The sequence below is a fragment of the Chelonia mydas genome, chromosome 28 (genome assembly GCF_015237465.2).
Source record: "Chelonia mydas isolate rCheMyd1 chromosome 28, rCheMyd1.pri.v2, whole genome shotgun sequence".
NCBI lineage: Eukaryota > Metazoa > Chordata > Testudines > Cheloniidae > Chelonia > Chelonia mydas.
The window spans coordinates 1,950,970-2,019,455 of record NC_051268.2 but is presented as its reverse complement, the minus strand read 5'-3'; the positions used below and the strand labels follow the sequence as shown (position 1 = coordinate 2,019,455).

Genomic DNA, 68,486 nt, shown 5'->3' with positions numbered 1-68,486 from the left:
GGGAAGGGGGAGCAGGGGCAGGCTGGGGGGGCAGGCTGGGGGGGCGCTCTGCCCCCCGCGGGCCGGGCCCACTCATGTGCCGCGCCGCGGGGGGGGGGGGGCGGGGGCCAGCCACGCTCCGGCGGCGGATCAAAGCCGGGGGCGGTGCCGGCGGGGCCGGGTCTGGGGCGGGGGCCGGCTTATAAAGGGCCCGCCGGGGACCCGCCGCCCCCCCAGCCCGGCCGCCGCCACCATGAGCAGCAGCGCCCAGTGGGACAGCAAACAGGACAAGAAGGTAACTCCGGAGTCCGCTCGCTTCGGGTCTCACTCCGGATCCGGGGCTCCCTGCCCTGATCTCCCCGCTCTTTCGGGGTGTCTCTTTCAAAAGCTGCCCCCCTTCCTTCTCTTTCCCCCCCTCCAGCTCCTGAAGCCCTTGATGGAGAAGCGGCGCCGGGACCGTATGAACCGGAGCCTGGAGCGACTCCGGCTCCTCCTCCTAGAAGCCACCCAGGACGAGGTAAGCCAAATCGGATTTCCTCCTCCCGTTTCCCCGCCGCTGCCCCAAACCGAATGATACAACGCATATTTCTCTTTCTTTCTTCCCCTCCTTCCCCCCGCTTTTTCCTTCCTTCCCTCTCTCTTTTTTTTTTTGGTTGCTATTGTTCTTGCAGAGACTTAAAAACCCCAAAGTTGAAAAGGCCGAAATTTTACAAAAAACAGTCCACTTTGTGAGGACCCAGCCTCCTGCAGGTATCCCCTTCGGCGCGGCCGGCTACTCCTCTTCCTTGGCTCTAGCCCGGGGGGGCCCGTTGGCCAACCCAAGTTGGGCCCGGACCAGATACGACTACGGTGACCGGCTAGCAAGTGTGAAAAATTGGGTCCCTTTTTGGGCGGGAGGGGGGCATAGCTGTGTATATAAGACAAAGGCCCTGATATCGGGGTGTTTGGTCGCCCTCCACTTCCCCTCTCCCTGGGGGGTTTCCTGAGCCGGGACCCGTCCAATGATGGGGTGGGTCTCCCCCGTCCTCGCACCTCTTTGGATGTAGCTCTGGGGCGGCCCGGACCTGACAGATGCTCAGCTGGGGCAAATTGGCGTCGCTCCGTTGGGGCCCTCGCTGGCCTTGGTGTAAATCTGGAGGACGACTGGTTGGGCGTCTGTGTTTTTACACCAGGGTGAGCGAGGGGGGGAGCCAGACCCATGGGCGCCCATGGCGTTACTCCGGATTCACACTGGAGCCAGAGGAGACATGGCCTTTAGTCTGGATTTGGAGGTTCTCCTCTCGCTCCGGTGTAAATTGGGAGCGCCCCCGTGTTTAGACGCTCCGTGGGAGCTCTGGGACTGGCTCATTTGGGGAAGGGAAAAGGAGGGTTTGGCCCAAGAGTTTCGGGTGGGTGTGACTTTGATTGCACCACCAATAAGCCTCCCTGAGAAGTGGGGGTGGGTGGGTGTCCCCGCTGCCCCCTACTGGACAGGATGAGTCCGTGTGTGGGTGTGGGTGTGGTGTGGGTGTGTATACACAACTCCATCCCTTAGCCCCCATCACTCACCCCATTCAGGCTTTTAAGCTCTCACACTCCTGTCTTGGGTCGGCCCGGCCGCAGGGCCAGATCCTGATCTCAGGCCTGGTCATGCACTAGGAAATCAGGTGGGTAGAACTACCTCGCTCAGCGGTGTGAACCGGCCACCCCCCTGAGTGACCCTGGCCTGACCCCGGGTGTAGACAGAGCTACGGATTTCTCCCCTCGACCTAGCTGCCACCATTAAGTGTAGACGTGGCCTCAGTTTCTCTGCTGTGGACCTGGGCAGGAAATTAAGTACCCCTCTCTGGACTCAGCTCCCACTCTGCCAGGCCCAGCCCTGGCCTCTGGCTCACCTTCTCCAGCAGGAGCTCACCTGGGCTTTCTCTTCCCCCAGCCCCAACCAGCCAGATCCATGTTAGGTGACTTTTGTCTTTTAAATCCCGCCTCCGGGGTTTTGTGTGGGGGTCAGGGAGAGGTTCAGTGACTCCCGGGATGGGGCACGCAGAAATACATTGCTTGGCCGCGAGAACTGCTTCAGCTTTGGCATCCGGGGTCATTTTGCTGTTGATTTCAACCGGGTCACACCTAACTGGTGGGGCCTGGTTCTGATTTTAGTCACACCCTGGTGTAAATCCAGAGTCAGTCCATTGAGTCACAGGGGCTGATTCCCCTCTCGCTTACCCCAGTGTAAATCCGGAGTCAGTCCTCTTGAGTCACGGGGACTGATCCCCGTCTCACTCACCCCGGTGTAAATCTGGAGTCAGTCCCCTTGAGTCATGGGGGCTGATTCCCCTCTCGCTTACCCCAGTGTAAATCCGGAGTCAGTCCACTTGAGTCATGGGGGCTGATCCCTGTCTCACTCACCCTGGTGTAAATCTGCAGTCAGTCCGCTTGAGTCACAGAGGCTGATTCCCCTCTCACTCCCCCCCGGTGTAAATCTGGAGTCACTCCACCGGAGTTGGCTGGTTTACACGAATAGCAAACCATTGTAAGCAAGATCTCAGTGGGGTCTGAAGCCAGCACGCAGAACCCATTTACACCAGCTGAGGGTCTGGCCCCGTGTACGTTCCCCGTTTAAAACTGGCTTCCATGCAGGGCGTCAAATGCTGCTTATTTCGCCCCCCACACACACACACACCATGCAAAGCCCCTGCCTTAGCAGCCCCGGGGGTGGGGTTTCTCAGTCTGGAGGGTGTCGGGTGTCCTGTCCCCGGCGGTTTGGGGATCAGAGGCCGCGCCGGGGCACCTGCCCCGCTGCCCCCTTTGCGCGCCCACTGCTTGATGCCTCGCTAATTCGCCCCCTTTGTCGTTGGCGGTCTTGGCAACGCACCACAGAGCCGGCGAGGCAAGAGGAGACCTTTCTGCGGAGGTACCAGAGCGGCTATCGGGAATGCCTGAGCCAGGCCACACGTTTCCTCCACTCCAGCCCTGGCATCTGCGCAGGCAAGAAGGCCTATCTGATGGAGCGCATCTGCCACTCCATGGGAAAAATCACCCCCCGGGACCTGCCGACGGGCAGCCCCTCCTCCAACCCGGCCCAAGGCCGGCACGCCCGCGACGCCTTGCCCAGCTGCAGCCCGCCGCTCGGGGACGCCGCCTGCGTCCTGCACCCTGCCCCGGCCTTGCCCGCCGGCCACAGACTGCAGACCCTCGCGGCCGGCCGGCCCCAGCTGGAGAACTGCCCCAAAGGCCCGCGGGACAAGCTGACCGGCTCACAGAACTCTGCTGGCCAGCCCCAGGGGCTCAATGTCTGGAGACCATGGCCATAGGGGCCGGGGACCCCCTTGTAAATCCATAGAGTGTATATTAGATTCTCTATATATTGTATATGAGGAGGTTTATGGGGGTGGGATCTTTGGGGAGGGGTGTTTTGGGGGGGAAGGAGGGGTGCGTGGTTACTGCAACTTCATAATATTTTCCTTGAAGCCCCAGCGAGGATGGGTTTTCCTTTCAAAAAGAAAAATCACCTGCCCAAAGCAGCCGGCGAATCAAGGTGCTGATTCCCCCCCCTGCCCCCCCGGCCGCCACTTGATTTTTTAAAGATGCTGTTATGGGTCGGTGAGAAACGGGGCGGGGGTCACGTCCCTTTTTTGTCTACCTCAGACCAAACCCTGAGAGTCCAGAGGCTTAGCCAGCTAACCCTAGACGTTAAAATAATATCCAAGAGCAAGATAATAGATCGAAAGCCAGAGCTGGGGGGGGAAGGGGAGAGGAGTGGGGGTATTTCCCCCCCCCTTGTATATATACATTTCCCGCCCCCCGTTCCCCATCTGTGTATTTCTGAAAAATAAAAATTCGAATGCGGACTCTGACAGATCTCGGCTTTCCGTGGCATCAAAACGGGTGGGGCCGGGGACATAGGGGCAAAAAGGGGGGTTGTGTTGCCCACTGAGTGGGCGTTGTGACTCTTTGCATGGGGCCTGCGTGGGATCTACTCTGCCCCCCAATTTCCCTGCTTGGAATCTACTCCCCCCACCCAGTGTCGGGTTTGCAATGGTGCCGTGGACCCGGGCCCATGCTCAGAAATGGCCCCCGGCCTGCTCCGTTTGCGCTGTGCCCGGAGACCCTGCTCCCCCTGCCCACCAATTACTCCTCTTGGCCTGCCCAGGGCTTCTCTCCGCCCCCTGGCCCCACTCCCCTCCTCCTCTCAGCCCCCTGGCTGGACCCCAGGGAACCTCCGGCTCCGGGCAGTCTCCGCTTCCCACCACCTGTGGGGCCCCCCCCGCCTCCCGGGGTGCAGAAGCCTGGCCAGTCTCGGCCAGTGGGGGGCGGGTGGGACAGTGTGGGGGCCTTAGCTGGGTCCCTCCAGGCAAGTGGGTCTTGAGGGAGCCTCCCAGCGGGGCTGGTGAGTGCAGCCAGGAGGCAGGGCATGGGGAAGGGGGTCTGTGGGGGGCGCTGGGCTGTGAGGGGGCAGGGAAGATGTGTGTGTTGGGGCATTAGGGAAGGGGGATTCTGTGTGGGGTGCTGGGCAGCTGTGGTGGGGCTGTGGTCAGGGGGGCACTGGGACGAACTCTGTAGCTTGTTGAGGGGACGGGGGGGATCTCTCTAGCAGACGCTGAAGGGAGACAATTGCCCTAATAATACCGAGCCCCAATAATATTGATCCCTAGCTGTATTCCACCCAGTGATCTCAAAGTGCTTCATGAAAGAGCCAGGGGACCGTTGCCTCCCATATCACACAGGGGGAAACTGAGGCACAGGAGGTGTGAAATGACTTCCCCGCTGACGAGTCAGGATTTCAACCTAGATCATGTGAGTTACAGGCCCGTGCGCTGCCTGCCAAGTCACGTTCACAGGGTCATTTTTCTTGGCCATGGAGACCCTCCCGCCAGTGAGGCAAAGGGGTGAATTTACTGCCCCCTCACCTGTTCCATTTTACACACACATCCGTGTATCCCGGCCTTTCTACCGCCTCCCCCCCCAGCGCACACACACACCCTGTGTGGATTTAAAAATTCCTTGCAATGGAGAATCCTCCCCAGTCCTTGCTAAATTGCTGCATCGTTAATGATGCTCCCTGTTAAAAACACACATCTCGTTTCCAACCTTAATTTGTCTAGCTTCAGCTTCCAGGCCATGTTTTTTGCTAGACTGAAGGGCCCGTTATTAAATAGCTGCTCCCTGGGTACTTAAATTGCTGTTCCCTATGTGATGGCCATGTAAGAAAAGCAAGCTAGATTTTTTTCAGGGGACATTGGAGAAGAAACATCAAGAAATCAGAAAGAGATGAGAGAGAGCTCTGGATGGCAGCCCCGAAGCCTGCCACTGACCCAGCAATGCTGCAGCTGGCTGTCCCAGGCCACGTTAACTACGGCCCTTCGTTTTCAGGTTACACCGATCTTGACCGGAAAAAATCCCGGGTTTTACCAAAAGTATTATTCAGTATTTTCCCCGTTTTCGCCCCACTTTTGTACCGTCCAACTACATCAAAAAAGGAACTCGCTTTGCTAGGAAAATGCGACACGCCGGCTACGACAGCTGTGTTACGGTTACATACCTCTGTGTGGAGGCGGTCTAGGAGATACACACCGTAAGCAAACCGGGGCAGGCTCCGAGGTAGCTTTGTGGTTTGAGTTCTGTTTTCTTTCCGCAGGAAACCGCTTGGTGGAAGCATTAATCTACTCGCGGCTTTTCAGCCGCCAAAATAAACCCCGCTATTGACCCAGACGTTATTTTTGGCACCGGTGTTTTTTGCTAGGAGTCTTTCTAAAGACTGATAAATGCCCAGGAAAAAGTCAATAAAATACAACCCGAAAACGAAGGGCCCTAAGCATAACATTGCAGCCCAGTTGTGTGCAGGGAAAACCCCTTCTTCTTTATGTCACAAAGTCACCAGTTGGCCCACAGCAATTCCAGCTACAGCTTGGCAAGCCCAGGGATCCCGGCAGGGGCATCTTGGCACCCGAGAAAGAATCCGGGATTCCCAGTGGGTGGGGAGAGTGGTGTTACTCAGGAGTGGTGCATGAACCCCTCCGTTTGGGGAAGCTAGCCCCCTCCCCTTCCACCCCCCCTCAGCCGCTGGATCCCCGAGCGCACACACCCACCCCCGCCACGGGAGCTGGAGGAGCCCTGGCCGGACCACCCCAAGCCCCGGCTCGCAGGCCCCAAGCTCCGGCCTGCTGGCTTCGGGGGAGAGGGGGAGCGTGGCTGGGGCCACGGGCTGGGTTTGGGGTGGCCTAGCTGCCCCAGGCCTATTATACCCGCCGCCCACAAGTGTTACCTGGATTGACTGGACCGGTGTCAGGGCCACCCGGGGAAAGACCAAAGGCCAATCCGCTCACACACCCGCCTGCTTCTACTAACCGTGGAGATTTTAGCCCTGTTCGATCTTCCGGTGCATCTCTCACACTATAGGCGATCACAGGATCTGTGCAAGGAGCTGTGCAAGGGTCCCCCCAACAGGGAGAAAGAGACAAGGTCCTGGGGACAGTGGAACAAAGGGGGGGTCGATTTCAGACCCCTTTCTTCTGAGTCTAACAGTGAGGCAGGGTGAGAGACATGCCCCTCGCCAGGCTCTGGATCTCCTTCTGTTTCCAGGTTAATTTCAGGGAACAGCTGGGTAATACTGAGAAGAAAAGAAACCCCAAGATTTCCTTCCCCGATTGTTTCTCCAACTGGGAGCAAGCGGCCGGGGTTTTCACCAGAGGGGGGAAAAACCTGTGCTTAAGGGCACAGAGACATAGGAGCCAGCCCTGTGTGTGTCTGTGTGCATTGTGTTAGGGGAGAGCAGCGCACAGAGCTTCCTGGCACCCCCGCCTAGGAGCCGGACCTGCTGGCTGGTTCCGGGGGGCAGTGTGGAGCCAGGACAGGCAGGGAACCTGCCTTAGCCCTGCTGCGCCACTGACGGGAGCCACCCGCAGTAAGCCCGTGACCCGAGCCGCAACCCCCTGCCCCAGCCCTGAGCCCCCCCCAAACCCAGAGCCCCCTCCTGCACCCCAATTGTCTCATCCCAGAGCCTGCACCCCTAGCCGGATCCCTCACCCCCTCCCACATCCCAACTCTCTGCCCCAGCCTGGAGCCCCCTCCCACACCCTGAACCCCTCTGACCCACCCCCCAGCCTGGAAATCCCTCCTGCACCCCAAACCCCTCATCTCTGACCCCATCCCAGAGCCCACACCCCCAAACAGAGCCCTCACTCCATCCAGCATCCCAACCCCCTGCCTCAACCCGCAGCCCCCTCCTGCACTCCGAATCCCGAATCCCCACGTCCTACCCTGGGGCCCCCTCCTGCACCCAAACCCCCTAATCCCCACCCCAGAGCCTGCACCCCCCCAGCCGGATCCTTCACCCTCACCCCCTCCCACACCCCAACCCCCTGCTCCAGTCTGGAGCCGCCTCCTGCACCCTGGACCACTCATTTCTGGCCCACCCCAGAGCCCGCACCCCCCGTTAGAGCCCTCACCCCCTCTTGCACCCCAACACCTTGCCCCAGCCCGAGCCCAGTGAAAGTGAGTGAGGGTGGGGGAGAGCGAGTCACTGAGGGAGGGGGAATGTAGTGGGGGGGGGGGCCTCAGGGAAGAGGACAGGGCCTCCGGGAAGGGGCGGGGCCAGAGTATTTGGTTTTGTGCGATTAGAAAGTTGGCAACCCTAGTGTGTGTGTGTATGAAAAAGAGTGTGTCTCCTTCAAGTTATTGCGGGTCTGGTATGTGAGAGTAAGGCTGTGTGCGTTTATCAGTGTTTGAAGGTAGTGTGTGTCTGAGGGGAAGTGTGTGTGTTTTGTGTCTGAGAGGATGTGTGTGTATTTTGTGTTAGTGTGTGTCTGAGAGGATGTGTGTGTGTGTTTTGTGTTAGTGTTTGAGACTGTGTGTGTGTTTTGTGTTAGTGTGTGTCTGAGAGGACGTGTGTGTGTTTTGTGTTAGTGTTTGAGAACGTGTGTGTGTGTTGTGTTAGTGTGTGTCTGAGAGGATGTGTGTGTGTTTTGTGTTAGTGTTTGAGAATGTGTGTGTGTTTTGTGTTAATGTGTGTCGAGAAGATGTGTCTGTGTTTTGTGTTAGTGTGTGTCTGAGAGGATGTGTGTGTGTTTTGTGTTAGTGTGTGTCTGAGGGGAAGTGTGTGTGTTTTGTGTTAGTGTTTGAGAATGTGTGTGTGTTTTGTGTTAGTGTGTGTCTGAGAGGATGTGTGTATGTTTTGTGTTAGTGTTTGAGAATGTGTGTGTGTTTTGTGTTAGTGTGTGTCTGAGAGGACATGTGTGTGTTTTGTGTTAGTGTGTGTCTGAGAGGAGGTATGTGTGTTTTGTGTTAGTGTTTGAGAACGTGTGTGTGTTTTGTGTTAGTGTGGTCTGAGAGGACGTGTGTGTGTTTTGTGTTAGTGTTTGAGAACGTGTGTGTGTTTTGTGTTAGTGTATGTCTGAGAGGATGTGTGTGTGTTTTGTGTTAGTGTTTGAGAATGTGTGTGTGTTTTGTGTTAGTGTGTGTCGAGAGGACGTGTGTGTGTTTTGTGTTAGTGTTTGAGAACGTGTGTGTGTTTTGTGTAGTGTGTGTCGAGAGGACGTGTGTGTGTTTTGTGTTAGTGTTTGAGAACGTGTGTGTGTTTTGTGTTAGTGTATGTCTGAGAGGATGTGTGTGTGTTTTGTGTTAGTGTTTGAGAATGTGTGTGTGTTTTGTGTTAGTGTTTGTCGAGAGGACGTGTGTGTGTTTTGTGTTAGTGTGTGTCTGAGAGGATGTGTGTGTGTTTTGTGTTAGTGTGTGTCTGAGAGGAGGTGTGTGTGTTTTGTGTTAGTGTGTGTCTGAGGGGAAGTAGTGTGAGCGTGTGTGCTGGGGGTTGGTGCGTTCACTTTGTGTCTGGTACAGGTCTGACTCCAGATTTTCCCTTCACTCCCTGGAGCAGCTGCCTGTGCCCCAGACTCCCCCGCACTGGGGCTGGGAGTGTGCGGGGGTCTCCCCTGGGGAGCTGCCCCCCCTTCCTGGCCAGGGGCTTCGCTTCCCGGCCCCAGGGGCTCCAGCTGCCAAGCCTCTGGGCTCCCTTTGTCGTAGAGCCTGGATCAAAGGGGGGGAAATAGACCCACAAGGCCGGGCGGCCTTTCCGAGACTCCCACCGCTGGGCCTGGGGGGATCGGGAGCCTTATGCCTCTGTGTGTGTGTGTGTGTGTGTGTGCGCGGAGGGACACGCATTGCATGGATACATCCAAAGGTGGTGTAAGGGTGTCTATTTGCAGGGCCCCTCCCCCCTTGGGACCAGAGCCCTGCCCTGCAAGGGTGTCCCCCACCACAGAGATACCCCTCCACTGGGCTGGGCTGCGCTCGGGGCACTGGTTCCCCTTGGATCCTCTGCACCGGTGGACGCTGGTGGGGGAAGGGACCTCGAGAGGGCATCTTGTCCGGCCCCCTGCCCTCATTGCAGGACTAAATTTTTAAAAACCAGGACTAAGGTTTTTAAGGCCCTGGCTGGATGATTTAATTGGGGATTGGTCCTGCTTTGAGCAGGGGGTTGGACTAGACGCCTCCTGAGGTCCCTTCCGACCCTGATCTTCTGTGGTTCTACGATTCTGTTATTTAACCCGTCCCTGACAGGTGTTTGTCCAGCCTGCTCTTAAAAATCCCCAACGATGGAGATCCCACCACCTCCCTGGGCAATTTAGTCCAGCGCTTAACCACCCTGACAGGACATTTTCCCCAAACCGCCCTGGCTGCAATTTAAGCCCCTTGCTTCTTGTCCTGTCCTCAGAGGTTAATTTGTCACCCTCCTCCTTGTACCAACCTTTTATGGGGTTGAATGGGGTGGCCAAGTTTCCGGGGGTGGAGGGGCGAAAAGCCAAGCAAAAGGGAGAGAAAACTAAGAAATGCTAAGCAAGGAAGAGAAATAAGACCAAACAAAACCCTGGGAAAGAAGGAAAGACAGACAAAAAACAAGGACAAGAAAGAAAGAAAGAAAGAAAGAAAGAGAGATGCAAGAGGAAAACAGGAAAAAAAGAAGAAGGAAAATAGAGAAAGAAGGCAAAAATTAAAAGAGGGAAACTAAAAGTTTGCACTTGCATTGGCCGGGAATCGAACCCGGGCCTCCCGCGTGGCAGGCGAGAATTCTACCACTGAACCACCAATGCTGTTGCTGAGTGATCCTTCACCCCTGCAGTTTTCACAGCTATTGTAACACTCATCCAGCGCAATCTCTGCTTCCTTTGCACACGTGCCAGGGCACGCTGGGGTCGTGCAAGCAGGCTCCCTCCTCCTCCCTTGCCCCGCTGACTTTACAAAGCTCCTGCCAGCTTCCACCATCTGGGCCCCATCTGCTTGGGTCTAGTCCAGAAATGCCACTTCCCCACCCGGGGTCATTGTCTTCTCCCCAGGGAGGCAAGGGCATCTTTGCACTGGACTGGGGATGCTGGTGTCCCTGGTATCAGCTTTATTGGAATCAAGTTTTCCTAGAGAGGGGAGATTTTAGGCCTCTTCCTGTGCATTTTGTCACTAGTTGGGGTCTTTTTCTTTCTTCCCCCAAACCCATGTCCCCCTGGCCTTCTCATGCCTCCAGATAATGACACCAGGAGACAGCACCAGCTTTCACCAGTAGAGAGAATCCAGGGGGGACCAATGCCCCACATCAAGTTTCTACAGCCAGACCCTGTGGGCCCAAGTTGGAGGGGGTATCTCTGGAGGGGATATTCGGGTAGGGCAGGGCCCTATTCCCATGGGGTGAGCCTGGGCACCCTACACATAGACACTCTCAGCTAATCTTTGCAACCCCCCATCCCGGGAACTCCAGCAGCAGTTTCCCGATTTCCCCCCACCCCAGCCCCCAGCCCCCAGCCCCCAGCCCAGCGGTGGGAGCCTGGGAACGCCTGCCAGGGGGGTGTGTGTGTCAATTCCCCTCCTTTCATCCAGCCGATGAAAGTGACAACATTGCTTCAAAGCACCCCAATCTCCACACCTGAAGCCATCAAGTGAGGCAGGGAGGGGTATCATTTGCTATGGGTCAAAGGGGGGCTGTTGGCCCCCACAGCCCTTCGTTCATCTCCCCCCCAAAAAACCAACAACAAGTTTTCATCGGTCTATCTGGTCCTCCCCCCAGGTCTTTACAGGACGTGATATAATGACTGGTAATATTGATATCCTGACACAACTTGCCCCCCTTCACCACCCAGGAATTTTTCTGAATTAATGCCAAGGCCGGTTTGGAGCAATCCTGTCACTGTGAGTGAGTGAGGAACAAAGGAAGGAAGGAAGGAGGGAAGGAAGGAAGAACGAAAAACGAGAAAATCTAAAAGAAAGCAAGAAAGCAAGAAAGCAAGAAAGAAAGAAAGAAAAGCCAATAAAGGAAGGAAGAAAGACCAATAAAGGAAGGAAGAAAGAAAGAAAATCTCAAAGAAAGAAACAAAATCACCATTAAAAAAAGAAAGAAAAAATCTAAGAAAGAAAGAAAACCCAAGAAAGAAAGGAAAAAAGAAAGAAAGTGCAGGCCTAGAGTGAGAGGCAGAGGGGAGGGGTGTGAGGAAGAGGAAGGAGAAGAGGAAGGAAAAGGGGAAGACAAGAGCCAGTCCCCAGATTCACTGACCCAGCCCCTGAGATTCAAACACTTCCTTGTGGCCGTGCCCAAGGGGTGCGTTCCCCTGCTCCGCAAAAGGGGCATGGGGTAGAAATGGGGCCAAAAGGGGCCTCCAGGGCCTTCCCCTGACAGATGTTCTCACATCTGCCGGCCTCCAGCTCTTGCACATTTCTGCCTTCAGGGCATGCAAGGCTCTGCCTTCTCTGATGCTGCTCCCCTCCTCTGGGCTGTCCTCCCAGGAACAGCGTCTCTCTGTGTGTCTCTGTGTGTGTGTCTGTGTGTGAGAGAGAGAGACAGGCAGAGAGCAGCAGGAAATGGGAACAGAGCAAGGACTACATACAGCAATGACAGTGGCCTGGTCTACACTACCAATTCAGCCACGTTAGGTTGATTTTAAAATGACTGTGTTCACACAACCGACCCCGGTCCATCGACCTTAAAATCCACTGCTGTACTCCTCCCCGACAAGGGGAGTAGTGCTAAAATCGACCTTGCTGGGTCGAATTTGGGGTAGTGCGGATACAAATCGATGGTATTGGCCTCCAGGACCTATCCCAGTGTGACTGCTCTGGACAGCACTTTCAACTACCCCACCACTGTCCTGGACACCTGCAAGGGGGGAGTCTCATGCAACAGGGAGGAGGATTTACTGGATGAGGGGGAGGAAGAGAATGAGCAGCAGGCACGCGGTGAACCCATTCTCCCCAGCCGCCAGGATCTTTTCATCACCCTGGAGCCAATACCCTCCCAAGGCAGGATCCCCGACCCTGAAGCCGGAGAAGGCACCTCTGGTGAGTGTACCTTTGTAACTACAGTACAGGGTTTAAAAGCAATAGTGTTTAATGTTTGATTTGCCCTGAACAATTGGTACAGCTAAGGGAAAAGTCTGTTCACATGTCTGGGGATGGAGCTGGAACCCTCCAGGGATGTCTCCATGAAGCTCTCCTGGCTGTACCCTGAAAGCCTTTGCAGAAGGTTTCCGGGGAGGGCTGCCTTATTTTGTCCTCCACGGAAGGACACTTTACCACGCCAAGCCAGTAGAAAGTAGTCTGGAATCATTGCAGCACAAAACATGGCAGCTAATGGTCCTGAGTTTTGGTCGCATTCAAGCCACATTCGGTCTTTGTCTTTCTGTGTAAGCCTCAGGAGAGTGATATCATTCATGGTCACCTGATTGAAATAGGGGAATTTTTGTAAGGGAACAGTAAAAGGACACTGTTCCTGCTGGGCTGTTTGCGCTTGGCTAAAAGGGATCATCCCAGAGAATAGACACACGGTGGGGTGGGGGGAGGTGTGTGCTGCACATCCACCCGAAAACCGCAGCCCCTCCTTTTAAATGTGAAACCCAACCCCTTGCTTGCTATGGGAAAGGAGGGCGCTGCAGTTTGAAACCATTCCCACATGTTATGCGTAAGAAGCCAACCCCGCGTACCCTGAGCCTTACCATGGATGCCTGGAAACTGAATTCTGCTGCCCAGCTGTGTGTGATGTGTCACCATACCAGCAGGCACGCAATATAAAAGGCAAAATGTGACCGTGTACCTAAAGCACATGTGCCGTCTACTGTGAATTGCTTGATTCACTGCGAAAGAGTCTCCCTTTCGTTCTCAGAAATGTATCACCTTAAATTTTACTCTCCCTTTTTATCTCCTCCCAGGTGCAAATGTTTTTACGCTCCCGCTATCATCTCCATCCCTGAGGTTATCGCAGATTAGAAGGTGAAAAAAACGCACTCGAGATGCCATGTTTGCTGAGCTCATGCAGTCCTCCCGCACTGATAGGGCACAGCTGAATGCATGGAGGCATTCAGTGTTAGAGGCCAGGAAAGCATTAAGTGAGCGTGAAGCGCAGAGGCAGGAGCGCAAAAAGCGGAGGCAGGAGGCGATGCTGAGGCTAATGGGAGAGCAAACGGACATGATGAAGGGTCTGGTGCAGCTGCAGGAAAGCCAACAGGAGCACAGACCCCACTGCATCCATTGTATAACAGCCTGCCCTCCTCCCCAAGTTCCATAGTCTCCTCACCCAGACGCCCAAGAACGCGGGTGGGGAGGCTCCGGGCACCCAGTTAGTCCACTCCAGAGGATGGCCCAAAGAACAGAAGGCTGTCATTCAAACAGTTTGATTTGTAGTGTGGCAACAAAAAGCAATGTGGCCTTGTCCTTCCCTCTTCCCCCACCACACCCCACCCTACCTCACCTGGGCTATCTTGTCAGTTATCTCACTTTTTTTAATTAATAAAGAGAGAATGCATGGCTTCAAAACTATAGTTACTTTATTTTGAAGGCGGGAGGGAGGGTGGTTTTGTTACAGGGAATTAAAATCAGCCAAGGGGGGTGGGTTTGCATGAAGGAGAAACACACCGTAACCTAGCCAGTCATGAAACTGGTTTTCAAAGTCTCTCTGATGCGCAGCTTGCCTAGCTATGCTCTTCTAATCGCTCTGGTGTCTGGCTGCTCAAAATCGGTCACCAGGCGATTTGCCTAAACCTCCCACCCCACCATAAACGTCTCCCCCTTACTCTCACAGGTATTATGGAGCACACAGCAAGCAGCAATAACAATGGGAATGTTGGTTGCGCTGAGGTCTAATCCAGTCAGCAATCAGCACCAGCGCACTTTTAAACATCCAAAGGCACATTCTACTACCATTCTGAACTTGCTCAGCCTTTAGTTGAACTGCTCCTTACTACTGTCCAGGCTGCCTATGTACAGCTTCATGAGCCATGGGAGCAAGGGGTAGGCTAGGTCCCCAAGGATAATTATTGGCATTTCAGCATCCCCGATGGTAATTTTGTGGTCTGGGAAGTAAGTCCCTTCTTGCAGCTGCTCGAACAGCTTATTCTTTCTTTCTTTCTTTCTTTCTTTCTTTCTTTCTTTCTTGCTTTCTTGCTTTCTTGCTTTCTTTCTTTCTAAACCTTTTCCACTTTCTTTTTTCCTCTTTCTTTCCCATTTTAAAATTTTTCCCTTTCCCAATGTCCCCCTTTTTTGTCTTTTTCTTTCTTCCCAGAACCCCATATCCCCATGGCCTTCTCATTCCTCCAGATAATGACACCAGGAGACAGCACTAGCTTTCACCAGTAGAGAGAATCCAGGGGGGAACTAATGCCCCACATCAAGTTTCTACAGTCAGACCCTGTGGGCCCAAGTTGGAGGGGGTATCTCTGGAGGGGATATTCGGGTAGGGCAGGGCCCTATTCCCATGGGGTGAGCCTGGGCACCCTACACATAGACACTCTCAGCTAATCTTTGCAACCCCCCATCCAGGGAACTCCAGCAGCAGTTTCCCGATTTCCCCCCACCCCAGCCCCCAGCCCCCAGCCCAGCGGTGGGAGCCTGGGAATGCCTGCCAGGGGTGAGTGTGTCAATTCCCCTCCTTTCATCCAGCTGATGAAAGTGACAAGATTGCGTCAAAGCACCCCAGTCTCCACACCTGAAGCCATCAAGAGAGGCAGGGAGGGGTATCATTTGCTATGGGTCAAAGGGGGTCTGTTGGCCCCCCCCAGCCCTTGGTTCATCTCACCCCTTAAAAACAACAACAACTTTTCATAGGTCTATCTGGTTCTCCTCCCCCCAGCCCCAGCTCTTTACAGGATGTGATATAATGACTGGTAATATTGATATCCTGACACAACTTGCCCCCCTTCATCACCCAGGAATTTTTCAGAATTAATGCCAAGGCTGGTTTGGAGCAATCCTGTCACTGTGAGTGAGTGACAAAGAAAGAAAGAAAGAAAGAAAGAAAGAAAGAAAGAATGAGGAAATCTAAAAGAAAGAAAGTGCAGGCCTAGAGTGAGAGGCTGAGGGGAAGGGTGTGAGGAAGAGGAAGGAAAAGGGGAAGACAAGAGCCAGCCCCCGGGTTCACTGACCCAGCCCCTGAGATTCAAACTCTTCCTTGTGGCCCGGCCCTGCGGGGCGCGTTCCCCTGCTCCGCAAAAGGGGCATGGGGTGGAAATGGGGCCAAAAAGCAACAGCTGTGCATTGGCCGGGAATCGAACCCGGGCCTCCCGCGTGGCAGGCGAGAATTCTACCACTGAACCACCAATGCTACTGCTGAGTGATGGCTCCAGGTCCTTCCCTTTACAGATGTTGTCACATCTGCCTGCCTCCAGCTCTTGCAGACCTTTGCCCTCAGGGTATACAAGGCATTGCATTCTCTGATGCTGCTTCCCGCCTCTGGGTAATCATCAAGTGACCCATCCTCTGTCACCCATTCCCAGCTTCCAGCAAACAGAGGCTAGAGACACCATCCCTGCCCATCCTGGCTAATAGCCATTGATGGACCTGTCCTCCATGAATTTATCTAGTTCTTTTTTTAACCCTGTTGTAGTCTTGGCCTTCACATCAACATCCTCTGGCAAGGAGTTCCACAGGTTGACTCTGCGTTGTGTGAAGAAATACTTCCTTTTGTTCATTTCAAACCTGCTGCCCATTAATTTCATTGGGTGACCCCTAGTTGTTGTGTTATGAGAAGGAGTAAATAACACTTCCTTATTTACTTTCTCCACACCAGTCATGATTTTATAGACCTCTAGTATATCCCCCCTTAGTCGTCTCTTTTCCAAGCTGAAAAGCCCCAGTCTTATTAATCTCTCCTCATATGGAAGCCGTTCCATGCCCCTAATCATTTTTGTTGCCCTTTTCTGAACCTTTTCCAGTTCCAAATATATCTTTTATGAGATGGGCTGACCACATCTGCACACAGTATTCAAGAAGTGGGCGTACCATGGATGTATATGTTTATATTTATATATATTTATATATTATATTTTCTGTCTTATTTTCTATCCCTTTCTTAATGATTCCCAACATTCTGAGAGACATGGGGGGCCAGGTGGCAAATCGCTTTAACTGAAATCACTCAGGCTCCCCCGCCACCCCAAAATGATGATAATAAAATGCAATTACCACGTGCTCTTTCGTGAGCGGGAATGGAGAAAGACGCCAAACGAAAAGGGACTCGAGAACGTGTGAGCGATGAATTATGTATCGCTTGACAAATAACCTTCCCCCGTAACACATCTCTGCACGACAGCATTATACCCAACCCGGCAATGCAGGCACAGAACGATGCGAGACACAGAAGAGGGCCAGGCGCCAAGGAGAAAAACACATGCCACAGAGCGAGACAACACAATGAGTCATGTAACTGATGCTGCCTTTATTGCATGGTGCAACCGAAGAAGGGACGCCAACGCTGATGACATGACACGACACCTAGTCTTCAACCAATAAGAAGGGTTAGAATCAGGGGTGGATGCAGGATCCCAGTTCAGTGGGCCCTGGAGGGTTTGGCGGGGGAGGAAGTGGTGGAGGGGTCATAAGAATGGCAATTCTGGGTCAGACCAAACATCCATCTAGCCCAGTATCCTGTTTTCTGACAGTGGCCAATGCCAGGTGCCCCAGAGGGAGCAGAACAGGTCATCATTGAGTGATCCATCCCCTGTCGCCCATTCCCAGCTTCTGGCAAACAGAGGCTAGGGACACTCAGAGCAAGACACTCCCTGCCCATCTTGGCTAATAGCTGGATCTCTTCTCCCTGAATGTCTCTAAGGCTTTTTTTAACCCAGTTCTATGTATGGCCCTTCACAACATCCCCTGGCAAGGAGTTCCACAGGTTGATGGTGCGTTGTGTGAAGAAATACTTCCTTTTATTTGTTTTATATCTGCTGCCTATTAATTTCATTGGGTGACCCCAGCTTTTTGTGTTATGTGACGGGGTAAATAATCCTCCCTTGTTCACTTTCTCCACACCGGTTACAATTTTATAGACCTCTGTCATATCTCCTCTCGGTTGTCTCAGTTCCAAGGGGAAAAGCCCCAGACTTTTTCATCTCTGTTCAGCTGTTCAGGGCTGCAGGGATGGGCAGCTTGACAGATGCTGCTGGTCCTACAGCATCCATCACCCTGCTGCTACCTCTCCGCCCAGCTGTTCACCTCAAGCCCTGTGTACTGATGCCATGTGTAGGGACGGTGGGCGCTGGGGTGGGTGCATGGCCTCCTGCCATACTGATGGCAGGCGCCACCCCTGAGTTGCCAAGGGACGTTGTGAAGGGCAACGTCTGGGTTCAATAACCCAATAACTGGGTTCAAATATATATATAAGTTCCTGGAGGATAGGTCCATCAATGGCTATTAGCCAAGATGGTCAGAGTGTCTCATGTTCACAAATTTCTGTCTGCCAGATGCTGAGACTGGACAACAGGGGATGGATCACTCAAATTCATCCTCCATCATTTTGGGGGACCTCTCAAATGAGGGGGACACCCTTCCCCCAGCCCTGACAGTTTCTAACCATTAAGTATGTCTACACTACGAAATTAGGTCAATTTTATAGATGTCACTTTTTAGAAATTGATTTTAGACAGTCGATTGCATATGTCCACACTAAGCACATTAAGTCAGCAGAGTGCGTCCTCACTACCGTGGCTAGTGTCGACTTACAGAGCGGTGCACTGTGGGTAGTTATCCCACAGTTCCCGCAGTCTCCGCCGCCCATTGGAATTCTGGATTAAGCGCCCAGTGCCTGATGGGGCAAAAACATTGTTGAGGGTGGTTTTGGGTACATGTCATCAGTCGCCCCTCCCTCCGTGAAAGCAACGGCAGACAATCGTTTCGCGCTTTTTTCCGTGCAGACACCATACCACGGTAAGCATGGAGCCCGCTCAGCTCACTATCACTGCTGCTGTTGTGAGCACTGTAAACACCTCTCACATTATCCTTGAGTATATGCAGAACCGGGCTAAGAGACACCAGCACGAGGAGGATTTCAATAGTGCTGCAAGCTGTGGTGGATCACAAGGGACATCTCACCAACATCATCGTGGGATGGCCAGGAAAGGTGCATGACGCTTGCATATTTAGGAACTCCGGGCTGTTCGAGCAGCTACAAAAAGGGACTTACTTCCCAGACCACAAAATTACCACTGGGGGGGTTGAAATGCCAATAATTATCCTTGGGGACCCAGCCTACCCCTTGCTCCCATGGCTCATGAAGCCGTACACAGGCAGCCTGGACAGTAGTAAGGAGCAGTTCAACTATAGGCTGAGCAAGTGCAGAATGGTGGTTGAATGTGCCTTTGGACGTTTAAAAGCGCACTGGCGCTGTTTGCTGACTAGGTTAGACCTCAGCACAACCAACATTCCCATTGTTATTGCTGCTTGCTGTGTGCGCCATAATACCCGTGAGAGTAAGGGGGAGACATTTATGGTGGGGTGGGAGGTTTAGGCAAATTGCCTGGCATCCGATTTTGAGCAGCCAGACACCAGGGCGATTAGAAGAGCACAGCTAGGCAAGCTGCACAACAGAGAGGCTTTGAAAACCAGTTTCATGACTGGCCCGGCTACAGTGTGACTGTTGTGTGTGTGTTTCTCCTTGATGTAAACCCACCCCCCTTGGCTGATTTTAATTCCCTGTAATAAAACCACCCTCCCTCCCGCCTTCAAAATAAAGTAACTATTGTTTTGAAACCATGCATTCTCTCTTTATTAATTAAAAAAAAGTGAGATAACTGACAAGATAGCCCAGGTGAGGTGGGGGAGGAGGGAAGGACAAGGCCACATTGCTTTTTGTTGCCACACTACAAATCAAACTGTTTGAATGACAGCCTTCTGTTGTATGTGCCATCCTCTGGAGTGCACTGGCTGGGTTCCCGGAGCTTACCCACCCGCATTTGTGGGCGTCTGGGTGAGGAGGCCATGGAACTCAGGGAGGAGGGCAGGCTGTTATACAATGGATGCAGTGGGGGTCTGTGCTCCTGTTGACTTTCCTGCAGGTCCACCAAATGCTTCATCATGTCCGTTTGCTCTTCCATCAGCCTCAGCATCGCCTCCTGCCTCCGCTTTTTGCGCTCCTGCCTCTGCACTTCACGCTCACTTAACGCTTTCCTGGCCTCTAACACTGAATGCCTCCATGCATTCAGCTGTGCCCTATCAGTGCGGGAGGACTGCATGAGCTCGGCAAACATGGCATCTCGAGTGTGTTTTTTTCGCCTTCTAATCTGCAATAACCTCAGGGATGGAGATGATAGCGGGAGCGTAAAAACATTTGCACCTGGGGGGAGATAAAAAGGGAGAGTAAAATTTAAGGTGATCATAGAATCATAGAATCATAGAATATCAGGGTTGGAAGGGAGCCCAGAAGGTCATCTAGTCCAACCCCCTGCTCAAAGCAGGACCAAGTCCCAGTTAAATCATCCCAGCCAGGGCTTTGTCAAGCCTGACCTTAAAAACCTGTAAGGAAGGAGATTCTACCACCTCCCTAGGTAACGCATTCCAGTGTTTCACCACCCTCCTACTGAAAAAGTTTTTCCTAATATCCAATCTAAACCTCCCCCATTGCAACTTGAGACCATTACTCCTCGTTCTGTCATCTGCTACCATTGAGAACAGTCTAGAGCCATCCTCTTTGGAACCCCCTTTCAGGTAGTTGAAAGCAGCTATCAAATCCCCCCTCATTCTTCTCTTCTGCAGACTAAACAATCCCAGCTCCCTCAGCCTCTCCTCATAAGTCATGTGCTCTAGACCCCTAATCATTTTTGTTGCCCTTCGCTGGACTCTTTCCAATTTATCCACATCCTTCTTGTAGTGTGGGGCCCAAAACTGGACACAGTAATCCAGATGAGGCCTCACCAGTGTCGAATAGAGGGGAACGATCACGTCCCTCGATCTGCTCGCTATGCCCCTACTTATACATCCCAAAATGCCATTGGCCTTCTTGGCAACAAGGGCACACTGCTGACTCATATCCAGCTTCTCGTCTACTGTCACCCCTAGGTCCTTTTCCGCAGAACTGCTGCCTAGCCATTCGGTCCCTAGTCTGTAGCGGTGCATTGGATTCTTCTGATACATTTCTGAAAACAAAAGGGAGACTCTTTCACAGTGAATCAAGCAATTCACAGCAGACGGCACATGTGCTTTAGGTACACGGTCACATTTTGCCTTTTATATTGCGTGCCTGCCGGTATGGTGACACGTCACACACAGGTGGGCAGCAGAATTCAGTTTCCAGGCAGCCATGGTAAGGCTCAGGGTATGCGGGGTTGGCTTCTTACGCATAACATGTGGGAATGGTTTCAAACTGCAGCGCCCTCCTTTGCCATAGCAAGCAAGGGGTTGGGTTTCACATTTAAAAGGAGGGGCTGCGGTTTTCGGGTGGATGTGCAGCACACACCTCCCCCCACCCCACCTTGTGGCTGTTCTCTGGGATGATCCCTTTTAGCCAAGCGCAAACAGCCCAGCATGAACAGTGTCCTTTTACTGTTCCCTTACAAAAATTCCCCTATTTCAATCAGGTGACCATGAATGATATCACTCTCCTGAGGCTTACACAGAAAGACAAAGACCGAATGTTGCTTGAATGTGACCAAAACCCAGGACCATTTGCTCTCATGCTTTGTGCTGCAATGATTCCAGACTATTTGCTACTGGCTTGGCGTGGTAAAGTGTCCTACCGTGGAGGACAAAATAAGGCAGCCCTCCCCGGAAACCTTCTGCAAAGTCTTTCACAGTAGCTCCAGGAGAGCTTCATGGAGACGTCCCTGGAGGGTTCCCGCTCCATTCCCAGACATGTGAACAGACTTTTCCCTTAGCTGTACCAATTGTTCAGGGCAAATCAAACATTAAACACTATTGCTTTTAAACCCTGTACTGTAGTTACAAAGGTACACTCACCAGAGGTGCCTTCTCCGGCTTCAGGGTCGGGGATCCTGCCTTGGGAGGGTATTGGCTCCAGGGTGATGAAAAGGTCCTGGCAGCTGGGGAGAATGGGTTCACCGCGTGCCTGCTGCTCATTCTCTTCCTCCCCCTCATCCAGAAAATCCTCCTCCCTGTTGCATGAGACTCCCGCCCTTGCAGGTGTCCAGGGACAGTGGTGGGGTAGTTGAAATTGCTGTCCAGAGCGGTCACATTGGGATAGGTCCTGGAGGCCAATACCATCAATTTTTATCCACACTACCCCAAATTCGACCCAGCAAGGTCGATTTTAGCACTACTCCCCTTGTCGGGGAGGAGTACAGCAGTGGATTTTAAGGTCGACGGACCGGGGTCAGTTGTGTGGACGCAATCATTTTAAAACCAACCTAACGCGGCTGAATTGAACCTAACCTGGTAGTGTAGACCAGGCCACTGTCATTGCTGTATGTAGCCCTCGCTCTGTTCCCATTTCCTGCTGCTCTCTGCCTGTCTCTCTCTCTCTCACACACACACACACACACACACACACACACAGAGACGCTGTTCCTGGGAGGACAGCCCAGAGGAGGGGAGCAGCATCAGAGAAGGCAGAGCCTTGCATGCCCTGAAGGCAGAAATATGCAAGAGCTGGAGGCCGGCAGATGTGAGAACATCTGTCAGGGGAAGGCCCTGGAGGCCCTTTCAGCTGTAGCATTGGTGGTTCAGTGGTAGAATTCTCGCCTGCCACGCGGGAGGCCCGGGTTCGATTCCCGGCCAATGCACAGAGGGGATTTTTTTGGCTTCATTTCCACCCCGTGCCCCTTTTGTGGAGCAGGCCACAGGGAAGAGTTTGAATCTCAGGGGCTGGGTCAGTGAACCTGGGGGGCTGGCTCTTGTCTTCCCCTTTTCCTTCCTCTTCTCCTTCCTCTTCCTCACACCCCTCCCCTCTGCCTCTCACTCTAGGCCTGCACTTTCTTTCTTTCTTTCTTTTTTCCTTTCTTTCTTGGGTTTTCTTTCTTTCTTAGATTTTGTCTTTCTTTTTTTAATGGGATTTTGTTTCTTTCTTTGAGATTTTCTTTCTTTCTTCCTTCCTTTATTGGCTTTTCTTTCTTTCTTTCTTTCTTTCTTTCTTGCTTTCTTTCTTTCTTTCTTTTAGATTTTCTCTTTTTTCGTTCTTCCTTCCTTCCCTCCTTCCTTCCTTCCTTTGTTCCTCACTCACTCACAGTGACAGGATTGCTCCAAACCGGCCTTGGCATTAATTCAGAAAAATTCCTGGGTGGTGAAGGGGGGCAAGTTGTGTCAGGATATCGATATTACCGGTCATTATATCACGTCCTGTAAAGACCTGGGGGGAGGACCAGATAGACCGATGAAAAGTTGTTGTTGGTTTTTGGGGGGGGAAATGAACGAAGGGCTGTGGGGGCCAACAGCCCCCCTTTGACCCATAGCAAATGATACCCCTCCCTGCCTCCCTTGATGGTTTCAGGTGTGGAGATTGGGGTGCTTTGACGCAATGTTGTCACTTTCATCGGCTGGATGAAAGGAGGGGAACTGACACACACCCACCCCTGGCAGGCGTTCCCAGGCTCCCACCGCTGGGCTGGGGGCTGGGGACTGGCGTGGGGGGAAATCGGGAAACTGCTGCTGGAGTTCCCGGGATGGGGGGTTGCAAAGATTAGCTAAGAGTGTCTATGTGTAGGGTGCCCAGGCTCACCCCAAGGGAATAGGGCCCTGCCCTACCCGAATATCCCCTCCAGAGATACCCCCTCCAACTTGGGCCCACAGGGTCTGGCTGTAGAAACCTGGTGTGGAGCATGTGGGTGACAGAAAGAAAACCAGCTCCCACCAGCCTTGTTCCAATCAAGTTTTCCTCAGGAAGCAACTGATGGGAGGGAAGCAGGGCAAGCCTTAGGGAAAATGGCACTCTGGGTGAACTTGTATTTTGGCATCCCCAGGCCCCTGCTGCCACCCCATCCATCCCAAACCATCCCCTCTGGCCCCTGTTGTCTTCCCCGGCCCCTCCACACATGCACCCCCGCCCCCACTGCCTCCCCCACCATTGCCGTGAGCACCCCAGGCCCACCATGCTCCTTGCCTCTTGACCACAGCGCTGCGCCCCCTCCGATGACCTGGATTGTCACCCATGTGGTCTACCCATGGAGGGAGGTGGGAGAAAGATTTTAGGCCTGTTAGATCTTTTCGTGTGTTTCTCGCTAGTTGGGGGTGGTGAGGGAGAGAAACAGGGGCCAGGGAGGCAAGGAGCCTTGACCAAAATCACCCAGACTCCCCCTCCCTACCCCCAAAAATGATGATGAGAATAATAAGAGAACATGGCTGTAGCAGCCAGCTGAGAAGCCCGGAGAAATGGGAGCCCTGCGGGGACGTGGGAGGCCTGCGTCACCCAGAAGGGCAGCGAGATGGGAAACCAGGCTGGGATAAGATGAGCCAAACAGACTTAGCCACCTTGTGTAATGACAATCGGGATGAGTGGCACATCATGGACAATTGCCCAATCTAGGGTCATCCATTCCCATGGTTATCCCCCAGGCTCTGAGCTGGATAGATGCAGGGTATTTATGGGAATGGGTGCATGGATGGATGGATAGAGGGGGCACAGGGATGGATAGAAGGAGGGTGTTTATGGGAATGGGTGCATGGATGGATGGATAGAGGGGGCACAGGGATGGATAGAAGGAGGATGTTTATGGGAATGGGTGCATGGATGGATGGATGGGGTGTGTGGGGATGGATAGATAGAGGGTGCGGGAACCTTAAGAGCCAATCTGTGTCCCGCCATCACTTTCTCATGCCAGATAGGGTGAGCAGATGCCCTGATATTAACGGGACCGTCCCTATATTAGGGGCTTTGTTTTATACAAGCAATGAACCCCTCCCCATCCCTGGATTTTTCACCCTTGCTCTCTGGTCACCCCATCGCCGTGGGAAAGAAGAAGAATGAGAGTGGACATCGCTGTTGACTCTCTGCCGGGGATGCACGATATTGGGGAAAGCAGAAAACCAAACCAAAAACTACTTCGTTGCATTGGCCGGGAATCGAACCCGGGTCTCCCGCGTGGCAGGCGAGAATTCTACCACTGAACCACCAATGCAGCTGTGGGAAGTTTTACCTACCTGCTTATCCCCCCTTGCAGATGTTTCAACATCTGGCTCTCCACAGCTGTCCCAGTTCTCTGCTCTGCTGCCCCCCACCCCCAACATCTGCCCCAGACAGCCGGAGAGTGGGCCCCGGGTAAGGGAGAAACACGCCCCAGAGAAGGGCTGCTGAGAGAACGTTACGCGGGGTGAGAACCCAGATCCATCGATTTAGCTCACAAGAGTTTCTATCTTGAGCTCTTTCCGGATCTTTTTTATAACCTGCCGGCTAATTTTTGTCACATTATCATCGATGGGATCCATTCACCCCCACTACCTGTCTACCCGCACATCCTCAGGCCCCCCCATCCACCCATCCCCATACACCCCCGCAACCTGTCTACCCACACATCCTCAGGCCCCCCATCCTCCCATCCCCATACACCCCCGCAACCTGTCTACCCACACATCCTCAGGCCCCCCCATCCACCCATCCCCATACACCCCCACAACCTGTCTACCCACACATCCTCAGGCCCCCCCATCCTCCCATCCCCATACACCCCCGCAACCTGTCTACCCACACATCCTCAGGCCCCCCCATCCTCCCATCCCCATACACCCCCGCAACCTGTCTACCCACACATCCTCAGGCCCCCCCATCCACCCATCCCCATACACCCCCGCAACCTGTCTACCCACACATCCTCAGGCCCCCCCATCCACCCATCCCCATACACCCCCGCAACCTGTCTACCCACACATCCTCAGGCCCCCCCATCCACCCATCCCCATACACCCCCGCAACCTGTCTACCCACACATCCTCAGGCCCCCCCATCCACCCATCCCCATACACCCCCGCAACCTGTCTACCCGCACATCCTCAGGCCCCCCCATCCACCCATCCCCATCCACCCCCGCAACCTGTCTACCCGCACATCCTCAGGCCACCCCATCCTCCCATCCCCATACACCCCCGCAACCTGTCTACCTGCACATCCTCAGGCCCCCCCATCCACCCATCCCCATACACCCCCGCAACCTGTCTACCCGCACATCCTCAGGCCCCCCCATCCACCCATCCCCATACACCCCCGCAACCTGTCTACCCACACATCCTCAGGCCCCGCCATCCTCCCATCCCCATACACCCCCGCAACCTGTCTACCCGCACATCCTCAGGCCCCCCCATCCACCCATCCCCATCCACCCCCGCAACCTGTCTACCCACACATCCTCAGGCCCCCCCATCCACCCATCCCCATACACCCCCGCAACCTGTCTACCCGCACATCCTCAGGCCACCCCATCCTCCCATCCCCATACACCCCCGCAACCTGTCTACCCGCACATCCTCAGGCCCCCCCATCCTCCCATCCCCATACACCCCCGCAACCTGTCTACCCGCACATCCTCAGGCCCCCCCATCCACCCATCCCCATACACCCCCGCAACCTGTCTACCCACACATCCTCAGGCCCCCCCATCCACCCATCCCCATACACCCCCGCAACCTGTCTACCCACACATCCTCAGGCCCCCCCATCCACCCATCCCCATCCACCCCCGCAACCTGTCTACCCACACATCCTCAGGCCACCCCATCCTCTCATCCCCATACACCCCCGCAACCTGTCTACCCACACATCCTCAGGCCCCCCCATCCACCCATCCCCATACACCCCCGCAACCTGTCTACCCACACATCCTCAGGCCCCCCATACACCCTCGCTACCTGTCTACCCACACATCCTCAAGTACCCCCATCCTCCCATCCCCATACACCCCCGCAACCTGTCTACTCACACATCCTCAGCCCCCCCATACACCCTCACTAGCTGTCTATCCACACATCCTCAGGCCACCCCATTCACCCATCCCCATACACCCCTGCTACCTATCTACCCACACATCCTCAGGCCCCCTCTTTCAAGCCATCCATGCACCCTTTCCCATAAACCGCCTCTATCTACCCATCCCCTTACACACCCTCTATCTGTCCATCCCTGTACCCCCCTCTAGCCATCCATCCATCCAGCCCCATAAACACCCTCTATCTATCTATCCACCCTTCACACCCTCTCTCTATCTACCCCCATACAACTCCCTCTCTGTCTATCCACCCATGCCCCCCATACACATCATCTCCCCAGCCCTGGCGTCCCCAGACTATCCATGCTCCCTTCTGTTCTCCATATGTCAGAGCTGGGGTAGACCCCCCTCCAACCCGCAGTTAGCAGCCATCCGCTTCAGGCACCGTTAGTTCCGGGCTGCTGGGATTTCTCAAGCCATAAAAACCCATATGGCATCTCCAGCTTTGAGCTGAAGTGTGAGAACTTCCCCCAACACCTCCTGGGCCAGGACACCGGCTGTCCCAGCCCCATCAGCGCCCCAGGAAGCTGCAGGTGAGAAAGAAAAGGGATTTTCCCAGGGCAGGCTTTTTGCTTCTGACTGTCACACCCATCAATTCCCATCCACCGCCTCTATCCATCCATCCATCCCCGTACACCTCCCATCCATCCATCCATCCCCATCCACCGCCTCTATCCATCCATCCATCCCCGTACACCTCCCATCCATCCATCCATCCCCATACACCCCCTCTATCTATCCATCCATCCGTCCATCCCCTCCACCCCCTCTATCTATCTATCTATCTATCCGCATACACCCCCTCTATCCATCCATTCATCCATCCATCCATCCATCCATCCCCATCCACCGCCTCTATCCATCCATCCATCCCCTCCACCCCCTCTATCTATCTATCTATCTATCTATCTATCTATCTATCCCCATCCACCCCCTCTATCCATCCATCCCCATCCACCCCATCCATCCATCCATCCCCATCCACCCCCTCTATTCATCCATCCCCATCCACCCCATCCATCCATCCATCCATCCATCCATCCATCCCCATCCACCCCCTCTATCTATCTATCTATCTATCTATCTATCCCCATACACCCTCTCTATCCATCTATCCCCATCCACCCCATCCATCCATCCCCATCCACCCCATCTATCCAAACATCCATCCTCGTACACCCCCATCCATCCATCCATCCATCCATCCCCATCCATCCCCTCTATCCATCCATCCCCCCATTTATGTATCTATCTATCCCCATACACCCCATCTATCTATATATCCACCCACCCCCCTACACACCCTCTCTCTATCCATCCCCATACACCTCCCTCTCTCTGTCTATCCTCCCATGCCCCCCATACACATCATCTCCCCAGCCCTCGTGTCCCCAGACTATCCATGATCCCTTCTGTTAGCTATCTATCTATCTATCCCCATCCACCCCTTCTATCTATCTATCTATCTATCTATCCCCATCCACCCCTTCTATCTATCTATCTATCTATCTATCTATCCCCATCCACCCCTTCTATCTATCTATCTATCTATCTATCTATCTATCTATCTATACCCATCCACCCCTTCTATCTATCTATCTATCTATCTATCTATCTATCTATCTATCTATCCCCATCCACCCCCTCTATCTATCTATCTATCTATCTATCTATCTATCTATCTATCTATCTATCCCCATCCACCCCCCTCTATCTATCTCCGTGATGTCTAACCTAAGGATTACATCTCCCTGCCTATTTCTCCCTGTCTGTTTAACCCCTGTGTGACCATTCTCTCTATTGCAGCCTTTTAAGAAGAGGGACCCAAAGGCTGGATGCCAGTTGGTAACGGCTCCCCCCGACCCTCACCCCACCCCGACGGCCCGGCTCGTCCTCTCCAGCAGGGGGCAGCACACAACACACACACGGGAGAAACTTCGTCTCCACGGGGAAAGCAGCACATTTCGGGCCATTGCCCCGCAGCAAAAACTGCCCCCCTGGTGGCTGGGGCTGGACCCAGCCGGGCGGCTCCACGGGGGACGGACGGATGAGCCCCTGGGCTGGGCTGGGGGGCAGAAACCAATGTTCCTTGACCCTCACCACTTCCTTCTAGCCTCGCCCCTCCACCTCCACGCCCCCACTCCTGCCCCCCTCTCCCCCACGCATTCCTGCCCCTCTCTCCACGCCCCCACTCCTGCCCCCTCTCCCCCACCCACTCCTGCCCCCCTCTCCACGCACCCACTCCTGCCCCCCTCTCCCCCACGCACCCACTCCTGCCCCCCTCTCCCCCACCCACTCCTGCCCCTCTCTCCACGCACCCACTCCTGCCCCCTCTCGCCCACCCACTCCTGCCCCCCTCTCCACGCACCCACTCCTGCCCCCCTCTCCCCCACGCATTCCTGCCCCCCTCTCCACGCACCCACTCCTGCCCCCCTCTCCACGCACCCACTCCTGCCCCCCTTCCCTCTTTCCACTCCCCTCCTCCGCTGGGCTCCCTCCTCGCAGGGGGTCCTTCGGGCCAGCCCCTCCCCGCACATCTTGGACCGGCATTCTCCCCATCCCCCCTTCACGTGTGTCCCCTCCCTACTCATAACACCCCCCCCCGCCCCAGTTTCCTAAAGGCACCAGCTGTGCCCCCTCCCGGCGCAGACACATCTGTCGCGTGCGCCCTAGGGCCACGCTCGGCACCCTGCGCCCACTGCCAGGCGTCCGTGCCAGGCGCTCACACCCTGCGCCCGCTGCCAGGCGTCCGTGCCAGGCGCTCACACCCTGCGCCCACTGCCAGGCGTCCGTGCCAGGCGCTCGGCACCCTGCGCCCGCTGCCAGGCGTCCGTGCCAGGCGCTCACACCCTGCGCCCACTGCCAGGCGTCCGTGCCAGGCGCTCACACCCTGCGCCCGCTGCCAGGCGTCCGTGCCAGGCGCTCACACCCTGCGCCCACTGCCAGGCGTCCGTGCCAGGCGCTCGCACCCTGCGCCCACTGCCAGGCGTCCGTGCCAGGCGCTCACACCCTGCGCCCGCTGCCAGCCGTCCGCGCCAGGCGCTCGCACCCTGCGCCCACTGCCAGGCGTCCGTGCCAGGCGCTCGCACCCTGCGCCCGCTGCCAGGCGTCCGTGCCAGGCGCTCACAACCCTGCGCCCACTGCCAGGCGTCCGTTCCAGGCGCTCACACCCTGCGCCCGCTGCCAGGCGTCCGTGCCAGGCGCTCACACCCTGCGCCCGCTGCCAGCCGTCCGCGCCAGGCGCTCACACCCTGCGCCCGCTGCCAGGCGTCCGTGCCAGGCGCTCGCACCCTGCGCCCGCTGCCAGGCGTCCGTGCCAGGCGCTCACACCCTGCGCCCACTGCCAGGCGTCCGTGCCAGGCGCTCGCACCCTGCGCCCACTGCCAGGCGTCCGTGCCAGGCGCTCACACCCTGCGCCCGCTGCCAGCCGTCCGCGCCAGGGCGCTCACACCCTGCGCCCGCTGCCAGGCGTCCGTGCCAGGCGCTCGCACCCTGCGCCCGCTGCCAGGCGTCCGTGCCAGGCGCTCACACCCTGCGCCCGCTGCCAGGCGTCCGTGCCAGGCGCTCACACCCTGCGCCCGCTGCCAGGCGTCCGTTCCAGGCGCTCGCACCCTGCGCCCACTGCCAGGCGTCCGTGCCAGGCGTCCGTGCCAGGCGCTCACACCCTGCGCCCGCTGCCAGGCGTCCGTTCCAGGCGCTCGGCACCCTGCGCCCACTGCCAGGCGTCCGTGCCAGGCGTCCGTGCCAGGCGCTCACACCCTGCGCCCGCTGCCAGGCGTCCGTTCCAGGCGCTCGCACCCTGCGCCCACTGCCAGGCGTCCGTGCCAGGCGCTCGCACCCTGCGCCCACTGCCAGGCGTCCGTGCCAGGCGCTCACACCCTGCGCCCACTGCCAGGCGTCCGTGCCAGGCGCTCGCACCCTGCGCCCACTGCCAGGCGTCCGTGCCAGGCGCTCACACCCTGCGCCCGCTGCCAGGCGTCCGTGCCAGGCGCTCACACCCTGCGCCCACTGCCAGGCGTCCGTGCCAGGCGCTCACACCCTGCGCCCGCTGCCAGGCGTCCGTTCCAGGCGCTCGGCACCCTGCGCCCACTGCCAGGCGTCCGTGCCAGGCGCTCGCACCCTGCGCCCACTGCCAGGCGTCCGTGCCAGGCGCTCGCACCCTGCGCCCACTGCCAGGCGTCCGTGCCAGGCGCTCACAACCCTGCGCCCGCTGCCAGGGTCCGTGCCAGGCGCTCACACCCTGCGCCCACTGCCAGGCGTCCGTGCCAGGCGCTCACACCCTGCGCCCGCTGCCAGGCGTCCGTGCCAGGCGCTCACACCCTGCGCCCACTGCCAGGCGTCCGTGCCAGGCGCTCACACCCTGCGCCCGCTGCCAGGCGTCCGTGCCAGGCGCTCGGCACCCTGCGCCCACTGCCAGGCGTCCGTGCCAGGCGCTCACACCCTGCGCCCACTGCCAGGCGTCCGTGCCAGGCGCTCGCACCCTGCGCCCACTGCCAGGCGTCCGTGCCAGGCGCTCGCACCCTGCGCCCGCTGCCAGCCGTCCGTGCCAGGCGCTCGCACCCTGCGCCCGCTGCCAGGCGTCCGTGCCAGGCGCTCGCACCCTGCGCCCACTGCCAGGCGTCCGTGCCAGGCGCTCGCACCCTGCGCCCACTGCCAGGCGTCCGTGCCAGGCGCTCGCACCCTGCGCCCGCTGCCAGGCGTCCGTGCCAGGCGCTCGCACCCTGCGCCCACTGCCAGGCGTCCGTGCCAGGCGCTCACACCCTGCGCCCACTGCCAGGCGTCCGTGCCATGAGCTTAGGTGACATCATGCGCCCCCCTCTCTCCTCCAGGCCCCAGCCCCGCGCCCGGGGGGAAGGGGAGGGGGCCCCCGGCCGGTGCCAGACCCGGGCTCAATTTGCTCTTCACACCCTGGGGATTTTAGCAGCTTGGAGCCAAAACAACCCCAGCCAACAGCAAAGGGTGGTGGGTGGGTGGAGGGGAGGGGGCAGGTGTCTGGGGGGGGGCGGGGCAGGGAGGGGCCTGGCCGGCTCGCTGGGCACCTGGGGGGTGGGGAGGCGGGCGGGGGGGTATAAAAGAGGGGCTGGCTACGCGCCAGAGCCTTTGTTTCTCCCGGACAAGGCGCAGGGCTCAGGGCCACATGGTGACCAAGGGCGGCTCGGAACCCGCCGCGCTGAGGAAGGTGCGCTGGGGCCCCCGGCGATGGGTGGGGTGCCCGGGAGCGCCCGCGGGGTCCTGCGGGGGGGCGGGGATGAGGCAGGTAGCGGGAGCAGGGGTTGGGGGGGGGGGCCGGGGGGTTATTTAGGGGATAGAGGGGGGTGAGTCTCCCCGGTGGGGTATTGGGGGGCAGCGCGGGGTTGCAGGTCTCGGGCCGGTATTTGGGAGACAGCGGGGTGAAGCTCCCGGGTGGGGTATTTGGGAGCAGTGGGGGGGGGGGGCAGGTCTCGGACGGGGTATTTGGGGGGAGGTCCAGGCTGGGTTATTTGGGGGTCAGCGGGGGAGTCCAGGGGGCTGTATTTGGGGCGCAGCGAGGGGGAGCAGCTCCTGGGTGGGGTATTTGGGGAGCGGGGGGGGTGCAGGTCTCGAGTGGGGTATTTGGGGGGCAGCGGGGGGTGCAGGTATCGGGCAGAGTATTTGGGGGTCAGCGGGGGTGTGTGCAGGTCTCGGGCGCGGTATTTGGGGGGGACTGGGGGGGGTGCAGGTCTCGGGCGGGGTATATGGGGAGGCTCGGGGAGTACACGTCTCTGGCGGAGTATTTGGGGGTCGGGGGGGGTGCAGGTCTCGGGCGGGGTATTTGGGGGGGCCAGGGGGGTGCAGGTATCGGGCGGAGTGTTTGGGGATCATCGGGGGGGGGGTGCAGGTCTCGGGCGGGGTATTTGGGGGAGCCCGGGGGGATGCAGGACTCGGGCGGGGTATTTGGGGGGGCCCAGGGAAGTGCAGGTCTCGGGCGGGGTATTTGGGGGAGCCCGGGGGGGTGCAGGACTCGGGCGGGGTATTTGGGGGGGCCGGGGGGTGCAGGACTCGGGCGGGATATTTGGGGAGGCCCGGGGGGGTGCAGGTCTCCGGCGGGGTATTTGGAGGGGCCGGGGGGGTGCAGGACTCGGGCGGGGTATTTGGGAGTCAGCGGGGGGTGCACAGAGGGAGCGAAGCGGGTTCCCCGGCCGGGGGCCCCCAGGGGCAGCAGGGGGGGGGTCCGGGCGCCCCAGTGCCGCGGGGGGCTGAGGGGCTTCGCGCCTCCCTTGCGCTCTCCCGGCCAGATGCTGAAGCCGCTGGCGGAGAAGCGCAGGCGGGAGCGGATCAACCGGAGCCTGGAGGAGCTGCGGGTCCTGCTGCTGGACCGGACCCAGCACCAGGTCAGTGCGCCCCGGCCGTGCGCCCTGGGGGCCCCCGAGCCCCCGCCCCCCCACCCAGACAGCCCCCTGCCGCCCCCAGACAGCCCCCTGACCCCCCAGACAGCCCCCAGCGCCCCTCCCGAGCCCCCGCCCCCCCACCCAGACAGCCCCCTGCCGCCCCCAGAGAGCCCCCTGACCCCCTGCTCCTCCCGACAGCCCCCTGCCCCCCTGCGCCCCTCCGAGCCCCCCGAGCCCCCACCCAGACAGCCCCCTGCCGCCCCCAGAGAGCCCCCTGACCCCCCAGACAGCCCCCAGCGCCCCTCCCGAGCCCCCCGCCCCCCCACCCAGACAGCCCCCTGCCCCCCTGCGCCCCTCCGAGCCCCCCGACCCCCCACCCAGACAGCTCCCTGCCGCCCCCAGAGAGCCCCCGCCCCCCACCCAGACAGCCCCCAGCGCCCCTCCCGAGCCCCCGCCCCCCATCCAGACAGCCCCGTGCAGCCCCCAGACAGCCCCCTGACCCTCTGCGCCCCTCCGAGCCCCCCGCCCCCCACCCAGACAGCCCCCTGCTGCCCCCAGACAGCCCCCTGACCCCCTGCCCCTCCCAACAGCCCCTGCGCCCCCCACCCAGACAGCCCCCTGCCACCCCCAGAGAGCCCCCTGACCCCCTGACCCTCCCGACAGCCCCCTGCCATCCCCAGACAGCCTCCTGCCCCCCCGGGCCCCTCTGAGCCCCCTGCCCCCCACCCAGACAGCCCCCTGCCACCCCCAGAGAGCCCCCTGACCCCCTGCCCCCCCAACAGCCCCCTGCGCCCCCCACCCAGACAGCCCCCTGTGCCCCCCACCCAGACAGCCCCCTGACCCCCCAGCACCCCTCCCAAGCCCCGAGCCCCCCCAACCAGACAGCCCCCAGCACCTGCCCCAAGCCCCCTTCCCCCCCATACAGCCCCCAGTGCCCTCCCCAAGCCCCTGCCCTGCGCCCCCACCCACCCCCTGCCCCCAGAGAGCCCCCACCCAGAGCCCCCATCCCCCACACCCAGACAGCCCCCAGCGCCCATCCCGAGCCCCCCATCTGCCCCACTCAGCCCCCAACGCCCATCCTGAGCCCCTTGCCACCCCCAGACAGCCCCCAGCATCCATCCCGAGCCCCCTGCCCCCCCACCCAGACAGCCCCCAGTGCCCGTCCCAAGCCCCCTGCCCCCCCAGAGAGCCCCCACCCACAGCCCCTGTCCCCAGACAGCCCCCACCCAGAGCGCCCCACCCTGAGTGCTTTGCCCCACCCAGGCAGTCCCAACCCAGAGCCCCCCTGATCCACCCAGACAGCCCCCAGCCCCAGCCCCCCAGCCCACACCCGACAGACATGCCCCAACCCTCCAACCCCCACCCAGACAAACATGCCCCCAGCCCCCAACTGGACAGACCTGCCCCGAGCACCTTTCCCCATTCAGGCAGCCCCCACCCAGAGCACCCCTGCCCCACCCAGACAGACCCCCCCACTACCTCCCCAGTGCCTGCCCAGTGTCCCCCAGCCAACCTCTGCCATGAGCCCCCTAGCTCCTCCCCCACTGATGCCTTCCCACCTTCTCCAGACCCCCCCTGCACCTCCCCTGTCCCCCGGTCATCTCAGCCCCGTCCGTGGCCTCTTGTGTTGCAGACCCTGCAGAACCGGAAAGTGGAGAAGGCCGAGATCCTGGAGCTGGCTGTGCGCTACCTGCGGGACTGGAGCGCCCCCGCCGGGCGGGGTAGGGTACTGCAGGCGGGCGGGCACAGTCTGTGTGTGTGTGTGTCCCCCCATGTACAATACTACCCATTCCCGTGCCCTTGTGTGTGTCTCTCTGCCTCCCCCATGCACGGCACTGACCCCCCCCACTTCCCTAGAGCATGTCTTGCTGTCCCCCCCCATGCATGGCACTGATCCCCCCTCTCCCCTGATGCCCCCCCAGGAGCCGATCCGGCGGGGGAGGCCGACCCTCTGCAGCGCTGCTACCTGCTGGGCTTCCGGGAATGCCTGCTGCGGCTCTCTGCCTTCGTCCGCGATGCCCAGCCCTGTGCGCAGGGCCAGCTGCTCGACACCCTGCACCTCTACCTGGCCGCCAAGTGCCGCCAGGTGCCGCCGGAGCCCAGCCCGCCGGAGCCGGCCTGCAGGCTCCGGCCTGGCCTCCCTCCCCCGCCTGCCTGCCCGGTCTCCCCCAGCCCATCCTCACCCGCGGGGCCACGCCACCGACCCTTTCGCCGCCCCGGGGCCCCGGAGACGCCTCAGAGACACACGGACGAGGCAGCGGCTTCGAAAGGGGAGCCCCCGCAGCCGGCCGTCTGGAGGCCGTGGCCTTAGGCCTCGCAACGCAGACACTGTACAGACCTCCTTGTATAAGTACCGACCCCTCCCTTCAGGCCGTGTACATAACGTAAAGTTTTATCTATATTGCCCGCTCCTTGCCAATCCTCTGGTCCCGCAGGTCCCGTTTCCTGGCCTGCGCCGGGAACACGTCTTTTCGGTGGAAATGGGAGGGGGAGGATTTTTTTCATCCGCAACGTGATTGCTGGTGAGAATTGCAGATTGGGTGGCACCGAAAGGGCTGGTGAATCTGCGGCGGTTTGACCAAATTCTTCGCTTCAGGGGTGGTGTGGATTTGTGTGTGTGGGGGGGTGAATTTGAAAGCGGCGAAAGGTTTCATTTTGCCGTTCTTGAACTGAGAGGCGCTTTGATTTGTCAGGGGAGTTCCGACTCCTTGTTTGGAAATTCGCTTCCATTTTATTTATTTTATTTTTTTTGGAAATATCCCCCGTGTGCTTATATCGGGCTGAAATGAAGAGTAGGGCAAAATGTTCCATTCTGACCTTTTCGAAATGAGATCTTTTGCTTCTTCAGCGAGAACTGACTTTCCAGTTGGAAAATTTCCTTGGATTTAACCCCCCCCCCCCACCCTTTTTAAATGGGAAGCGGTGAAATGGTCTTATTTAAACCAGAGCAAATTTGTTCGTGGACCCTAACCCGGCAGTTGAAACCTGGCTGGCAGCAATTGGTGTGCACGCAACAGGGTAAACTCGACGTTTTTGCCCCGATCAAGTCGAAGTAGACAAGAAGGACAGTGGGTGAACTGTGGAAGCAACTTTAGGCCTGGTCTACACTTAAACGTTAGGTCAACCCAGCCCTGGTACACTGGTGTAGACGCGGCTAGCTTGACGGATGAATTCTTCCATAGATCTAGCTACCACAGGAGGAAGTGTCTACACCGTGACACTACAAAGGCATAGCAGTGGTTTGGTACCTGGGCCCCCATGATGTAGACATGCCAAGGAGGCCTAGGTAGGCCCCGGAGTGCTTATGTTCCCGTACTAGGCTAGGTGCCAGAGAAACATGGAACAAAAAGATGGTCCTGTTAAAAGCCCATCGCTGAGAGCTAGCCACATTTCACCGAGGTCACCTGCCCGGCCATCCGAGTACTCCTAAATTCACAGGCTAAGACTTGCAAAAGTAAGTCGTGATCGCAGCTAACCGACCTTAACAGAACCAGATATTTTAGAAGGCACTTTCTGATCCCGAGGCTCTTTGGGTGGTGAATCCAGGTGGGACACTGGAAACTCGAACCGAAGATGCCAAAAATCACTAATCTCAAGCCGGGATTTTAAGGTGGTTTTGTCTGGCGCGGTTTCAATTTACGGATTTTTCTGTTGGCTGGCCAAACTCAAAAATTGGGGCAAATAATAATCGTGCCCTGCCCGCCAACTGATTTAAAAAAAACCCAACGTTCAGCAAACGGAAAGCAGAAATAAACCAACCCCCCCAAATTGGTTCAACTTTTCGTTCGAACTTGGTTCATTTCGGAGCTTTAAAAAAACCCTTTATAACTGAATAAAGTAGACGTGACATGCGAAATGAAAAGTGGCTTTGAATGGAAATGTTTTGTTTTGACTCCCGTCGCAATGAAACGTTTTGAATCCCCACCCCCCCTCACCCCCCCCGCAACTGAAACAATTCACTGAATTCGACACAAATTTGCCAAAAAGTTTCGGTTGACCCTGAGCTGTATTTTTCTGGTGGAAAAGCGTGTCCCCCAAAGAATTTCGCCGAGCCCGAATTCGGATTAGCTCGATCTATTGCCCGCTTGACGCCTGCCAAAGAATTCCAGCCCCCAACGTCCACCAAAAACCACCTTTAGCCACCCTGAAAGCTAAGCAATGAGTGCTGGACGGTCTTGATTTCTGTAGGGATCGCGATTATTATTATTTTTTTTTTGTTACAGGTAAGTAGCAGAAATAAGATTTGAAATCTGGCTCTGGGGGGATTTGAATCCACCACCTTTGAATGGCTGTACTCTAGAAGTCGAATATGCAGTCAGGTGCATCACAGAGCCAGCTACACAGGTATTAAAGTTTTCTTTTAATGGATAACGGCCTCTGGTGTCTGCAGTGGTGTTTCATAGCAGACTCTATTAAAAGCTCTGTGTTTTATAAACTATAATCTTGAATTCCAACCGGGTAAACCGCTCGCAAGTTGGGTGTTCTGGTGCGGGATGCCGAAGCAGGAAGGAAACGGTCATGTTCCTAGAGAAGAGGACTATTTCCCCCAAATATTCTCCCATCCCTGCACAAAGGGAACGGTGTGTAGGGGTATTTTTGTGGCTGATGTCCACTTGTAATGTGCATGGAGGTATGTGGTAGCCAGAATTTCTGTTTTGTTAGAAATGTTGCAATTTCGGGGGGCTGGGGGGGGGGAATTCATTCCAAATCAGAACACCGACACCAAATGGAAATTCCCCATAAAAGGAAATGTTCCGGGAAAAATAAAACCCTTTTGGCCCCATTCTGGTTTCCCTGCTTATGATATAGCCCTGGAAATGAACTTTAAAGTAGAAGTGCGTTTTGAAACGCAGAGTTGCTTCAAAATGAAAAATCAAAACGTTTCCAGGCGGATGGCTAGTGAGCCGCTTCCTTTTGATTGTTTTGCCCACGCAAAAGGTCACTGAACTGGACAAGTTCCCATGAAATGTTAGCTTTTCATGAGCTGGCCAATTTTCCAGTGGCAAACTGGTAGGTTGAATTTTTTCCGACTGGCTTTCTATGTGTCTGTGTCTTTTGGGTGTGTCTCTGTATCGCTGTGTCTTTATCTCTCTATATTTGTGTGTGTGTTTGTGTGTGTGTGTGTGTGTGCTTTCAACCCGCTCCCAGCCCAGTGCGGGAAAACATTGCTGTACGTGGAAAGCACATCCCACCGCTGACACCAGCAGAGCTGAGTATCTTGTTGCCCATCTGACTTTTGCACCGGCTTCCAAGCTTTGTTGGGCTCCTGCTTCACCCGTCAGCTCTGTCCAGTGAGTCCAGCTGAGATCAACTCCTGATCAAAGGCGTTTCATGGACTGCAGTGGGTATCTGCAGTGATGCCCGGCTGTACGGAGTTGGGTTTATTAGTCAGCTGGAATCGGGAAGTCCTTAGGTTAAGACAGGCTTAAGACATCATCAGCCAAGCTGCCTTGGGCTGTCTCTTCATCAGTCCCAGATGAGAGCCAGATCTTATCCCCCCTCCTCTCCCCTCTTGGCCCACCACTGTCCCTTCACCACTGAGCTCACGTGACCAAGTTTCCCATCCTTAGATGTTAATTGATCCGTACTTGGGATGCCCATTGTCTGTGCGGATCCTCCACTGATCAGTTACGGCCCCATTTATTCACTCCAGCCAGTTCCAAGACCCTAACACCTCATGTCTCCTGGAAGAGCAGGTTTCACCCCATGGGTAGCCAGCCGTAGGTCTGGTCTACACTACAAAATTAGGTGGTGTAACTACGTTGCTCGGGGGTGTGAAAAAAGTGACTCCCCCCCACGAGTGGTGCAGTTCAGCTGACCTAAATCCCCATGTAGACAGCGATAGGAAATCTTCCCTTGACGTAGCGAGTTGGATTACCTAGTGTTTTAAGTGTAGACAACCCTTCATCAAGTAAGTCCCTGATGGGCCTAGCATTCACAAACATCCGACAGAAAAATCCCCCTTCAGGGCGAGGAGGATCCCCGAGCTTTTGGAGGCTGGACTGGGTGAAATTTTTCAGCTGAAACTTTTTGGGGGGTGGGGGGGTGAGAAATCTATCATGACCTCGTGTCGACATCACTCACTTGGTCATTTAAGGGGCAAAGCAAAAAAAAATATTGGAAATGGTGGGAAAGAAACATTTGGCCGGCTTTGAATCAAAACGTTTCGATTATCCCCTCGGGGGCGGCTTTTTGGTTGGCCAGTTCCCTTTCCTTCCCTTAAGAAAAGAAAAAAGGGGGGAACCCGTTAATGCAGAAAGTCGGAACGAGACGTTTCCTTGCGGCCCGTCTCTCCGGCCCGAATCAACTCTGTGTGTGTGTGTGTGTGTGTGTGATTGTCCATCCTGTAGGTTGTACAACGAATGCTTCATTTGCGAATAAAAAGCATGGCTAAAAAGTTAACAGACGTGAACTCCATTCTTTCCCTGCGATGGCCTGAGTCACGCTCGGCAGCCCGGCTGCCGGTGTACGGGTCGCACCGGGCTTGCTTTCTGCTGGGGAGGCCACGCCCGGGGTCCGCAAGCCCCCCAGCCTCACGTGTGGCTGTCACGGGGCTTGTGGTCCTTGCAGGACCCCCTCCTTCGCCGGGATGGCCCCCACAGTGAATTTTGCCCTCTCTCGCTGGGGTTAGGCCCTTTGGCCCCGCTGCACCTCTCTGAGCCTTCAGCACGCCTCGCTGTGGGCCCCCTCTCCACTCGCTCTGGACCCCTGGGCCTTCTCCCCCCAGAGGAAGCAATGCCCCCCCCACCTCTAGCCTGCACCCTATATCTCCCCCAACAGCTCCTCCCCATCCTTTGTCTTCTGTCCCAGGTAAACAGGTAGCTGGGGCCCCTCCCTTCCGTCCTTTGGTCCCCTCTGGCTGCAACTGGTTGGGCAGGTCCCCGGGGTCCTCTCTCCGCAGCCCTTTGTCCTCCCACCGGCCAGAACCGGCCTCCCAGTCACCAGTGGCTAGGGGCCCCCATCTCTAGACCGACGGCCGGGGTCCTGGCTGCTAGGGGAGGTCACACCTGGGCCTCTGCACCAACAAACCAACTCGCCCACCACCCTGTTAAACGTGCAGCACGCAGGGAAACTGAGGCAGGCACCGTGCTCAGGCAAAACACTAAGCAAAGCCCCCCAGGGTCGTCACAGTGGCCCCCTCCCACTGTGGCACCAAATGGAAAATCACTTCTTTGAGGGCCCCAGCGAGGCAGAGCTCAAGGCTCAGTGGGTTAGTGCCCCAGGCCCCAGGAATTGCAGCAGCCGGGGGGTGAGGGGGGAGGGAGGTTCCCGGACTCACATGATGCCCTCCTGGTACAGTCCCTGGGGCACACCCCTCTGCCCGTCCATCCCCATACAGACCCTTCGATCTACCCCCCCACCTCATACACCCCATTTCCCTATCGACCCCCATCCCCACCCCCGCATTCATTCTCCTATCTATCCCAAGCCCCACCCCTGCCCCCCTCCCACCCCTCCAGCCTTCCCACTTCACCCCCCACTAGTCCTCTCTCGCGCCTGCCCCACACCCCAGCTACCTCTTAATCCCCATCCCGCCGTCTGTCCATCGCGCCACCCCACACCCCTCTGTCTATCCATCCATCCCACCCTCTCCACATCATCTGTCTAGCCCCAGACCCACCCCTCTATTCACCTACCCATCCTCTATAAACCCCCTCTGTCCGCCCATCAATCCCCACGCCCCAGCCACACCCTCTGTCTGTGTACACCCCCCATCTACCTAGCTCTGCCCCTCTATCTATCCATCTCCCCATACACCCCCTCTATCTATCCACCCCCCATCTATCTCCCCATACACCCCTCTATCTATCCACCCCCTCTATCTGTCTCCCCATACACCCCTCTATCTATCCACCCCCTCTATCTATCTCCCCATACACCCCTCTATCTATCTATCCACCCCCTCTATCCATCTCCCCATACACCCCCTCTATCTATCCACCCCCCATCTATCTCCCCATACACCCCTCTATCTATCCACCCCCTCTATCTGTCTCCCCATACACCCCTCTATCTATCCACCCCCTCTATCCATCTCCCCATACACCCCTCTATCTATCCACCCCCTCTATCTGTCTCCCCATACACCCCTCTATCTATCTATCCACCCCCCATCTATCTCCCCATACACCCCTCTATCTATCTATCCACCCCCTCTATCTGTCTCCCCATACACCCCTCTATCTATCCACCCCCTCTATCTGTCTCCCCATACACCCCTCTATCTATCTATCCACCCCCTCTATCTATCTCCCCATACACCCCTCTATCTATCTATCCACCCCCTCTATCTATCTCCCCATACACCCCTCTATCTATCCACCCCCTCTATCTCCCCATACACCCCCTCTATCTATCCACCCCCTCTATCTATCTCCCCATACACCCCCTCTATCTATCCACCCCCTCTATCTATCTCCCCATACACCCCTCTATCTATCCACCCCCTCTATCTGTCTCCCCATACACCCCTCTATCTATCCACCCCCTCTATCTGTCTCCCCATACACCCCTCTATCTATCTATCCACCCCCCATCTATCTCCCCATACACCCCTCTATCTATCCACCCCCTCTATCTGTCTCCCCATACACCCCTCTATCTATCCACCCCCCTCTATCTCCCCATACACCCCTCTATCAATCTATCCACCCCCCCATCTATCTATCTATCCACCCCCTCTATCTATCTCCCCATACAGCCCTCTATCTATCCACCCCCTCTATCTAGCTCCCCATACACCCCCTCTATCTATCCACCCCCTCTATCTATCTCCCCATACACCCCCTCTATCTATCCACCCCCTCTATCTATCTCCCCATACACCCCTCTATCTATCTATCCACCCCCTCTATCTATCTCCCCATACACCCCTCATCTATCTCCCCCTACACCCCCTCTATCTATCCACCTCCTCTATCTATCTCCCCATACACCCCCTCTATCTATCCACCCCCTCTATCTATCTCCCCATACACCCCTCATCTATCTCCCCCTACACCCCCTCTATCTATCCACCTCCTCTATCTATCTCCCCATACACCCCCTCTATCTATCCACCCCCTCTATCTATCTCCCCATACACCCCTCTATCTATCTATCCACCCCCTCTATCTATCTCCCCATACACCCCTCATCTATCTCCCCCTACACCCCCTCTATCTATCCACCTCCTCTATCTATCTCCCCATACACCCCCTCTATCTATCCACCCCCTCTATCTATCTCCCCATACACCCCTCTATCTATCTATCCACCCCCTCTATCTATCTCCCCATACACCCCTCATCTATCTCCCCCTACACCCCCTCTATCTATCCACCTCCTCTATCTATCTCTCCATACACCCTTCTATCTATCTATCCACCCCCCTCTATCTGTCTCCCCATACACCCCTCTATCAATCTATCCAGCCCCCCTCTATCTATCTCCCCATACACCCCTCTGTCTATCTATTCACCCCCCCCTCTATCTATCTCCCCATACACGCCTCTATCTATCCACCCCCCCTCTATCTATCTATCTATCCACACACACACCCCCTCTCTCTCCATACCCAGGACTCTCTCTCCCCTTTCAGAGTAGCGCCTCCTAGTGGCAGGGGGGGATATTATAACAACGAGGGGCAACTTCTGTCGGCTGAGCTCATTTTGCACACCCCTCCTCCGGGGGGGTCCCTACACCCCTATAGCCCCCACCAGTTCCCTGTGTGCCACCCCCGCACCCCTCTCTACTTCGGAGGCTCCCTGCCCCCCCATCTTCCCCTGACACGGGCTCTGCCTGTGTGCCCCCCATGTCCTCCTCCCCCCCATGACAGGGAACCCCCAACACCAACACCAGGGTCTCTGTGTGACCCCCCATTCTGCCCCCCAGGGGCTGTGTGTCTCCCCCGCAGCCTTCCCTCCCCCATGCCAGGGACCATGTACCCCTCCATCCCCCACCTTGCCAAGGGCTCTGTGCCGCCCCCATCTTCTCCCCTTGGCCCCACCCCCATTCCACTTCCGTGCTAGGAACGCTGTGTGCCCTCCCCCCCATACTAGGGACCCCCGTTCTCTCCCCCTCCCCCCATGCCAGCCTCGTTAGCCTCCTCGACTGGGCTCACTCCCCAGGTCCCCCTTATCCATGCCAGCGACTTCCAGTGGCGGTGAGTTCCACATGCTAAGCCACGTCCGGCGGTGTGAAAAAGGTCTGCCCGGCCTCTCCATTGCGAATCCGTCCCCCCCACCACATCCATTCCTCCAGCTGCCCCCCACTCCCACTCCTCCCTGTACGTTGGGAGTGTGGGGGGCAGCGGCTCAGACTGCCACTTCCACAGAGGGCTGGGGGGGGCAATTAGAAACGGGGCGAGCCACGTGACCATCAGCCTCCAATGTCCTTAGCGAGCAAAGCCCTTGACCCCCCCCCCGCTTTGGGGTGTTATTGGGGGCTGCAGAAGCCCCCACCCTTATCCTAAATGAGCCCCTGTCCCAGGGACGGCCACCTGGGGCCCTCCTGCCCCTGCCCTATCCAGTGTGCCCCCTAGTGGTGCTGATTCTCCCCTTGCTCAGATTCACACCAGAGTGAGGGGGCGGAGAATCGGCACCTCTGACTCCACTGGAGTGACTCCGGATTCACACTGGAATGAGCGAGGGGGGAATTGGCACCTGTGACTCCTCTGGAGTGACTCTGGATTCACACTGGAATGAGCGAGGGGGGAATTGGCACCTGTGACTCCTCTGGAGTGACTCTGGATTCACACCAGAGTAAGCGAGGGGGGAATCGGTGCCTCTGACTCCACTGGAGTGACTCTGGATTCACACCGGAGTGAGCGAATGGGGAACCGGCACCTCTGATTCCACTGGCGTGACTGCAGATTCACACCAGAGTGAGCAAGAGGGGAACCGGTGCCTCTGACTCCACTGGAGTGACTCCGGATTCACACCAGATTGAGCGAGGGGGGAATCGGTGCCTCTGACTCCACTGTCGTGACTCTGGATTCACACCAGAGTGAGCAAGCAGGGCATCGGTGCTCTCTGATTCCAGTGGAGTGACTCCAGATTCACACCGGAGTGAGCAAGAGGGGAACCGGGGCCTCTGACACCACTGGCATGACTCCGGATTCACACGGGGTAAGTGAGATGTGGCGAGACCGGAGCGCATTGTTAGCCCCAGCGTCAGCCTGCCACGCCGTGACCTGAAACACTCCGGGGCCTGCGTGCCAGGGCAGTGGCGCCCACCGGGTGCCCGGGACTGTGTTCGCCACGCGCTGGCTGAGGCCGCTCAAGCTAAGGGCTGCTCGGATGCCAGGACAAGACCGGGGGCATGGGGTGGGCACGTTGATTGTGGGGAGCTGAGGAAGAAAGAGGCGCGAGCGGACGCGCTGTGCGACGGCCCGGAGAGCCTGGCTTGGCCCAGAGGCTGGAGGCACAACCCGGGTGCGGACGGCGCAGGCTGGCGTGGTGAAGGGCAGGCATCTGCCAGGGCTCCCCCCTGGGAGGGGGCTCCGAGCCCCCCGGCGTGCAGGAAATGAGCCGCTAACTGACTCCTAATTCACATAAGGGTGAGCGAGCGGGGAATTGGCACCTCTGATTCCAGTGGAGTGACTCCAGATTCACACTGGAATGAGCGAGCGGGGAATTGGCACCTCTGATTCCAGTGCAGTGACTCCAGATTCACACTGGAATGAGCGAGTGGGGAATTGGCACCTCTGATTCCAGTGGAGTGACTCCAGATTCACACTGGAATGAGCGAGGGAGGAAAGGGCACCTCTGATTCCAGTGGAGTGACTCCAGATTCACACTGGAATGAGCGAGTGGGGAATTGGCACCTCTGATTCCAGTGGAGTGACTCCAGATTCACACTGGAATGAGCGAGCGAGGAAAGGGCGCCTCTGATTCCACTGGAGTGACTCCAGATTCACACTGGAATGAGCGAGCGGGGAATTGGCACCTCTGATTCCAGTGGAGTGACTCCAGATTCACACTGGAATGAGCGAGCGAGGAAAGGGCGCCTCTGATTCCAGTGGAGTGACTCCAGATTCACACTGGAATGAGCGAGCGGGGAATTGGCACCTCTGATTCCAGTGGAGTGACTCCAGATTCACACTGGAATGAGCGAGCGGGGAATTGGCACCTCTGATTCCAGTGGAGTGACTCCAGATTCACACTGGAATGAGCGAGCGAGGAAAGGGCACCTCTGATTCCAGTGGAGTGACTCCAGATTCACACTGGAATGAGCGAGCGAGGAAAGGGCACCTCTGATTCCAGTGGAGTGACTCCAGATTCACACTGGAATGAGCGAGCGAGGAAAGGGCACCTTTGATTCCAGTGAGTGACTCCAGATTCACACTGGAATGAGCGAGCGGGGAATTGGCACCTGATTCCAGTGGAGTGACTCCAGATTCACACTGGAATGAGCGAGCGAGGAAAAGGCACCTCTGATTCCAGTGGAGTGACTCCAGATTCACACTGGAATGAGCGAGCGGGGAATGGGCACCTCTGATTCCAGTGGAGTGACTCCAGATTCACACTGGAATGAGTGAGCGGGGAATGGGCACCTCTGGTTCCAGTGGAGTGACTCCAGATTCACACTGGAATGAGCAAGCAGGGAATGGGCACCTCTGATTCCACTGGAGTGACTCCGGATTCACACGGGAGTGAGTGAGGGGGGAATCGGCACCTCTGACTCCACTGGAGTGACTCCTGATTCACATGGGGGTGAGTGAGAAGGAAATGAGGCCCCACTGATGCCAGTGGAGTCACTCCTGATTCACACTGGGGGATCAGCCCCCCAGGCCCTGGCAGGGGGCAGACGGCGCAGGAATCAGAACCCCTCTGGCTCTCTGTGCCGTGGGGGGGTCTCGCTCTGGGTTGGACAACGCCAGCGGCTCGGTCCTGCGGGGGCCTGTTCCAGCCCTCGGCTGCCAACCCAGCCGGGCATCTCCGCGGTACCTCTGTCCCGGCCTGTCGGCGGCCATGTCCCTGCCGGCGTTTGGCTGGGGAGGCCGCTCTGTGGGGATCGGGGGCTCTGGCACCGGGCTCACGTCCCCAGATCGGCCCCGGGGCAGGCTCCCACCAGAGCCGGGGCCACCCCAAGTGGCGGGTTTTTGGCTGGAGAGTCGATGACGGGTTTGTTGGGTGCCCTGGGTCAGAGAGCGAGTCCTGAATGCTGGCCTCCCGGGGCGTGTGTCTCCATGTGTCAGGGGATCCCCTCGCCAGCCCCTCTGAGGCATTTGGGGGTCATTCCCCGTGGCCCCAGAATTTGCTTTTCCTGGACCCAGCAGTGCCACCCACCCAGCTTGGGGTCCCGGCTTTCGATGCCGGGGCAGGCTCGACGCCGGGGGGATGCGCGGTTTGCAGGGTCGATTGGAGGGAGCCGGCGAAGGGGAAATATTTTTTATCGGCCCAGCTTTGGTGGGGGTGAGGGAGACAAGGAGGTCCTGAATAAGCCTGCGGCTTCGGAGCCGGGGGCCTGGAGAAGTGGGGTGCCCCAGCGTGACTAGGGGGAGGAAATCCAGCAAAGGAAAACGGGCCCGACTGAAGATGCAGGAGGTAGGCCGGGCATGGGCTTATGCGGTGCTCGGCCCAGTCACGCCATGGAGATGTCCTGGAAACGGACAGGCCTAGGGACCACATCTGGGGCATCTATGGGGCCTGCGTCCTGCCTTCCACATCGACCCACCGCCCCATCCCACATCTACCCGGGGCAGATCGTGGCCTCTCAGCGCAGCCTGGGGCTGCTAACTGCCCTGCAGACCCGCCTGCAGGGTGACCGCTCTGCCCGCACTCCCCGTGCAGTTTCCGTGACTCAGTTTACCCACTCCCATGGTACGGCTACCCGCTAGCTGTGAGGGGGTGAATTCCTCCAGGCTGCGGGGACCCCCAGGGAGGAGGCAGCTCGGGGTGGCAAATATGTGCTCGCATCCCTGTGCCCCTGGGACTACCCGGGGCGGCCTAACGCAGCACGGGGGACCCGGAGAAACACCGACCCCGAAACCCTGCACCCGGGGGGACAGGCGAACTCAGCCGGAGGACGGAGCAGTGCCCCGCTGCCGCTTCCAGCCCGGCTCCCAAGTTTGACCCAGAAACCCCCGGTTTCCCGGGTGCTAGAGAAACAGGGGCACTGGGGAGGCGATCCTGGATTACTGGGGTTGCCCTAAAGGAAGTGAGGGGCTGGCAAGGTAAGAGGGTGCCCCCAGCACTCAGCTGCCCCTATTCCAGTGAGGGTGAAGGAGCACAGAGGGTGGGGCCCCACACGTGTGGGTGGGGGGGGGGGGGGTAGAAGAGCCAAAGGAGGGGGAGCAGGTGCCGCCCAGCAGGTCACCCATCCCAGCCCCAGCAGGGGCAAGGGGAACGCAGAAGCCAGCCCCAGCACCCCATCCATGGGGTTTAGGCCAGAGAGCGCCCCATAAAAAGCTGGGGTGGGGTAAAAGGCCAGGGCCTGGATTCAAAGCCCCCTGTGGGGGAGGGGCTTCGGCCAGAAAACCAGCATCAGCAGCTGGTGGGGGGGATCCCCCCTGTGCCGGGCGGCCCCGTGGGGCTGGGTGCAATTGTACAGGGAGGGAGGAATCAGGAGGAGGTGTCCTGGGGGTGCACCTGTGGGGAGATGCCCCAAGGGACGGGGGGCAAGGGAGGCCATGCAGGGCATGAGAAGCAGCCCTGACACGAATGATGCCATCAGGGGCTCAGGCTCCTGGCAAACTCAGGCAGCGTTGGTCATGGGGGGGGCAGCTCCCCCTTCCGCCAGCAATGGGCTCAGGCTCTCGGCAAACTCAGGCAGTGTTGGCTACATGGGGGGCAGCTCCCCTTTCTGCCAGCGATGGGCTCAGGCTCTCGGCAAACTCAGGCAGCACTGGTCACGGGGGGCAGCTCCCCTTCCGCCAGCAATGGGCTCAGGCTCTCAACAAACTCAGGCAGCACTGGTCACGGGGGGCAGCTCCCCTTTCTGCCAGCGATGGGCTCAGGCTCTCGGCAAACTCAGGCAGCGTTGGTCACATGGGGGGCAGCTCCCCCGTCCGCCAGCAATGGGCTCAGGCTCTCGGCAAACTCAGGCAGAGTTGGTCACAAGGGGGGCGGCTCCCCCTTCTCCCAGTGATGGGTTCAAGCACTCAGCAGCCACAGGTAGCGTCCCGGTGCACACCTACCTGCTCCCCGAGCAAGAGGCTCAGGCTCTCGGCAGACACAGGCCGTGGGGGTTACTCTCACTCGGCCCCCCGGGGCCATTACCAGGCATCGGTCAGGCCAGATTTCCCGGCTGAACTTTTGCCTAAAAGGCCCAGCGTGATTGAAAAAAAAATAAAATCAAATCACGGGTGCTGGAGAGCGGACCAGGGCCCCCCCCAGGAAATAGGGCCCAGGGTTAATTCGCCTGGCAGTGAAAAACTGGCACCGTCTTTCCCGGCCGAGTCAGGCCGGCGCCAACGTCCCGCGGGTCCCGTCAGAGCTTTGCCTGCTCGGCGAGTTCTCTCTGCTCCTGTCTCCGGCTGAAACCGGCCCTTCCCTTCCTAGCGTCTCCCCGCTTTAGCCGTTCGGGGGGCTCTTCGGCCGCAGGACCCCAGCAGCGGTCGCACAAAGGGAGAGCTGCCCTGCGCCCTTGCTGCGGTTCCCCTTCAGGGACCCTTTGGGCCACAGCCTGGCCCGGGGGGACATACGTTGAGGGGGTCACCAACCCCCCGGGGAAGGATGAAAACCGGCCACGGGGCGAGCGGGGCAGAGTCGTGGGCACGCCCTGGGAGGGAGACAGAGCCCGGGCCTGGGGGAAGGCCAAGGGGAGTGTGGCACACGGGTCAGACCTTAGCACAAGCAGGCAAGCCCCAGCTAGGGGAACCCCGGGGCAGGCCGCCGGGCACGGGTACCTGGAGCAGACCGTTCCCACCGTGGCACAAGGAACGTGGCCTGAGGAGGGGAGTGGGGTCTAGTGGTTAGAACAGGGGGGTGAGGGGGCTGGGAGCCAGGACTCCTGGGTTCTCTCCCTGGCTCTGGGAGGGGAGTGGGGTCTAGTGAGTTAGAGGGGTGAGGGGGCTGGGAGCCAGGACACCTGGGTTCTCTCCCTGGCTCTGGGAGGGGAGTGGGGTCTAGTAGGTTAGAGGAGTGAGGGGGCTAGGAGCCAGGACACCTGGGTTCCCTCCCTGGTTGTGGGAGGGGACTAGGGTCTAGTGAGTTAGAAGGGTGAGGGGGCTGGGAGCCAGGACACCTGGGTTCTCTCCCTGGCTCTGGGAGGGGAGTGGGGTCTAGTAGGTTAGAGGAGTGAGGGGGCTAGGAGCCAGGACACCTGGGTTCCCTCCCTGGTTGTGGGAGGGGACTGGGGTCTAGTGAGTTAGAAGGGTGAGGGGGATGGGAGCCAGGACACCTGGGTTCCCTCCCTGGCTCTGGGAGGGGACTGGGGTCTAGTAGGTTAGAGGGGTGAGGGGGCTGGGAGCCAGGACACCTGGGTTCCCTCCCTGGTTCTGGGAGGGGACTGGGGTCTAGTGAGTTAGAGGGGTGAGGGGGGTGGGAGCCAGGACTCCTGGGTTCCCTCCCTGCCTCTGGGAGGGGAGTGGGGTCTAGTGAGTTAGAGGGGTGAGGGGGCTGGCAGCCAGGACTCCTGGGTTCCCTCCCTGGCTCTGGGAGGGGACTGGGGTCTAGTGAGTTAGAGGGGTGAGGGGGCTGGGAGCCAGGACACCTGGGTTCCCTCCCTGGTTCTGGGAGGGGACTGGGGTCTAGTGAGTTAGAGGGGAGAGGGGGCTGGGAGCCAGGACTCCTGGGTTCTCTCCCTGTCTCTGGGAAGGGAGTGGGTACTGGTGGATTAGAGCAGGGCGGGCTGGGAGCCAGGACTCCTGGGTTCTCTCCCCAGCTCTGGGAGGGAAGTGGGGGCTGGTGGTTAGAGCACAGACTGCAACCAGGTGGGCAATGGGGTTGGGGAGGCGCGTCAGGGGCTGCGGGCGGCACGGGGGACATGCCGCTCCCTGGGAACGGCCCACAAAGGAGGTCGCGGATCTCGCTGGGACGTTGCCGCCCGCTGGGGACAGCCGCGGCCGTGGTTTATTGTCCCGCCTTTTCGTACAAAAACACACCTTCCAAAAATAAATACTCCACCCTGCGCAGGGCCAGCCCCGGCCTCCCGGGGGCGCCCGCGGGCAGGGCAGGGGCCGGAGCAGGGCCCGGCTCGGCTGGGCCTGGCTCAGTCCGGGGGCCGAGGCCGGGCCAGCACGTCTGGTCCATCCCGCGCGGTGGCCGGCTCCGAGGGGCAGCCGGCGGTGGCTGGGAGCGTGGGGTCGAGGCGGGCTCGGGGCTCAGCCAGCGTTTTCGGCGCCCGCCTGGGGCCGGGCTGGCTGCCCGGCCTCCTCCTCCTCCATGGCCGTGTCCGGGCAGGGGGGGGCACCGCTGCCCTCCTCCATGGGCTCCAGCGTGGCACTCAGCTCCATGGCGTGCGGCTCCGTGTCGAAGAGGGGCGCCAGGCGGGGGGCTGGGTGACTGCCACAGTCCAGGCAGGCCTGGGGGGGGAAGAGCAGGAGAAGCGGGTCAGTGCGCCCGGGGCACCCCCTACCTGGCGGCTAGGGAGCTGGGTGGGTCCGGGCCCCCCTCACCGTGACGTTGATGGCCTTGGGCAGCAGCCCCTTCTTCACCCAAGGGTGCACCGCGGCCAGCTCCTTCTTCTGCTCCTCGGTGAAGCGCGGCTGGTGCTTCTGCATCTCCCGCAGCTTCTCCCGGTCGGCCTGGAGCACGGCGGCCGTGGGGCTGCGGGGCACAGAGCAGCGTCAAGGGGGGCGACCCGGCCCTGCCTCTCGTCTCAGCGCTGCCCCCTGCCTGCCATGCTCCCACATGCCCCCGCCAGCTCCCCCCTCACTCTGGCCCCGATCGCCAGCCTGGCCTGTGCCCCCCAGATCTGCTCCCCCTTGCCCCAATCCCCAGCCCCGCCTCTGCCCCCCAGATCTGCGCCCCCATCACCTCCGCCCCTCTCCCCGATCTCCAGCCCCACCGCTGTCCCCCAGACGTGCTCCCCAATCACTTCCCCCCTCACCCCGATGGCCAGCCCGGCCTCTGCCCCTCATATCTCTGCCGCCTCCCCCGATCCCCGTACCCCCTTGTTTGCTCCCTAGAGGGGCAGGCCCCCCAGGGCAGCTGCTCGATCCTCTCCCGCCCCCGCCCAGCCCTCCCGGCTGCGGGCCCAGGCCGGGGTCCCTGGCACTCACCGGGCGGGCAGCTGGTAGGTCATCATCACCTTCTCGTCCGTGTTGGCCATGAGCAGCCAGAGGGGGTCCTGCAGCACGTACTTGACGAACTGCTCGCCAGCCCCGCCCACGCCCCCGCCCACGCCCGGTGGCTGCCCCGCCCGCTCCGGCTCCGACGAGTCGATGCTGCCGAAGTACTTGCTGGTGTGGCTGCTCTTACTGCTGGCTGCACGGGGCCGGCGGGGGGGAGACACAGAGGGGAGGCAGGAGAGGAGGGCAAATCAGCACCAGAGCCAGGCAGAGAACCCAGGAGTCCTGGCTCCCAGCCCCCCCTGCTCTCACCCACCAGCCCCCACTCCCCTCCCAGAGCCGGGGAGAGAACCCAGGAGTCCTGGCTCCCAGCCCCCCCTGCTCTAACCACCAGCCCCCACTCGCCTCCCACAGCCGGGGAGAACCCAGGAGTCCTGACCGCCCCTGCTCTAACCACTAGCCCCCACTGCCCTCCAGGAGCTGGGGAGAGAACCCAGGAGTCCGGGCTCCCCCACCAAAGCCTCAAGCCCATCCCCTCCCAGCCTGTTGCTTACTGGTGCCGCAGGCTGAGGTGCTGCCCCCCCCGGAGCCGGAGCCCATGGAGCCGCTGCCCGAGGCGGCCGAGCCGGTCCCGGAGCGCGAGTCCTCCTGCAGCAACAGGTCCAGCAGGTCGCTGGAGCTGGACAGGGCGTCGTTGTTGGAGGAGTCCTGAGCTTCCACCTGCCGGGACAAGGGGCCGGAGGGGGAAGAGGGGAGATCAGGACTGACCTGGGGGGCTGCACACGCACCTCCCCCAACTCACACCCTCCCCAAAACACGGGGCTGGTGAGTGCCAGAGCTGGGGAGAGAACCCAGGAGTCCTGGCTCCCAGCCCCCCCTGCTCTAACCACTAGACCCCACTCCCCTCCCGGAGCCGGGAGAGAACCCAGGAGTCCTGGCTCCCAGCCCCGCCTGCTCTAACCACTAGAGCCCACTCCCCTCCCAGAGCCGGGGAGAGAACCCAGGAGTCCTGGCTCCCAGCCCCCCCTGCTCTAACCACTAGAGCCCACTCCCCTCCCAGAGCCGAGGAGAGAACCCAGGAGTCCCGGCTCCCAGCCCCGCCTGCTCTAACCACTAGAGCCCTCTCCCCTCCCGGAGCCGGGGAGAGAACCCAGGAGTCCCGGCTCCCAGCCCCCCTGCTCTAACCCACCAGCCCCCACTCCGCTCCCAGAGCCCAGGAGTCCTGTCTCCCAGCCCCCCACCCCCGGCTCTGACCTCCAGCCCCCACTCCTCTCCCAGAGCTGAGGAGAGAACCCAGGAGTCCTGGCTCCCAGCTCCCCCTGCTCTAACCACTAGACCCCACTCCCCTTCCCAGCGGGCGGCTCCTTACCAGGCAGGTTTCCTTCTGCGGGCCGAGCTCGCCGGCCCCCGGCGGCCCGCCGGCCCCACTGCTTCCCGGCCCGGGCTGGCCACCGGGCGCCTCCTGCCGCTCGGACACCTTGGGGGCCTCCTCCATCTGCAGCAGGTTGAGCTGGAGTGGGGAGCTGCAGCGGGAGTCGAAGGGGGGCGAGTGGGGCCGCTCGGGCGTGGTGGAGCGCGAGGCCTCAGGGGGGCCGAAGGGCTCCCCCCCGAAGGGGGCCGGGAAGTACGGCGGGGGCAGGACGTAGTTGGGCAGCATCAGGGCCACCACGGGGGCCACCAGAGGGGCGGGGAAGTGGGGGGGGGGCTCGGCGGGGGGCTGGCTGGGCGGGAAGACGGGCACCACGGCGGGGAAGGGCAGGGGGGGGGGCCGCGGGGGGCCAGGGGCCCGGGGGAGGCGGGGAGCCGGTGCTGTCGGACGCCTTGTGCTGCTTGACACGCTTGGCCTTGGATTTGCCACGCCGGCCGGCGCCCCGCCGCGGGCCGCGGTGCCCTGCCGGGAGAAGACAAGGCGGGGGGTTAGCGAAGGGGGCGGGGAGCCGGGCACGAGCTGCCCCTCACCCCCGGACGCAGCCCACCTGGCTCGGCACCCTGCCCGGCTGGCGAGTCGAAGACGTGGAGCTGGCTCAGCTCCTGGAAGCGGGTGAGGAAAGCCAGCTCCTCCTGCTGGGTGTGGACGGACAGCACCTCCTTGGTGAGCCCCACGCGGCGGTACTGCTCCCGGTCAGGGGGGGGGCGCGGCCCCGGGGCCCTCCTCCAGCATCGCTGTGTCTGGGGAAGAGACCAAGGGGGGGGGGAGGAGGGGTCAGCTGGGGGGGCCGCCGCAGACAGGGAGAAACAGCGACCAACAGCGAGCGAGCGGCAGAGCCGGGGATGGAACCCAGGAGTCCTGGCTCCCAGCCCATCCGCTCTAACCACCAGCCCCCAGGACCCTCCCAGAGCCAGGGATAGAACCCAGGAGTCCTGGCTCCCATCCCCCTCTAACCACCAGCCCCCAGGACCCTCCCAGAGCCAGGGATAGAAGCCAGGAGTCCTGGCTCCCATCCCCCTATAACCACTAGCCCCCACTCCCCTGCCAGAGCCAGGGGTAGAACCCAGGAGTCCTGGCTCCCAGCCCTTCCCCCTACCATGCCATCAGTACCCAGGGGAGGACCCTGTGCGGGGGCTCCCCGCAGCCGAGGGGCCGTTGCCAAGCAGCTGTGCTTTGTTTTTGGACCCCCCAGATCCCCCCCAGCCCAGCGGGGGCTTCGCCAGCAATTCGGCCGCCATCAAGGAAGGAAACAAAGGAGGGAAAAAGAGATGTCAGCTGGAGGCAAAAAAAAAAGAAAGAAAATCCACTGGGGGAGGGCCACGAATCCAGCAGCCGGCCCGGCCCCGGCCCCCCCCCAGGAGTCACCCACAGGGCTGTCCTGACGGCAGGCGTGGGGTAAGGGGGAAAAAGGCAAATTAAACCCAGCCCCCCCGCCTCTGAGAGCCGTGGAAGGAAGAGGTTACACGGGGGGGGAGAGGGGAGCAGAGGCTGCTGGGGAGATGACCCCCCCCCGAATATTACGCTGCTACTGAGACGTGGCGGAGATGGGGGGGCGGGGGGGCCCTGACGGCAGGGGGAGATCCGGGCGGCTCTCTGCCGCAGCCGGGGGGGCAGATCCAGCCAGCCGGAGTTGCCCAGCGCGGGGGGGCGGGCGGGGGGGGGCCGAGGGGCCGACGCGGCCCCGGGCCGGCCCCTCCCGTGCCCGATTCCAGGGCTGCCCCCTCCCGTACCCGATTCCGGGGCTTTCTTATCTCCCACGTGGACGATGGTACTGCTGAAGCTACACTGACTGGTGACGGACACCACGCTTTCGGCTTTGCTGGGCAAGGCCAGCGGGGCCAGCGGGGGTCCCACCGCCGCGGCGGGTTCCTCCTCCTCCCTCCTGGGCTGGCTCGGCTGCATTTCCTCCGCCGCATCTGTTCAAAGAGACAACGAGGGGTTAATGAGGGGAGCAGGGGCGGGGGGGCGCCACGGGCCCCGGGGAGGGCGAGAAATAAAACGAACCACCACCGAAAAAAAACCTTCCGGGGCCATTTTCCCCGGGGGTGGGGGGAAAACGGGGCCATGGTGCCGAACGGTGGCCCCAAATCATTTCGATTTCAAGGGCGTTTCGGTGTCGGGAGACGGCCAACTTTTCCACCAGCCCCGGCTTTAATGCGCCGAAGGGAGGGACGTCCGCAGCGCTGAAGGGAGGGACGTCCGCGGTGCCGAAACGTCTCCCCCGCTGGCTGAATTTCCCCTTCTCTGGCCCAGCAGGGGGAAAACCAGCTGGAGATCTCGGGCCGTTAGCAGCAGCTGCCCCCGGCCAGCACCAGGACCCCCCTCCATCGAGCCCCATCAGCAGCAACAGGGTAATATCCAGAGGGAGAGACAGGGCAGCAGGCGGGCCGGGGAGGGTGGGGGGCAACCGGGCAGGGGGGACGACACCTTTTGCCGAGCTGGCCGGCTCCCTGCCTGCCCTCTGTTTGTCGTCGTCGGAGTTGGAGGAGCCGGTGTAGGACGAAGAGCCGCATTTCCGCTTCACCCGGCTGGGGATGTTGCAGCTTTCCAGATACCTAAAAAAAAAGCCACAGGGACCAGGATTAGCGGGTTCAAGGGATCCTTATATAACCAGCCGCCCCGCCCCAGAGGTGGCCGCATCTCGGCGCCAGGCGAGGTGTCCCTGGGTAACCAGCTGCCCCGTCCCAGAGGTGGCCGCATCTCGGCACCGGGTCCCTGGGTAACCAGCCGTCCCTCCCCAGAGATGGCCGCATCTCGGCACCGGGCGCAGGGTCCCTGGGTAACAAGTCACCCCAGAGGTGCCTGCATCTCGGTGCCGGGTGACCCCCCAGTGCGGGGACCGGCTCTGTGATGGGGTCTCTGGTCCCTCCTCACCTGATGATCCCGTCCAGGCAGTTGATTTGCTGGTAGGAGTAACTGGAGGCCTCCTTCCTGCCCGACTCCTCGGAAGCCACCACATGGCCCGGGCCCCGCTGCACCTCACAAGGGGCCTCCCTGCCCGGCCCGCCACCATCCTGGGGTGTCTCCGGGCCTGCAACGAGGGGGGACCCGGTTCAGCTGGAGCGGCCCCCCACGCATCTCCCAAGCGACTGGGGGTGACCAAAGAGGGGCTGGTACCCAGGATGGCAAACCCGCCTCCCCCCGGCCGCAGGGGCCCCAGGGCTCTCACCTGCGCGGGGGGGCTTGGCAGCCGGCGGCTTGGCGCGGGACTCGATGAACACCTGCTGGCCCTGGTTCTTCACCATGTGCACGTCCTTGCAGAACTGCTGGAAGGTCATCTGCGGACAGGAGGTGGGGTCAGGGCAGCGGGAAGGGGGCCCTCCTCCCAGTCTCCCCCATGCTCCCCCCCTCTTTCACCACTAGCCCCCACTCCCCTCCCAGAGCCAGGGAGAGAACCCAGACATCCTGGCTCCCAGCCCCCGCTGCCCTCCCAGAGCCAGGGAGAAAACTCAGGAGTCCTGGCTCCCAGCCCTCCCCGCTCTCACCACTAGCCCCCACTCCCCTCCCAGAGCCGAGGAGAGAACCCAGGCGTCCTGGCTCCCAGCCCCCACTGCTCTAACCACCAGCCTCCACTCCCGTCCCAGAGCCAGGAAGAGAATCCAGGAGTCCTGGCTCCCAGCCCTCCAGCTCTAACCGCTAGCCCCCACTCCCCTCCCAGAGCCGGGGCTCTTACCGGCCGCTGGGCCTGCGTCTCCTCGGCGGGGAGGCCGTTGCTGTCGCTGGAGGAGGCCGCGCTCAGGAACTGCTCGTGGGACGCGTTGCTGGCCATGCTGCAGAGCCCCACGGAGCCATTGCTGTGCACAGGCTGCGGGGGGGTGGGAGGGAGGCAGAGGGGGGGTTAGCAGCCGGAGGGAGGCATCTCGGGGTGGGGGGGCTAAGGAGGGAGCGTGGCCCACCTGGAGAAGCAGCCGGTGGATCTGCTCCGAGAGCTCCTGGATGTCGGGCTCCAGCGGCCGCATCTTGAGCGCCTTGGGGGCCGTGAAGACGTCTTCGTTGAGGGGACCCCTGCGCGGTGCGGGAGGAGAGAAGGGTCAGGGCGAGGCTGGGTGGCCCCCAGAACCGCGAGCCGGCCGGAGATCCTCGGAGGCGGGGGGCCTCCCCCCGCCCCACCAGGCAGGGCCCGGTACTCACGTGCGCACTTTGTGGCGCCCCATGACGAAGGAGACCTTGCGGCTCCAGGGGTTGACGAAGCTGGACCAGCTGGTGTCGATGGTGACGTACTCGCCGTTGCGGGTGCAGAAACGGAGCGGGGAGTGGTCGAAGGGCTGCCCGCCGTACTGGAGAACTGGGGGGGGTAAAAGGAGGAAGAGGGATCAGTGTCTGAGATACACACACCCCATTCCCCTCCCAGAGCTGGGGAGATCACACGGGAGTCCTGGCTCCCAGCCCCCCCCGCTCTAACCACTAGACCCCACTCCCCTCCCAGAGCTGGGGAGAGAACCCGGGAGTCCTGGCTCCCAGCCCGCCCTGCTCTAACAACTACACCCCACTCCCTTCCCAGAACCAGGGAGAGAACCCAGGAGTCCTGGCTCCCAGTCCCTTCTGCCCGTGGCCTCTCCAATGCAAGGAACTCACTAAGCAAGACACGGCCAGAGGATGCCAGTCGGTGAAAACCCCCCAAGGCCAGGCTGATCTGGGGCGGGGGCAGGGGATTCCAGCCCACCCGGGAGCTGAGCTCGGACGTTTCAAAGGAAGGTGGAAAAAAAAATCCCAGAACAGATTTTGCCAGTTGCCCGTGGGGAGGAATCTCCCTTCCTGACCCCAACAGGCTCCAGGCTGAAGCCCTGAAGCATGAGAGTGGATTAGAGTCAGCATCTGAACGGGGAGCTGCAAATGACGCTCACCCTTTGGTTCTTCCCCCCAGGCACCCTTGGGATCCCCCCTTTCCCACTCAGACACCCCCAGGGCCCCCCCCCACTCACTTTTTTTGTGGATGGCCAGCATGAGCGGCCTGTCCTCCGGGTGCAGGTAGAAGAGGACGGGCGTGCCAATCAGGTCCTGGGGGAGGTAACCCAGCAAGGGGGCAGCCCTGGGAAATCAGACGGGCACCGTGAGCTGGCGTCCCGGGGCGGGCCCCGCCGCCCACCAAGGTCCCGGCCTCGACAGGACCCGCAGCCCAGCTACAGAGAAGGTTGACCCAAAGCGACAGGCGGTTGGGGGCGGCGCTGGCCCGCAGGGGACCCTTCAAGCTTCGCGGGGGTGCTGGATCCAGTGCTGGGGGGCAGCCCGGATACACAGAAGGGGTCTCCCCCGCCCATCCCGGGCTTGGCCAACCTGCTTACCTCTCGTCCACGTCCTGGAACAAGCAGCCGGGGGTGTGCCTGGTGGTGAAGATCCGCTTATCGGTCGGGATCCGGGGAGCTGGGGCGGGGAAGAGACGCAGGCTGGGGTTAGGATACAGGCTGGGGGGCACAGGGAGGGGCCGAGGGGCTCTCCCTTGGCCTGTCCGCCCCCCAGCCCTGTTCCCCCGCCCCAGCTCACCTTCGTATCCCGAGTGGATGCGCTCGGCGATGAACAGGCAGCAGGGCTGGCCCTCGGCGCTGTCCGAGGGGCGCACCTTGGCCAGGTAGGGGGTGAGCCGGAAGGGGGAGTAAGACAGCTCCCGCCCACGGGCGCGGCCTCCGCTGAGAAACAAACGCCTGCAATAAGACCAGAGGCCAGAGGAGACCGGGACCAACCAGCAACGACAACCGCAGGACCCCTCTGCCCCAGCCCCCCGGCACTGGGGGGCCGCCCGTCCCAGCCCCAGATCCCCTCCTCCCGGGCACGACTGGGAACATGGCATGTGGGGTCCCCTTCCCCACCCCAGATCCCACTCTCCCGGAAGCGGCTGGGAACATGGGGCATGGGGTCCCCGCCCCAGATCCCCTAGGCACTGCTGGGAACACGGGGTGTGGGGTTCCCTTCCCTCCAGATCCCCCAGCTTCCAGGGAGCTGCTGTGAGCACGGGGTGCCCTGCCTCTCCCGATGGCACTGCCCATGCTGAAGGGAGCGAGTGGGAAGAGGGGGCGCAGACAGGATCAGCTCGGCGTCCCCAAACAGAGGGGAGCTTGGGGCGGGAGCAAGCCTGGGCCCAAGCAGACGGATCCGGGGCCCGCTGAGATATTCCTCCCCGTTCACCAACTTGAGGAGCTCCCGTCTCGCAGCCTGGAAAGGCTGGGATGTGGGGCACAAGGCCACGGGGGCCCGGCGCGGCAGAGGGCGAAGGGGAGCTGGCTGGGGTCTGCCGCGTGGGATCTGAACGCCGGGCACGACCCAGCCCCCAGGGGCCCCCCCAGCGCTGCACCCCCTCACCCCGTCCGAGGCGCCACCCGGCCTGCTGCAGGTGGAACTCACCTGATCCGGCAGAAGACCGATTTCTCTTGGGTGTAGCCCACGGCGGCCGCAGCTGGGGACAAAGACCGAAGGGCAGGGGGTTAGCGGGGGCTGGGAAGGCTCTATGTGCCCCTCCCAGAGCTGGGGGGGAGAACCCAGAAGTCCTGGCTCCCAGCCCCCTGCTCTAACCACTAGACCCCATGCCCCTTCCAGAACAGAACACAGGAGTCCTGGCTCCCAGCCCCCTGCTCCAACCACTGGACCCCACGCCCCTCCCAGAGCTGGGGAGAGAACCCAGGAGTCCTGGCTCCCAGCCCCCCTGCTCTAACCACTAGACCCCATGCCCCTTCCAGAACAGAACCCAGGAGTCCTGGCTCCCAGCCCCCTGCTCTAACCACTAGACCCCATGCCCCTTCCAGAACAGAACCCAGGAGTCCTGGCTCCCAGCCCCCTGCTCTAACCACTAGACCCCATGCTCCTTCCAGAACAGAACCCAGGAGTCCTGGCTCCCAGCCCCCTGCTCCAACCACTGGACCCCACGCCCCTCCCAGAGCTGGGGAGAGAACCCAGGAGTCCTGGCTCCCAGCCCCCCTGCTTTAACCACTGGACCCCAGATGGGCATCTGAGAAGACCCTGGCCCCGGATCCCACCCCCCACCCCGCCCCGGTCCCAGGCACTCACTGGCCGAGGTGCAGGCGCTCCAGGAGGGCAGGTGGTAGGGGGCGGTGGAGGCGTAGAAGATGCTGACGTCCTGGGGGGCCAGGAACTCGGCGAAGGTGGCCCCCTTGAAGACCTCCCTCTTGCAATGCAGGACGAGGGCCGCCTGGTCCGAGATGTACAGGATCTTGCCGGTGACAAAGGAGACGGCCACGGCGAACGTGTCCTGCGGGGAGAGGGGGCAGTTGGGAGGCAGGGCGGGGCAGCAGGCGCGGGCTGGGGGGGAGACGGACAGGGCTTGCAGGGCCGGGGGGGGGGGGGGGGGGATCCCGGGAGCCGGGGCCCCCGCGGGGGGCACTCACGGGGTTCTTGCGGGTGTACTCGGAGGTCATGCCCTCCAGCTCGGCGACGGTGTAACTGGCCACATCCAGGTGGCAGGGCTGGCTCTCGTCGAGGGTCCACTGCTGGTAATAGTCATGGCTGGCTGCGGGGGGGGAGCAGAGAGCCCGTCAGCGCTGGGCACGCGGGCACCCCCTGCCTGCCACGGCCGGGCACGGCTTGGCCGGCCCTGCCCAGCAGCCTCCATGATGCAACACCGCGGGTGGGCGGGTCCCTTTGGGATCTCGCCCCCCCCCCCCCCGCCCCCAGCCCGCCGCGCCCCCTACCTTGGACCCGTTTGACGCAGGACAGCGCGTACTGCAGGGTGGCCAAGGTGCCCGACTGGCCCTTGCCGCGTTTCTCCGAGGGCAGCCGGATCTTCATCTCCTTCAGCGCCTTCATCAGCTCCTTCTGGGTCTTCACCCGCGCGGACTGCTCGCTGCTGCAGGGGGGATGGGGGGGGCGGTGAGCCACCGGCCCAAGCCCCCCACCACCAGCACCGCCAGGGGCAAAGGGCGGTGCCCAACACCCCCCCGCTGGGGGGTAGCCGCACACCACCCGGCCGCAGGGAGGGGGAAGGAGTTGCCCACGGTCACATTGTGAGACCGTGGCTGACCCAGGAAGAGAACCCAGGAGTCCCGGCTCCCAGCCCCCCACCCCCATACTAACCCACCACCCCCCACCCCCCTCCCAGAGGCAGGGAGAGAACCCAGGAGTCCTGGCTCCCAGCCCCCCACCCCCCTCCCAGAGGCAGGGAGAGAACCCAGGAGTCCTGGCTCCCAGCCCCCACCCCCCTCCCAGAGGCAGGGAGAGAACCCAGGCAACCTGGCTCCCAGCCCTCACCCCCCTCCCAGAGCTAGGGAGAGAACCCAGGAGTCCTGGCTCCCAGCCCCCCACCCCCCTCCCAGAGCTAGGGAGAGAACCCAGGCAACCTGGCTCCCAGCCCCCACCCCCCTCCCAGAGGCAGGGAGAGAACCCAGGCATCCTGGCTCCCAGCCCCCACCTCCCGCCTACCTGCAGCCGCTGGTGGAGGGGTTGTCCTGCTCGGAGCTGGTGCTCAGCAAGCTGTAGGCGATGGAGCTGGTGGGGGGCGACGGGCTCTGGGAGTTGGTGCTGCGAGGGGGTGGGAGGGGGAGGGAGAGAGACGGGGGCTGTTCAGAACCGTGGCCCCGCTGCCTGGCGGGAACGGCACGAGGGGGGCCCGGCGTCCTCCGCAACGTGGGGGGGTCCCGAGGCAGACCCGGAGGGGCCGCCGCTCTTTTCAGGGGGGGGGGGGAGGGGGAATCAGAGCTAGCAACCCAGGCCCCCATGGGCACCCCTTCCCCCCCAAAATGCCAGGCACAAATGGGCAGAGGAGCCCCTCCCCCCATTCCCAGGCTGGGGGGGCACAGACCACGCCCATCACCTAGGTCACCCTGACCTGCCTTCTAGACACCCCACCATCCCCACTCCCTCCTCTTCCCGGGACGGATCCCCCAGCTCCCACCCTACGCCAGCGTGTCACACCACACCAGCCCTGTCTCTGCCCCCGGACGCCAGGGTCCCCAAACATGGCAAGGCGTGCGGCAGCTGGCCCATGCCCCCGGATGCTGGGGTCCGCGAACCGGCCCGCGCCTCTCCATGCCCCCGGACGCCAGGGTCCGCCAGCCGGTCCACGCCCCTCCATGCCCCCGGACACCAAGGTCCACAAACATGGCGAAGTGTGCCGGCAGCTGGCCCATGCCCCCGGATGCTGGGGTCCGCGAACCGGCCCGCGCCCCTCCATGTCCCCGGACGCCAGGGTCCACAAACGTGGCGTGGCCTGCCGGCTGCTAGCCCATTACCCTGGACGCCGGGGTCCGCCAGCCGGCCTGAGCCCCTCCGTGCCCCCAGGGTCCGCGAACCGGCCCGCACTGCTCCATGGCCCCGGACGCCAGGGTCCGCCAGCTGGCTCACGCCCCTCCATGGCCCCGGACGCCAGGGTCTGCCAGCCGGCCCATGCCCCTCCATGGCCCCGGACGCCAGGGTCCACAAACGTGGCGAGGCGTGCCGGCAGCTAGCCCATGCCTCTGGACGCCGGGGTCCGCCAGCCGGCCTGCACCCCTCCGTGCCCCCGGGGTCCGCGAACCGGCCCGCGCCCCTCCGTGGCCCCGGACGCCGGGGTCCGCGCCCCTCCCCCCGCGTTACCTCTTGCTGCTCTCGGTGGTCTCCAGCAGGGCCGAGTCCTTGCCGTTCCCGCTGCTGCTGCAGTCGCTCCGCAGGGAGTCCCGGCCGTGCGACTCGTTGCCGCTGGACCCGTTGCTGTTGGCATCCATGTCGTCGGTGGCCCGGCCCTGGGGCTCGGCCCCTCGCTGGGCCCGGGTCCGCCGGGGGGCTCCGGAGTTGGCCCCAATCACGCTCGCCCCCTCGAAGGGCGTCTGGCCCGGCTCGCAGCTGGCACTCATGATCGGGGAGGACCCGGGGACATCACCCGGCCCGCGGGGAGGCGCAGGGGTCGGGGCAGGAGACGGATCCGGTCGGAGAAGTCGTAGGCTGTACCTGTGAGAGCAGAGGGGGGCAGGTGGTTAGAGGCACCGGGCCCCCCACCGACTCATAGATCCTGCCAACACCAAGAGGCTGCGGGGGGAACCCCCCCCACCCTGGGGCACTTCCCCGCACCGGCTCCTGGGGGATTGATCGACTTCGACACACACCCTTCCTCTGCCACCCCCTGGCTCTTAACCCTAAATTCACCCCCCATTTCCTGAGCCCAGCCAGCCCTGGCAAACACCCCCCGCCCCCGAGGCACGGTGGATGAAAGGAACTCTCCATCACACCCCATGGCACACGGATAGGCAGGGTTATTACTCACCAAAAATACACTGCTAAGGGACAAACGCTGCCCAGAGCCCGGGAGAGAACCCAGGAGTCCTGCCTCCCAGCCCCACTGTTCTAACCCACCAGCCCCCACTCCCCTCCCAGAGCCAGGAAGAGAACCCAGGAGTCCTGGCTTCCAGCACCCCCCCCCGCTCTAACCACTAGACCCCACTCCCCTCCCAGAGCTGGAGAGAAAACCCAGGAGTCCTGGCTCCCAGCACCCCCCGCTCTAACCACTAGACCCCACTCCCCTCCCAGAGCTGGAGAGAAAACCCAGGAGTCCTGGCTCCCAGCACCCCCCACTCTAACCACTAGACCCCACTCCCCTCCCAGAGCTGGAGAGAGAACCCAGGAGTCCTGGCTCCCAGCACCCCCCCGCTCTAACCACTAGACCCCACTCCCCTCCCAGAGCCGGGGAGAGAACCCAGGAGTCCTGGCTCCCAGTCCTCCCTGCTCTAACCACCAGCCCCCACTCCCCTCCCAGAGCCGGGGAGAGAACCCAGGAGTCCTGGCTCCCAGCACCCCCCCCGCTCTAACCACTAGACCCCACTCCCCTCCCAGAGCCGGGGAGAGAACCCAGGAGTCCTGGCTCATAGTCCACGCCTCCTCTCCCCTGCATCACTTCCGACAGCCAGGCCAGAACCCCTGGGTGTCGTTTGGACGCAGCCCGGAGGTCCGGGCGCCGAGCCCCACCCCAGATGTCGGCCCCTTTCTCCCGAGCCCATGGGGCCCACGGCAGCCCAGCGAGCGCTTAGCCCAGCGAGCCGCCGTGGGTCTATTTCAGGGCCCCAAGCCGGCCTATTCTTAGCGCGGCTGTTTGCTCTCAGCCTGATTGGGGCCACGAGGCGCTTGATGCTCAGCCGGGAAGCTCTTCGCCACCTGGCTATATTTAGCCCCCGTCCGAGGGGCGGGGGGAGCCGGGCCGATCTGGGCCGGAGCCAAAGGGTTTGTACACAGAGAGTCGGCAAAGACGCCGCGGAACGACCCGGAGCCGCCCCTTCCGCGGCCGCAGGGACCCCCGAGAGCCCCACGAAGGCGCGCCCATTTCACATCGCCTCCTCCGCTTTAGCGCCCAGCCAGGGCCCGAGCACCGCGGGCCACGTTGCCCTGGCAACGAGAGGCAGCGATGGGGGAAGTCAAGCGCGGTTACCAGAGAAACTGGGAATTGGGCTCTCGGGTCCTGACAGATACATACACCAACAAATGGATTTTTTTTTTTTAAATGCTTCTTTGGACAGACAGACACTGGGGATGGACGAATGGACAGACGCTTTTACTGCTGGACACCCAGATCTTCTGGGTGCGAAAAGCAAGGGACCTGATCCCACAGTTAACGGAACCGAACGAAAGGTGTGGACCACCTCAACTCCTCACCGTGACCGTGATGAGCTGTGTGGGTGCTCAGCCGTTTTGGAAAGGGGAGCCTTTATATTTAAGGGGCGTCACCACAGCTTTGAGGAGCCTCACTTTACGAGCCCAGCTTCGCCGAAAACTTTACACCGATTCGGCTGACCAAGTGCTTGCCTACACCCCAACTGGCAGAGAAGGAGCTCAGTCCGTTTAGATGCACACCTTTAATGACTTGGGTGAAAGTCTGTATGTGGCCGCTTATTCTGGAGTAAGAACACCCTGTTCAGATTTCGTTTACACTAGCAATGGAGTGAATTCAAATCAGACCAGGGCGCTCTTACTCCAGATTAAGGACTCAGATACACACCAAAGATGTATTGTTTTAACCACCCCAGAACTGTTCTGATTCGGATATCCTTTAATGCTCCCAATTGATTGGAACTGGAATATAGTGTGTCCACACGGCATTGTGGGTTTGTGAAATTAAGATGTTTTAAAGACAATAATAATCACACCTTGATTCAATAGCCCTGAATCAATAATAAGAGAGAAAATAACAGCTCAGAGTTGGCCCTGGGGGCTGGAAAAAAAAAAATCTACCTTTTCTAAAGACAACACTAAACCTATCACTTGCCAGGATTACACACAAACACGCACACACACACACACACACACACACACACAGAGAAACAGGCAACAGCTGCAAACACACGGAGAAATGGGTACAGACACACACAGCAGGAGAAAAACACAATAGCCCCCCCCACACACACACACACACAAACAGGCAACAGCTGCAAACACACGGAGAAATGGGTACAGACACACACAGCAGGAGAAAAACACAATAGCCCCCCCCCACACACACACACACTTATTTAGCAGGGAAAGACATTCCTAAGCAAGCGAGCCCTGACCTGGCTGCATCTGCAACCCAGATACAACTGCCGCGAAGGGGCTGTGAGTGTCTACACCAGAACCTTGCATCCATTTAATTTAAGGGGAGAGATTTTAAACCGATTGACACTGGTGCAAAGGGCTGCGTGGACACTTTTACGGCTTTCGTTGGGCTTATCGTGGGTAGCTACTTGAAACCAACAATAAGCCAACCCCAATCCGAAACAGCCCCCACCCTGGGGTTCGCACCAGCTGGACTCAATTGGTTTAAAAACCCGATTTAAGTGGAACCAGCGGCAAAGCCTAAATACAAACCGAAAGGGGTCGGGGGGAGGGAAATGACTGGTGTTTCCCCGCAGAGAGAAAGTAAATTTCAGCTCCTGCCTGTCTGATAAGCTCAGGAAAGAAGGAGTCAAAAAACACAGACCCGCTTGCACAGCTGACTAGATTTTAAACACGACTTTAGAGAGCCGCCTCCAAAACACATCAAGTCACCCACGACCCCGTCCCGAGCTTCAATTCCCGCCCCCTCCCCAAGTTACAGCTCTTGCATCCTTTTCCCTGTGTTGTTTACTAACACATTTGCTAAAGCGCACCCGACAAACCAGCCACCCCTCTCTCCAAAGTGGGCGCCCGCCTATCCCGCACCAGCTTCCCACCCCCTGACCTGGCTGCATTGCAAAACCTCGCCCTACCAAAAAAAAAAAAATTATATACACACAGCTTCCCGGGGCCAATTAGTATGCCAGTGACAAAGGCCAAGGGCAGGGAAACAGTCGGCTGGCACACCCTGCCTTGGAAAGCGGGACAGTGGGAACGACCGCTCCCTTTGCGGAGAGAACATTTTGTGCTGGCAGAACAAATCCCCGTGCGTCAGCTCCGGGGAGGAGCCCGCAGCCCTAGATCTGACGGGCTGCGGAGGGGGAGGGAAGGTGGTGAGAACCGGGAAGAGCCCAGAGCCGTCAAAGGGGGCAAATGCATAGAAATCTGGGAGGGCGGGGATGGGGGGATTTCACACTCACAGTGACAGCGGGGAGTCTCTGGTGACTTTGGTGCTGCAAACCTCACCACGGCCGGCCGGTTCCTCCTGGCTGCCCAGGGCTCCAGGGTGCATCCTCCATAGCCGGGCGCCCCCGAACTGCCACCAGCACCCGGCGGCTCTGGCAGAGACGCTGTCCCCAATTGTGTAACACCCGGCGGCCTCGGCATTGGCCGGCCGCCGGGTGATGTCAGCGCCGTGTTACACATGCCCGCACGTGGACCGTGGTGCTGTCACCCCAGGTTCCGGGGCGGCACTCATTGGCTGAGCGGGCCGACCAATGGGAGCCAGGCCTGCTCGCATAATCAGCCAGCGAAAGCATCAACAAACCTCATGCCAGCTGCTGGCAGGGCATCAAAAAAAAAAAAAAAAAAAAAAAAAAATCAGATCAGGGGGAAAAACAGAGCCAAGCAGGATGTGCCAGGATTTTTGCTGTAAGGCCCTACAGGGCTGGTAACGAGGCAGATCTGGGGGGGTTCCCGGGCCAGGACAACTGGAGATTTCCCAAATTTCCACAAACTGCGGGGCGGGAAGACCCACAATTCAATCCAAAAATCTCACCCGGATCCTTTCTAACCCTTTCACCCGAGGTCCTTAAAAACCCACCCTGGATCCATCACCCGGCCCCTACAAAAACAAAACCCCATTCCAGAGACGCCCGCTCAAACGGCTCGCTCACGGTCACCGGCTGCCCCAGGCCCGTCGCTTCCCGATGTTCCCCAAAGAGACGAGAACTGAGATGCAGAGATCACGGGAGGCAGATGCAAGGGGGGGGTTGGACCCAGCCCACAAGATCATGCTGGTGAAGTCTTTTCACATCCCCGGCCTTAGCTGCTCACAATAAGAAAGGGGACAGGGATGGGGCAGGACCCAACTATTTGTTCAGGGTTTGTACAGCTCCGAGCGCATCTGGGGCAGTCAATAGGCAGACTGCAGGCCAAAGCCAGACGGCCAGATGCCAGGACCAAAGAGACACAGACGGCACCGGGAAGGTGGGAAAGCCATTCAGTAGCGAGCAGCAGGCAGGAGCATGGCCTTGGTAAATATTATTTATTTCAGCAGATAAGAGATCCCCGAACAAGAGGCACAGAGGAAACACAGCCTGAGCACGGAGGCAAAGGCGTGTGCAGCCGCGAGGGGCGAAAATATTGACTCTGGCCCACGCAGGCTGATAAGGCGTCCCCTCCGAAGCGGCCTGCTGATAAATATTTGCGTTGTCGGCAAATACGAGGAAAGAGGAGCATTCAGCCGGGCGCCCCAGAGCAAACCCTCTGCTCCTGGCACAGCCCAGAGAGTTGAGTCTGCAAACCCAAACCCCACCAGGGCCAGAAACGGAGCCGCCGAGAGATCTCGCTTGTCTGGTCCCCACAGTACACGACCGCCTCCCGGTCTTTCATGCATTTATCCTGGCAACCCCCCGGGAGGCAGGGCGATCACCCCCGTTTTATAATTGGGGAAACTGAGGCACAGACCAGCAGCACAGATTTGAAGCCCCTGGGCCCTGTCCCCCAATCTCGCCAAGCATCCCGTTCTCTAACCGCATGCTCTGCGGGACAGGGACTGGCTGCCCCGAGGCCTCGAGACACTGCAAACCAGCACTGCGGCGGGGGGAGGGCGGGGACCGTTTTGCTACGCTACCACTCCTGCCTGTTTCCTCACTGCACCACGGAAAAGGCACGCAGCCAGCCTCAGTTTCCCTTGCAGACAGCTCTGAGGCCAAAGGCCTGGCACCCCCGGGAGTTGGACAGGGCCCTTTTTGCTGCGGATGGGAGGCCCGGGTCCCCCACCTCAGTCCTCATCACGAAAACCGGAGCCCTGCTGGATTCACACCCGCGCTCCCCTCCACTCAGCCGCAGCGAGAGGCGCCCGCAGGTCAGGAGAGGCCCCCTCCCCGCCAGCTACATTGTTTCCTGCCGCCTGGAGACACCTCACTCATCTGCAGGCCCATTCTCCCGCCACCCCCGCCGGCCCTTTGATGCAGGGCTCTGGAGAGTGGCGGCCCCCTGACCTCGCCCACTCAGGGGAAGTGCCGTGTTCCTGCCAGGGGTTAATTAGACAGGGTGGGCGAGGGGATGACACAGCCGGAAGGGAAAGAATGCTCTGAGGAGTTCACTGCTCCCCCTCCCAGAGCCAGGGAGAGAACCCAGGCGTCCTGGCTCCCAGCCCCCACTGCTCTAACCACTAGACCCCACTCCCCTCCCAGAGCCGGGGAGAGAACCCAGGCGTCCTGGCTCCCAGCCCCCACCGCTCTAACCACTAGACCCCACTCCCCTCCCAGAGCCAGGGAGAGAACCCAGGCGTCCTGGCTCCCAGCCCCCACTGCTCTAACCACTAGACCCCGCTCCCCTCCCAGAGCCAGGGAGAGAACCCAGGCATCCTGGCTCCTAACCCCCACACCTTCTAACCACTAGGCCCACCGCCTGGGGCGGAGCCACACACCCTGCGTCTCCTGCACCCGTCAGCTGTAACCGGAGCCCCCCTGAGCCAGATTCCTGACATAACCAGGTCACCCGCTTGGGGCGGCAGCGGCTCCATTCACAGGGGCCCTTATGTAACATTTCCCAGCCAGGTACCTGCTGGGCAGCTCCTTACACAACGCGCCAGCCCCCCGGGGGGGCTTTCCAGGAGCCGCGGCGTCACCGGAGCCGCGCGCCTGCCATTGGCCTGTACCCAGGAGGGTGGAGGATGCGGGGCAGGCATAAAATCTGCCCGCCCCGGGCCCTGCGTGTGCCGTGTGGAAATAAACCAAGGCAGAGCGCTGGGAACACCGTGTTCTCTCGGCTTAACCACAGGCTGGTCGGGAGCCAGCGACTCCCGCCCCTGCTCTCACATGCTAAGTTATTCCTTGGCTGCTCCCAGAGCCAGGGAGAGAACCCAGGAGTCCTGGCTCCCAGCCCCCCCCCGCTCTAACCACTAGCCCCTACTCCCCTCCCAGAATCAGGGATCCACCACTGCGGGTAGACAGACACAC

At 60.0% G+C, this 68,486-nt stretch overlaps 3 protein-coding genes and 4 non-coding genes across 8 annotated transcripts; 3 read left to right on the top strand and 4 right to left on the bottom strand.

The window, feature by feature from the left end:
• The first annotated feature begins 198 nt into the window (after positions 1–198).
• Positions 199–3,811, top strand: LOC102945349 (transcription factor HES-7.1). 2 transcript variants are annotated; one of them, XM_027828583.3, is made up of 4 exons: positions 199–274; positions 401–496; positions 651–729; positions 2,836–3,811. In XM_027828583.3, the coding sequence occupies exons 1-4, from the start codon at positions 233–235 to the stop codon at positions 3,267–3,269; spliced, it is 651 nt and encodes a 216-aa protein (XP_027684384.2). In that variant the 5' UTR covers positions 199–232; the 3' UTR covers positions 3,270–3,811. The 2 variants fall into 2 exon arrangements, with proteins under 2 accessions (XP_027684384.2, XP_043393037.1); XM_043537102.1 differs by having other exon boundaries at positions 651–828; positions 2,836–3,330.
• A 6,158-nt stretch (positions 3,812–9,969) lies between these two features.
• Positions 9,970–10,040, bottom strand: TRNAG-GCC. Its single transcript has one exon. It is a non-coding gene; the product is annotated as a tRNA-Gly (tRNA).
• Positions 10,041–15,449: 5,409 nt separating this feature from the next.
• On the bottom strand, positions 15,450–15,520 carry TRNAG-GCC. The gene has a single exon. It is a non-coding gene; the product is annotated as a tRNA-Gly (tRNA).
• A 6,335-nt stretch (positions 15,521–21,855) lies between these two features.
• TRNAG-GCC lies at positions 21,856–21,926 on the top strand. The gene has a single exon. It is a non-coding gene; the product is annotated as a tRNA-Gly (tRNA).
• A 2,257-nt stretch (positions 21,927–24,183) lies between these two features.
• Positions 24,184–24,254, bottom strand: TRNAG-GCC. Its single transcript has one exon. It is a non-coding gene; the product is annotated as a tRNA-Gly (tRNA).
• Positions 24,255–31,220: 6,966 nt separating this feature from the next.
• On the top strand, positions 31,221–38,470 carry LOC119564570 (transcription factor HES-7). The gene is made up of 4 exons (XM_037887268.2): positions 31,221–31,290; positions 32,366–32,461; positions 34,092–34,179; positions 34,381–38,470. The coding sequence occupies exons 1-4, from the start codon at positions 31,249–31,251 to the stop codon at positions 34,767–34,769; spliced, it is 615 nt and encodes a 204-aa protein (XP_037743196.1). The 5' UTR covers positions 31,221–31,248; the 3' UTR covers positions 34,770–38,470.
• Positions 38,471–49,411: 10,941 nt separating this feature from the next.
• PER1 (period circadian regulator 1) lies at positions 49,412–67,626 on the bottom strand. The gene is given in 25 exon segments (XM_037887604.2): positions 49,412–49,907; positions 50,001–50,151; positions 50,607–50,811; positions 51,170–51,335; positions 51,985–52,389; positions 52,391–52,506; positions 52,592–52,754; positions 52,756–52,784; positions 53,775–53,960; positions 54,472–54,599; positions 54,919–55,075; positions 55,214–55,322; positions 55,718–55,849; positions 55,941–56,049; positions 56,176–56,329; positions 56,967–57,073; positions 57,327–57,405; positions 57,526–57,668; positions 58,381–58,432; positions 59,041–59,242; positions 59,379–59,500; positions 59,682–59,836; positions 60,409–60,507; positions 61,561–61,911; positions 65,499–67,626. Coding segments are annotated over 25 exon segments (3,813 nt in total). The 5' UTR covers positions 65,591–67,626; the 3' UTR covers positions 49,412–49,706.
• Between the last annotated feature and the right edge of the window lie 860 nt (positions 67,627–68,486).

Coding starts and splice junctions, on each gene's coding strand:
- LOC102945349 (XM_043537102.1), top strand. CDS start 233: ATGAGCAGCAGCGCCCAGTGGGACAGCAAACAGGACAAGAAG. Junction 275..400: donor ACAGCAAACAGGACAAGAAG/GTAACTCCGGAG, acceptor CCCCCCCTCCAG/CTCCTGAAGCCCTTGATGGA. Junction 829..2,835: donor CCGGACCAGATACGACTACG/GTGACCGGCTAG, acceptor AACGCACCACAG/AGCCGGCGAGGCAAGAGGAG.
- LOC119564570 (XM_037887268.2), top strand. CDS start 31,249: ATGGTGACCAAGGGCGGCTCGGAACCCGCCGCGCTGAGGAAG. Junction 31,291..32,365: donor AACCCGCCGCGCTGAGGAAG/GTGCGCTGGGGC, acceptor TCTCCCGGCCAG/ATGCTGAAGCCGCTGGCGGA. Junction 34,180..34,380: donor GAGCGCCCCCGCCGGGCGGG/GTAGGGTACTGC, acceptor ATGCCCCCCCAG/GAGCCGATCCGGCGGGGGAG.